Source organism: Silurus meridionalis, chromosome 20 (genome assembly GCF_014805685.1).
Source record: "Silurus meridionalis isolate SWU-2019-XX chromosome 20, ASM1480568v1, whole genome shotgun sequence".
In the NCBI taxonomy this organism is placed as follows: Eukaryota; Metazoa; Chordata; class Actinopteri; order Siluriformes; family Siluridae; genus Silurus; species Silurus meridionalis.
This window is the reverse complement of record NC_060903.1, coordinates 3,808,246-3,879,138: the sequence shown is the minus strand read 5'-3', so window position 1 is coordinate 3,879,138 and position 70,893 is coordinate 3,808,246. Positions and strand designations below refer to the sequence as shown.

The 70,893-nt window shown below is 38.4% G+C and overlaps 8 protein-coding genes across 14 annotated transcripts in view; 1 reads left to right on the top strand and 7 right to left on the bottom strand.

Moving 5' to 3' along the window:
* The window catches only part of stk11 (serine/threonine kinase 11), a 22,698-nt gene extending 13,687 nt beyond the window's left edge, over positions 1-9,011 (bottom strand). For 2 of the 4 annotated variants that reach the window (XR_006928826.1, XM_046876637.1), the window contains exons 1-3: positions 8,389-9,011; positions 6,583-7,496; positions 787-870 (exon numbers count right to left, since the gene is read on the bottom strand). Coding sequence is in view for 1 of the 4 variants with exons in the window: in XM_046876637.1 (XP_046732593.1) it covers positions 787-870; positions 6,583-6,866 (368 nt within the window). In the remaining 3 variants the exon portion in view is untranslated. The remainder of the gene's footprint in view (positions 1-786; positions 871-6,582; positions 7,497-8,388) is intronic. The other 2 variants (XR_006928828.1, XR_006928827.1) reach the window with 2 other exon arrangements.
* Positions 9,012-13,287: 4,276 nt separating this feature from the next.
* On the bottom strand, positions 13,288-16,704 carry LOC124403018 (GTPase IMAP family member 8-like). 2 transcript variants are annotated; one of them, XM_046876545.1, is made up of 2 exons: positions 16,586-16,704; positions 13,288-15,779 (listed from the first exon to the last, which is right to left on the bottom strand). In XM_046876545.1, the coding sequence occupies exon 2, from the start codon at positions 15,763-15,765 to the stop codon at positions 13,879-13,881; it is 1,887 nt and encodes a 628-aa protein (XP_046732501.1). In that variant the 5' UTR covers positions 15,766-15,779; positions 16,586-16,704; the 3' UTR covers positions 13,288-13,878. The 2 variants fall into 2 exon arrangements, with proteins under 2 accessions (XP_046732501.1, XP_046732502.1); XM_046876546.1 differs by having other exon boundaries at positions 13,288-15,774; positions 16,586-16,691.
* Positions 16,705-22,433: 5,729 nt separating this feature from the next.
* On the bottom strand, positions 22,434-25,436 carry LOC124403019 (GTPase IMAP family member 9-like). Of its 2 annotated transcripts, XM_046876548.1 has the most exons (3): positions 25,417-25,436; positions 25,016-25,078; positions 22,434-24,587 (listed from the first exon to the last, which is right to left on the bottom strand). In XM_046876548.1, exon 3 carries the CDS (start codon positions 24,496-24,498, stop codon positions 23,179-23,181), a length of 1,320 nt encoding a protein of 439 aa, XP_046732504.1. In that variant the 5' UTR covers positions 24,499-24,587; positions 25,016-25,078; positions 25,417-25,436; the 3' UTR covers positions 22,434-23,178. The 2 variants fall into 2 exon arrangements, with proteins under 2 accessions (XP_046732504.1, XP_046732503.1); XM_046876547.1 differs by lacking the exon at positions 25,417-25,436 and having other exon boundaries at positions 22,435-24,587; positions 25,016-25,410.
* Positions 25,437-28,819: 3,383 nt separating this feature from the next.
* Positions 28,820-35,631, bottom strand: LOC124403017 (GTPase IMAP family member 8-like). Its single transcript, XM_046876543.1, has 2 exons — positions 34,721-35,631; positions 28,820-31,334 (listed from the first exon to the last, which is right to left on the bottom strand). Exon 2 carries the CDS (start codon positions 31,323-31,325, stop codon positions 29,412-29,414), a length of 1,914 nt encoding a protein of 637 aa, XP_046732499.1. The 5' UTR covers positions 31,326-31,334; positions 34,721-35,631; the 3' UTR covers positions 28,820-29,411.
* A 187-nt stretch (positions 35,632-35,818) lies between these two features.
* LOC124403382 (GTPase IMAP family member 9-like) lies at positions 35,819-37,743 on the bottom strand. The gene is given in 2 exon segments (XM_046877100.1): positions 35,819-37,500; positions 37,503-37,743. Coding segments are annotated over 2 exon segments (1,320 nt in total). The 3' UTR covers positions 35,819-36,421.
* A 285-nt stretch (positions 37,744-38,028) lies between these two features.
* On the bottom strand, positions 38,029-39,676 carry LOC124403381 (GTPase IMAP family member 9-like). The gene is made up of 2 exons (XM_046877099.1): positions 39,597-39,676; positions 38,029-38,783 (listed from the first exon to the last, which is right to left on the bottom strand). Exon 2 carries the CDS (start codon positions 38,767-38,769, stop codon positions 38,029-38,031), a length of 741 nt encoding a protein of 246 aa, XP_046733055.1. The 5' UTR covers positions 38,770-38,783; positions 39,597-39,676.
* A 4,544-nt stretch (positions 39,677-44,220) lies between these two features.
* LOC124403470 (purine nucleoside phosphorylase-like) lies at positions 44,221-48,440 on the bottom strand. Its single transcript, XM_046877239.1, has 6 exons — positions 48,289-48,440; positions 46,494-46,663; positions 46,247-46,350; positions 45,810-45,985; positions 45,488-45,678; positions 44,221-44,922 (listed from the first exon to the last, which is right to left on the bottom strand). The coding sequence occupies exons 1-6, from the start codon at positions 48,309-48,311 to the stop codon at positions 44,708-44,710; spliced, it is 879 nt and encodes a 292-aa protein (XP_046733195.1). The 5' UTR covers positions 48,312-48,440; the 3' UTR covers positions 44,221-44,707.
* Positions 48,441-61,745: 13,305 nt separating this feature from the next.
* LOC124402749 (ATP-sensitive inward rectifier potassium channel 10) lies at positions 61,746-68,493 on the top strand. 2 transcript variants are annotated; one of them, XM_046875950.1, is made up of 6 exons: positions 61,746-61,996; positions 65,526-65,847; positions 66,066-66,277; positions 66,403-66,534; positions 67,039-67,216; positions 67,639-68,493. In XM_046875950.1, the coding sequence occupies exons 2-6, from the start codon at positions 65,526-65,528 to the stop codon at positions 68,025-68,027; spliced, it is 1,233 nt and encodes a 410-aa protein (XP_046731906.1). In that variant the 5' UTR covers positions 61,746-61,996; the 3' UTR covers positions 68,028-68,493. The 2 variants fall into 2 exon arrangements, with proteins under 2 accessions (XP_046731906.1, XP_046731907.1); XM_046875951.1 differs by lacking the exon at positions 61,746-61,996 and adding an exon at positions 65,259-65,304.
* The last annotated feature ends 2,400 nt before the right edge of the window (positions 68,494-70,893 follow it).

Genomic DNA, 70,893 nt, shown 5'->3' with positions numbered 1-70,893 from the left:
TAAAATCTGTATTTACATTTGTGGTACAATCCTAAAAAGAGATTTGTGCCAGGAACAAAAAGCTGATTGTAGTTGTAATACAGTGAATTAGAGCTGGACAAGCGAAAGAAGAAGTACAACACCACGTAGAAAAACAAAAACAAAAAAACATTCTAAAGTGCTGCGTGAGCATTTTAATAAACAAAAGCGTTGGTGCTACATGGACATCAGAAAATAAAGACTTTTAAGACCCCACAAAAACCCTGGGGAAAAAAAAAAAAAAACGCAAAGAAAATGTAGGTATTTTTAAACCCTGTAATGCACGAGTGACACGTGAACACAGATGATTGGTGTATTTGTCTAAACAAAATTACTGCACATGTAGCACATGTGTAAATTATAAAGCTATGTTTTTTTTTTTTATCCTATTTAATTTGTTTTCTTGAAATAATTTCAGCAATGGGTTTTTTATGCAAAATCAATCAAATGAGATACAGCAGCAAACATCTCTGCTTAGGGATGAGATCAAACATATTAATACACAAACACAGCGCATGCATTACCCAACACCAAACATCATTTCTAGAACATTCAATAAGCCCATTTTGCACCATGCTGCAAGCTATTAATCAACTTCAACACCACAAACGAGTGCTTTTTATACCGCCGGCAAGATTTTGTGTGAATATGAGAGAAGCAACACCACTAGTGAGAGCAACGTGTGCAACAGTGATGAACACATTCACGTCAGCAAAAAATTTACCGGAAAAAAAAAATAATAATAATAAACAATACACAAAAGGATATATTTTCTGCTTCTCTTCATTGTACAACACATCCACCAACTGGATCACATTTTTATGCTGTAGTCTTCGTAGCAGCTGAATTTCCCTGAAACACACAAAAAAAAAATGTTGAAATCTCAGAAACTTGCATAGAAGCTGGAGATACAAAGAAAATCTTGATCTGGTTCCTCTCAAGGTTTCTTCCTTATGCCATCTCGGGGAGTTTTTCCTTGCCGCCGTCGCCACCGCCTCGTTCATCAGGGACAAACTTACACTTCTAAAGAACATATTTATTTTTAATCACCACATTCTGTGTAAAGTTGCTTTGAGACAATGTTCGTTGTTTAACGTGCTATATAAATAAAAATTAATTAAAAAGCTCGATTTGCAAGTACAAAAAAAAAAAACAATTAAAATGCTCTTTCACATTTTTATGCCATTAGTCTAAATGTCCAGAGAACCAATCTTATGTATGCATGCATATAATGAATGAAAAGAATATTGCTAGGATTTTTCTCACGAACAGCAATGCGATGCACTTTAAATCAATGGTTGTTATACAACATAAATTCAATCGGATGCTTCAATGCTTAAAATCTTTGATGGACATCAGATAATTTAATTCTGGATATACCAATTATATACACTTTATGAAATAATTGAAACACCGGACTTTGTCGGCAATATCAAGTCGCCCGGTCTTTGTCCCTTCGGTCATATACAATAAAAGTACACACCAGAAGAACGTCTTGTATGCGACAGAACAAAAAGTTTCCTTTGCTTGAACCAAGAGATTCAAACCTGTTCCAGCTCAACAATGCCCCTGTATACAAAGCCAGCTCCATGAAGAAATAGTTCAAATGATTCGGTGTTCAAGAATTTGAATGTCCTTCTACAGAGCTCTTTGGGAAGAACTGGAACGCTGACTACACCCCAGGCCTCCTTTCCCTGCATCAGTACCTGTACTAACTGTACGAACACCCTTATAGTTAAAGAAGAACAAATCTCCACAAAATCTAGTGGAACATCTTCCCAAAAGAGTGGAGGTTATTACAACAGCAAAGACCTGTTTGTTTCCTAAATCCAATTTAATCAGAAAATGCTGATTCATTTGTATAAAGAGAATTTCTGATCAGTTTAATTCAGATTACTTGTTCACATCAATGCCAATATTAATCAACACTTGCAATCTCAAGATGTTAAATTTCAGAACAGGTATAAACAGTTACACAAGATCAAATATATGGTTTTTATGGGGCATTTCACAACCATTTGAACACCAATGAAACATGACACACTGACAAATTGAAAGACGACACAAAATAAAAGCTAAGAGCTTGAGCCATGACCAGCTTTAACACTCCCTGACAAAGTAATTACCAACATCTTTCCTCAATTCGTTTTTTACCGGAAAGAGCAAGTACTGACTCAAAAAGCTCCCATTTACTGTAAAGTGTTGGTAAAGAGGAAGGGGATGGACATCATTGAACGTCACAGTTGCACTTTTTGAACAAAGACTGATGAAAACCAAACAGAAAGGAAATGATTCAATACATCTTTATTTCCTCAACACGGTCACCTGGAGGATCGTAAACGGGTCACACGACTACATTTATATTCCAGTTGAGTTGATACGATTTTCAAAATACTGTTCATTTGGTTTCTGGTGAGAAAAAGATGTAATCGATTGTATTCTGCTACTGAATTCAAAGACTTTCAGTGACATTTAGATTTCAGCCACGTGAAAGAAAAAGCCAGGTTTAATCGCACACAATGAGCGGTGTATACAAATGAAGCGAACAATAATCCACACACGGATCAAAGCTGAAGCGATACTGTGGTTTTACAGTAACATTTAAAATTGTTAACACGAGGTAAAGTTCATGAGTGCGCCACTGATTCTGTCTTTGCAATTATATTAAGCGCCACTCTTCTGGTAAGGATTTCCACTTGATTTTAGAGAAAGGTGGAGTGAGATCAGTCATCAATGTTGGCCAAGAAGACCGGGGGTTCCAATTAATCCCTAAAGTGTTCCGTGGGGGTGTTAGAGTTCTTCTCCTTTAACTCGAACACCACTCAAATCTCTAATAAACTCGGTCTTCATAGAGCTTGCTTTATAATAAAACATTGTCATACTGGAACAGATTTGGTCCTTTCAGTTAAATTAAAGGGAAAATTTATTCCAACATATAAAGAACATCCTATACAATTGGTGCTTCCAATTTAGTGGCAACAGTTTGAGGAAGAACTACAAGAAGTGCAATGGTCTGGTGTTCACAGAAGCATCTAGCCAGAAGAAAACAAAAGACTACATGTTACTAGGGCTGGAACGATTCCTTGAGTATCTCCAGTAATTCGAATACAAAAATGCTTTGTTGACCATTTATCTACACACGGAGCACTGTTATCCCATGGAAAATTATTACTGATGCACCACCCGCTAAACTCGGGAGCGCTCCGGACATGTAAACACTATTTTTTTGCCAACCGGGCAGAGTCACCCTCTCTGTAGTTCCACAAGGTTTTACACATTGAAAATGAAAATGGGCTACAATTAATAGAACCAATCGCATGGTATCAAATCGAGCCTCCAATCCCTGGAGAGAACTTTGTCTAACAATCAGCTCTGGAGATGAAGGAACAAGACAGATGAAGCAGAGGAGCGTCGTTCATACACCAACAGCTTTAAACTTCAACATGGTTTTCGGAGAATGCACCAGAAATGTTGGATGTTTATGAGGGAAAAAAGTAATGCATGATGCAAAATAATCCTAATTAGGCAAAAAAAAAAAAAAAAAAGTGTGGCGGAAACGGGCTTCCATACAACACAGAATGAAAAACGGATGAACGAGGAGAAAACGGCGAGGGGGTGAGGAAAAGATTCAGGCCAAAGAACACAACAGAAAGTTTCCAGGTTTAAGATCAATTCAAACAAATATATAAAATAATAAAAAAAATCTGTACAGTGCATTTACCCTTTATAAAGTCATTTGAAAATGATTGTTATATTTTCTTTTTTTCCCCTCAACAACAAGTAAATTTTTTCTTATTTAGTAATTTTGTATTTAGTATTTCTCTTTGCTAAGAGAAAAAGTAATACTTATCATATTACTTGACTAATCAATGAAATAATTGGTAGAATACTTGATAGCTGAACCCTACATGTAACTAGCAAACGTAACTTCTCAAATACCTTTTTTTTTAATACCATCTTGGATTTTTGACACTCAGGAGCTTCAAGGCCAAAATTTCATTCTTTCATAAATAAGTAATATTTTGCACAGTGATCTGTTCAGCATATACTCTCACATAACTCTCTGTAACTCTACTTCAATATAAAACTAGACATTTCTGCTTTAAACCTGTAACTGTTCTTGAGTTGTTATGGAAACCAACCTTATGAGGACATTAACATTATTCTGTAGCTTTAGTTCACACTACTGACTTGTTTCCAAATGGGAAAAAAATAGCCACGAAGAGCAGGGTGGTGGTGCAAACTCACAAAACACACACAAAACAGGAACGTTATGGGTCTATCAGCAAAGTCCAATCAATAAAACATCTATCAGAAATGTGTCAAGCAGTAAACATTGAAAAAGAGCGCTCTTTATAACATCATGTAGAAGTTTAAAGCATTAAACAGTCCAATCTATAGTAACTGTACGCATGTTCGACGACAACATAGAAATACGACAAAACATGACAAGGCGTGTTGTTCGAGGAAAAATAACCAACAACTTTATGTCCAGACATGAGAGGGAGTTACTGTGACCACCTCGAAGTCTATTATCTAATAATGGATTCTATTATACTTTTTATCCATTTACAATTGCTCTGAAACGTGCGGTCACGTGTATTACAGAAGCTAAACAAACATACGCACGATAAATCAGAGCTGCTCTCACGCCTGGCTTTATTACTCTCCACTTATCTCTACATTGTTCGTGTGTATATTTGAAAATTGGTCCGTAGTCATTATATATTATATATAAAGTGACGATATGGCGTAAAGTGCTCATGTTGACGTTTCGAAGTTATTTCTAAATAAATTGTGGTTTTTTTTTTTTTTAAACTCTTTCCAAGCCGGGCTCTAGACTACTAACCTCGGCCCTGTTCGACTCCACCTCAACATTCCTCCAACGCCACCATGAGAACAGGGGCTGTTATGCAATACCAGAGCCTGTGTGCATGCACCAGTCAGGGCACGCTGCCGCTGGAAAGCAGGAATGCTAATTGTTGCTGTGAATGGGAAGGCTACTATGGCATCCCAGCAATCCATATAAGGCTAGATCTTTATTTTGGCTTCTCTGTCCTCACTGTGCAACATTTTCACCTGGATTGGATCAATGAACTTTTACAGCTATTAATAAATACAGGCAATTTACAGCAAATCGTTACGCGGATATACTTAAGATCGTACACAATATACACGTGAACTCTTCTAATCACTGGTGATAATCCATCTCGTGCTACACTAAAGTATTCTGATGTAGGTCTAAACCCTCAACGCTATTTAAAGAAGCACCCGGGGCTCCACGCTGCAGCATTTTAATTAAACCTCATGCTGTGATTAAACTCGGAAAAACTCCACTCTAAATGAATTAGGGGATAAAAAGTTTTTGGCTAAGACCTTTAGGAAATTGAATCGGTGAGCAGGCCAGGAAGGAATTTGCCAGTTTATGGTGTAAACAAGTAAATGGAAAAAATTTCTGAAGCCTCTGTTGGATGCCGCATTGTCAGAAGATATAAAGGGAAAGAGTCATTTTTTTGTAAGCGTGAAGAAAAACTCCAGCGTAGTCCAGCTGAATCTTTACCTGCTACATCTGTGGCTTGTTTTCACCACCACAGACCCCTAAAAAACACCTTTATGCTTAAACAAGAATTTATACCTTCCTCTTTCTAAACTAAAGATTCTGAAGCCGAATAGATACGACACAACCTTCAGGAACGATTACTCTCGTGTCTAATACAGGACTGTTGATGTTTGTGCAGGAGTTTAAAGATTTGCATGATATAGTCACATATTTTGATTCATATCCAGGCACCCTAGGGGGATTTCATAATACATGTTCCAAAGCACTGTATGAGAAACAATTTGTTTTATATTATCTATTTATTTTTTACACCCGGACCATTCAGGTCACAAATTTGCTGGCAAATGAGAAAAATATTAAGTTTTGGCAAAAAACAATGGTGAAGGAAGAGGAAATAAAAAACAGATTTACAACATGTTAAAACCGATGTAACTAAGAACAACATGGCTATTTTCGAGACATTCGCTGGTACACGACGTGACGTACCCACAACGTCTAACTTTTATATAAAAAATAAATTATACAAAATTAAAATAAAATAGCAACCGCCCCACTAGCAAAAGTTTTGTTTTGGGTTTGGCAATAATTAAATGTTTTTTTTGTTTTTTTTAAGCTTTGAAGCTTCCGCTATTGATTCCCATTTACTGCTGCTGAAGGTTAAAGCAATCATTTTAATACAGCGTTTTAGACACTGGAGTCCAAAACGCTAAACGAGAGGACATCTGTAACCAGACAGTGCGATACCTGTGAAGGGTTCGGTTGCTATTCGTACGAGTCGAACCTGATGAAATTGCTTGATGAGGATGAAAATAATGGAGACACACGTTTGGTTCACTTTGCAGCCTGCTACGCTTCTCCAGCGACCGAGAGTTACAACTTGAGTGCTGAAACATGATTTTTTTTTTCTCGCCGTCATCAAGAACTTTACTGCAGCAACATGAGCCAGAGAAAAAGAGGAAGAAAGAGAGAGAGAAAAAGCACATCAAATACAATCAACAGCTTACTTTTTCACATTGGCCTCTCCATTAGGGATTCTCCTCAGCTTCTTCTTCTTGAGGATCTTCACAGCTCGCCGACACAGAGTCTCAGAGTCCAGCATCTCCTTCACCTTGCCGTAAGATCCCTCCCCCAGCAGGTCTCCCATCAGGTACTTCCCAATGAGCTTGGCGCGCTTGCGCCGCGGCTGGTAGATCACCTCGGTGGAGTCGATGCGGTGGATGAAAGCGTCCATGGACATGAGCTCGTTCTCGGTCAGGAAGCCCGCGTTCTGAAGCTCCCCGACACTCATCTTTTCTTGCAACCTTCCTTTCCCTTTTCCTCGCTCACGCCCTAAGAGCTACAAGGAGATGTGGTCTGTATCTCCAATTCTGATTGGCTGGGAAGTTGAGAAACCTTTTAGAACAGCATTTGAAAGAACTGACACTTGATTGCAACAAAGCTGCTGCTTTTATGAAGGCTCAGGTAAAACAACGATGTAAACATGAGTAGAACTAGTGCAAGGGTAACCAAGAATGGGTATGAGGAAAAAGGTCCAGTGCAAAAAACAAAACAAAAAAAAAGCTCAAAACAAACAAAAAAAAGCAGATAGTCAGACTTCACCGAGCACTGGCCTTTCGAGTTCAGTATACGCTGTCCAATCAGAGGCCGGCGCTAGCCTACATTTGGAATGACTGGACACCTATTCATCTCTGACAACATGTCCAGTACAAAGCAACTTAGTTCAGAAATCGTGAAGAAACCCGTCTTGGGGACTCACTAAGGTTTTTCCTGCTGGACAACAACATCCACTAGGGCATGAGGTCCATCCTGGAGTGATGCATTTTCACACTGATATCCAGAATGAAGATCCAGATTATCTTGCTACGATGGATTTTTCCCCTCACAGCACTCCAAATCTCATCCAACGAAGACGAGAAACCTGCAAATATGGAAAAATCCTAATCAGTAATGAAAAGCAAAATTGGACACAGCCGTCATGAATAGCGCCGTTTATTCCTTTTCAAATAACGGCAACTCAAAAAAGTGTAATACTTTATGATATCATTTCTACAGTCACACCTCATTCATATAGACTTGATCTACAGAAATAAAGAAAGTGTGTGTGTGTGTGTGGTTGTTTAAGAGGAAACCTATAGATCTTAATATGATGCTTTAAGGTGATGAAAGTTCTGGTTTCTCGGCAACACGACAAGCCGTTTGTGTTCATTTCTTTAAAGTCTTAACTTTGAAATAAAGAAATTCAAGGTCAACTTTCTAAAAGAATTAACAGGATATAACTTGCCTCCTGTTTGTCCCAAATCAACAAATGTACAGCTAAACGGATAAAAGTACACCTTCTTATACTCGAAACGCTGTTTTTCATCACAAAGCGATCAGATGAATGGGGAAAATGGTCACATAATTAAAGAATAAAATGATTTTTATGATTATTTTCTAGAAATCTGTAAACTTGAAAACAACTTGTTAGGCACAAGCAGGTAACATTAACAGCAGGTTAGTCAAATAAGCTGATTAGACATGGTCATGCTTTTATGGGGAAACTAAATAAAATAAAATCAATTCTAAAAAATAAAAAGGGAAATTACACAGTTAAATAAATGTGAAAAGTAATTGAATCCTTTAGGTTTAAACTTGACTGGGACTCAACAGCTACAGCAACATTTCCTTCAAACATTCAGAAATATTATTACTCTCACAATTATTATTTTGCTGTCCAAGACATTTCCAAGACCAATTTTATCTGCAGGCCCTCATTTAAGTGGACGTTCAAACTCATTTACACATGTTTAGCATGTCGCCTCTGTACCTACCGATTTGTTGTGAAGCCAAGGTAACTGGTAGCTCAATAACCCGAAACCAACCTACAAAATCGGGTTAAAATATCCACCAAACCCAAAACTCACTCCCAAACCCATTTCAGTAAGTTTCGGCTAGTCTGGTCCCCTAGCTAGCTAAGGGTTTACTAACATCCACACACGGCTAAGCTAATCAGCTAACCGCTAGTCGAGCAGTCAATGCAGCACAGAGACGTCCCGAGAAACCGCAAAACGAACCGCAAGCAAACGTCTCACCTCGGGCCGTGAAACGAACAAGTGCAAATATCAAATCTATTCCCCGAACCGGCTCGTTTTCCCCCCGCTATGTGCTGTCACCGCAGTCCTATACCTCTCTCCTCTGCTCCTAATGCTGCAGCTGCTCCAAGGTAGCCGCCATCTTGTTTACCTCCCGCCGGCCCTCTCAGTGCGCAGCTAAATGCCAAGCTGCGTCAGTGCGCTAGCGTTCAGTCCTAATCACACTTTTCCCCCTGCAGCTCACACGTCGCTTAATGCTTTACACTTTCATTTACACTCATTCTACTTCTCACACTTCCACGTTTTCGATTTCCTTTTCTGTACACTTCTATCTACACGCTACACCCACTTTACGTCTGACACTCCCATTAACACCTACTGCACGATACACTTCCTCCTGAAACTTCCCAGACGTGTCACATTTCATTTTATATTTACAATTCCTTGTTTATTGTCACGTTTACTTACATAATTTACACTCATATGTTCACTTTCTATTTATATTTCTGTTTATACTTTCTCTGTCACATTTCTTTAACATTTACACTTCAATGTACACTTCCTTTACATTTCCTTTTACATTTACACTTCTGTCTACACTACTGTCTACACTTCCGTCTACACTTCCTTTACATTTACACTCCCGTCTACACTTCCTTTACATCTCCTTTTACATTTACACTTCCGTCTACACTTCTGTCTACACTTCCTTTACATTTACACTCACATGTACACTTCCTTTACATTTCCTTTACATTTACACTCCCATCTACACTTCCTTTACATCTCCTTTACATTTACACTTCTGTCTACACTTCCGTCTACACTTCCTTTACATTTACACTTACATGTACACTTCCTTTACATCACATTTCCTTTTGCATTCACACTCCCATGTACACTTCCTTTACATTTCCTTTTACATTTACACTTCCGTCTACACTTCCTTTACATTTACACTTCCGTCTACACCTCCTTTACATTTCCTTTTACATTTATACTCCCTTCTACACTTTCTTTACATTTCCTTTTACATTTACACTCACATGTACACTTTCTTTACATTTCCTTTTACATTTACCTACTATAAGTTGCTTTCCTTTTTACACCAGCTCTACATGTCAAGTTTTACGTTATATTTTCATTCCTAGGTACATTTTCTTCTACAACTTCTCTTATGTTTCCACTCCGATGTACACTTCCTTTTACAACCTGCACTACATGTTTTTTTTGGTTTTGTTTACACTCCTATGTACACTTTTTGTACATCTCCTCTTTAGTATTTACACTTCCTTTACATGTTGCACCCTTGAAAACTCTGATTTACAACTTTTTTGTATATTACATTCTTTTTTACACCACCTCTACCTGTCACATTTGCCTTTATATTTACATATACACTTCCTTTTACGACCTCCTCTACAAGTCACATTTCTAATTATATTTACACTGCCATGTACAGTGCCTTTACACTTTCTCTTTACTTTCCTCACTACACTTTTTTCATATGTTAATTTTATATTCCCATTGGCGCTTCCTCTACATGTTACACCCCTCTATTCCTCTACATTTGGAAATATTTACACTTCCTCTAGGTTACTTTCCTCTTTACATTTTACACTTCCTTCATATTGCATTATTGTTAATATTTACACTACATTTTGCTTTGCATTTCCTTCACGTTACACTTGTATACATACCTTTTCACTTTACAGTTACATCACATTGCATTATGCTGTACACATTCCTTAAAATTTACTCTCTGACACTTCCTCTACATGTTGCACTGCTTTTTATTCTCTGTGTATAACATTCTTCTCTACAGTATTTTTTGACTTGTTTCCTATTTCCACTCCCATTTCCACTTTTGTAGCATGACTTCCTCTAAATTTTACTCACAATTTACATTTTTACAAAATGTTGCTTTTAACTATCTTTTAACAATTCATTTACACTTTAACCCTTTTTTTTACATGTTAGAAATACTTGTTAAATACATGTTAAAAAATGTATTTACTTCTCCAATGGTACAATACACTTTATCCTTTATTACATTTACACTGTTGCAACTCAAGTAGTCCATTCAGTTTGTGTAAATTATTCAATTTTTTAATTCAATAATTTTTTTTATACAATTATGTACTCTGAAACCCTCGTTACACTTCCTCTACACATTACATTACCCTTCATAGTTCCACATACTATATTTCTTCTCAGACCTCCGTGGTCTTTATAGGCAGTTTACATTTTCTTTGCTACCATTCCATTTATATATTTTCTGAAAAACAAACAACAACAAACAAAAAACAAATCTGACACATCAGTTCATGGTGGCTAAGTCAGGCCTGAGTGCAGATGCTAGCATGGCCAATGCCAGGCTTATCTCCGCTCCTTTGGTGGCTCCTTTTGCTTAGCTGGCTGATCTGGGTTATATTTAACAACTGTAAACCCCCGGGAATGGCAAGCTGGATCTCCAGTTACAGTGCGACATGTCAAACCCCTCAAGACAAGTTGCTGATTATTTGTCAGGGACAGAAAGTGGCTGATCAATTATAAAAGCTCCTTGTTTATTTTTATTTACAAAATAATTTTATAACAATTATAATAATAATTTACTACATAAATGCATTTATGTCATAGCACTATCACCTGAAAAGATAAAGTGCTCTCTCAGGTAGCCTTGATCCATGGTTCGATCCTTAATATGGGCTACTGCCCCAGTGGGCTTCCACCATAACAAATCCCCATATGCATTGCAGTTTCTAAATACAAAATGTGTTTGTGCTGCCAGTCCTGAACTTTCATTTCAAATTATGTTGTCTCTGCAAATTCTATGCCGTATTCTTATTAAAGATTGTTTGCTGGAAAATAGTGACTGACAAAACAAGGTATTAGTCTTTTGATTTTTGGAGCTGCAGTAAGAGTGAAGCCAAACTGAAATCCCACATGTTTAAGATTGCAATGTATCTGAACTAGCAATGACCCCCTTGTGACCCCCTTTGTCCCTCTGAGACAACTGCGACCACAAAGATTTTTATATCAACATATTTCATGGTTTTTGTTTTGCCATATAGGGAACATTTTATGTAGGTGAATGTACACACATATAAAAGTTAAATATATGTTTATGTATTTACTGTGTATACGTCTATGCAATTTTGATGTTTACATTCTAGCAAGATAGCAAGTATTTTTTACCGACTCTAGAGGAAACGTTATAAAGTATTAAGGAAATAATCAATAAGTTAAACTACATTGCTCCAAAATCAGTGATCCTTCGTACAGACTAGAAATCAAATCTAACTAAATCTATCAACAAGAGGGCGCCAAAACCTTTTCAACAAGACTTTTTTGCAATGAAAAAATGTCGTCTAAAGAGTAAGCGAGGACGTCAATGGTACCGCCATTTTAGAGAGGGCAACTTTCCATACAAAGCATGTGCTTGAAACAGACAGGATTATTATGCAGTAAAGTCAATAAATAATAGAAGCCTGCTGTAAATTGGAAAGGTTGGGTTACCTGTTGTAAAGGTAAAGGGCAGGGATAAACTACTGGAAACATAAAAGGTGGGCGTAACCAGCTGTAAAGGATGTGGGTGAGAGTAACCTGATGTAAAGGAAGTAGGTGAGAGTATCCTGGTGTAAAGGAAGTGGGTAAGGGTATCCTGCTGTACAGGAAGTGGGTAAGGTTAACCTGCTGTAAAGGAAGTGGGTAAGGGTAACCTGATGTAAAGGATGTGGGTGAGGGTAACCTGCTGTCAAAGAAGTGGGTAAGGGTAACCTGCTGTACAGGAAGTGGGTAAGGGTAACCTGCTGTAAAGGAAGTGGGTAAGGGTAACCTGCTGTACAGGAAGTGGGTAAGGGTAACCTGATGTAAAGGAAGTGGGTAAGGGTAACCTGATTTCAAGGATGTGGGTGAGGGTAACCTGCTGGAAAGGAAGTGGGTAAAAGTATCCTGGTGTAAAGGAAGTGGGTGAGGGTAACCTGCTGTAAAGGAAGTGGGTAAGGGTAACCTGCTGTAAAGGAAGTGGGTGAGGGTAACCTGCTGTAAAGGAAGTGGGTGAGGGTAACCTGCTGTAAAGAAAGTGGGTAAGGGTAACCTGATGGAAAGGAAGTGGGTAAAAGTATCCTGCTGTAAAGGAAAAGGGTGAGAGTAACCTGCTGTAAAGGAAGTGGGTGAGAGTAACCTGCTGTAAAGGAAGTGGGTGAGGGTAACCTGCTGGAAAATGTTTGATTTATCAATAAACATTAAACAGATAAAAAATATCACCGAAAAGAAACTCACCAACTGATTCGTGGAGTATCAGTACTCTGTTTCATCTGCCAGTAGCTCTGGGTTTGGTATCAGCAATTACAACCCTCAACCTGCTATAACGTGACTGGGTAGGGTAGGACTGGGACTGGGCAGTTTTATTTACATCATATTTAAATATTTACATTTACATATATTTTTTATATGTTGTCAAGGAAACCAAAAGTGACATTCAATTAATAAAAACCTTGAGCAGAATATTGTTTCTTTTATTTTTCATGCTTAATATATATCAAAACCATTGAAGCCATTTCTACTGAAACATGACATTATATAACACAATATGATAAAAAGATATGCAAATAAATGTAAATGAGACACAAATAGTTAAAATCGAAAAAATTCTTTTATTTCAAATGATACATGTCTATAAACACATTGTAACATTGAAACACACTTTTGTATCTGATTACTGCAAATATGTACTGATAATAGTAGTATATTAATATAGTATATACTGTAGTAGTATATTAACATTAAAGTAATAGGATTACAGTTCCAGTTAATGTAATGGCTTTATTATGTTAGGAATAAAATGTAAAGTAACTGCTGCATTGAAAAAAGGCATGTACCAGAGGGTAGAGAATGCAAGCGGTACACTGACTGTGATTAGTACATGCAAAAATTACTAATAAAACATGTTATTATTATTGATTCTATATATGCGATATTACCGTCACATAGACTAGAGCAGAGGTGTTAAACTCATTGTACTGTAGGGAACAGGCAACGTTACATTTAGTCCATCGTGAGGTGCACAAGATTTACTCTCACATACAAAACAAAAGAAATGAAAAACTACTTTGCCCTTTAGAAGAACATGAATTCTACATTAAAAAATGCTGGACTACAATACAGTGACTTTATAGATTCGTTCAAACTTACAGGATGAGACAGATACATGTATTTGTTTGTGTTTTACTGAATGGAACAGAGGCTAGTCACCAGTGGAGCTACCTTTGTTGCCACACCCATTATAGAAGCTGCTTTTGCAGCTGCTGCCATCACTGCGGCTGCAAGCTCTGGTCCGAGCAGTGCAGTTAACTCGGCTAACAGACCTACAGGTGCTGCAGAGGCTAGAAAAAATGGTCCCAACAGAAGCCAAGCTCCAGCACCTCCCAAAAAGAAGATGAGGTACTTCAGAATAGTGAAATATTTTTCATCCAAATACCATTTGCTTTCATCATCATTATAAGCTTTTTCTCTCTCCTCTTGCTCTCTCCTTTGCTCTTCTTCTATGATCCATTTTTTGACATTATTTATCTCCAAATCACTTTCCTTTATCCTCATGTGTTTCTCTTCCTCCAGCTTTGTGAGTTGGTTTTCTGCACTCTGTAGAGATTTCTGCAGTAACTGCAGCCTGTGTGGACTTTCATAAAGGTTTTCAGATTCCTTATTCATTTCTGCTGTTACACAGAAGATTACATTCTGGGTGTGACGTCTTTGCTGTTCTACCTTTTGCTTGTCCATCTCCAGGGCTTTGTTGATATCAGCCTTGCGTTGTGCACCGATCTGCCTTACTTCCTGCTTGGCCTTCTCAATTGAATCTTTTAGCTTTTTCTCTTTTAGCAATGATAGTGCTTTCTCTACAGCTTCTGTTTCCTGGTTGGTGAAGTGACGGTACTCATTCTGTTCGAGCAACTCATCCAGCTTCTTCAGAAGCTGTTTCACCTGGTCCCGATTCTCTGGGTCCTTGTTGTTGAAAGCCAAGAAACGCCCACCAAATCGTGCAATAAGATCCTGGATTTTTTCGCCCTGTCTGGATATAAACTGCTCAATTGTCTCTCTTTCAAGTTCATCTGCTCGGGTAAAGATGATGATTGTGTGACGATTGATGTTCTCCTTGAATACTGCTGTAATCATATCAACAGTCTGCTGCTGCTCCTCTGTGAAGCGAGCGATTGGTATGATGAGCAGAAATGCATGTGGTCCAGGTGAACACATGGCCAGACATCTTAGCACTTCCTGGTTTATCTCGCTTTGCTGTAGGCATGTGTCGAACCAGCCTGGAGTGTCAATCACTGCTAGGTTCCGCCCCTCAACTACTCCACTTTTCTTCTGGCATTGCTTTGTCACTGAGTTCATGCTCAGTTTAGATTGGAAACATTTTGTACCCAAGATGGTGTTTCCAGTGGCACTTTTACCTGAACCTGTTCTTCCCAACAGCACCAACCGCATCTGAGTTTTCTGGTAAGTGAAGTGATGGTACTCATTCTGTTTGAGCAACTCATCCAGCTTCTTCAGTAGCTGTTTCACCTGGTCTCGATTCTCTGGGTCCTTGTTGTTGAAAGCCAAGAAACGCCCAACAAATCGTGCAATAAGATCCTGGATTTTTTCGCCCTGTCTGGATATAAACTGCTCAATTGTCTCTCCTTCAAGTTCATCTGCTCGGGTAAAGATGATGATTGTGTGACGGTTGATGTTCTCCTTGAATACTTCTGTAATCATATCAACAGTCTGCTGCTGCTCCTCTGTGAAGCGAACAATTGGTATGATGAGCAGAAATGCATGTGGTCCAGGTGAACACATCGCCAGACCTCTTAGCACTTCCTGGTTTATCTCACTTTGCTGTAGGGATGTGTCAAACCAGCCCGGAGTGTCAATCACTGCTAGACTCTGTCCCTGAACATCTCCACATTCCTTCTGGCATCGATTTGTCACTGAGCTCATGCTCAGATTAGATTGGAAACATTTTGTACCCAAGATGGTGTTTCCAGTGGCACTTTTACCTGAACCAGTTCTTCCCAACAGAACCAACCGCAGCTGGTGTAGCCTGGTGGAGTTTTTGAATTGAGAACGGATCATTTTTGGATTCTGTTCTGAAGAGAAATAAATTTCTTTTGAGAATATATGTACATACATACACAGACTTTCTCCCTCAATGTTTTTCTTTATTTTTATTATTTCCAACATTAAAACACATCCTTCACTTAAGCAGAAGTGCAGATACTCATGTTTTAAAATACTCGGGTAAAAATTGAAGTACTGACTACACTTTTTTAAAGTAAAGAAGTTTGGGCTCTGACATGTACTTAAGTAAAAAGTAGCCTTTACCACTACCAGTTTTAGCACAATGCTGGTAACTGGATGTTACTTCAAATTAATATTAGGGCTGTCAATCGAATTAAAAATATTTTATCACGATTAATGGCTTGTCATGAGTTAACTCAAAATTAAACAAAACTTTATCGTAGATTTTTATCTGTTCTAAATGTACCTTAATTAATAGTTTTCAAGTATAAATATTCTAATCAACATGTGCATGACTCCCAGAGGGTTAATTGTGTGCATCATGGCGGATTTTGGTGCTGGTTTGAGACTTGGCGCATCAGTAAAACAAATGTTTACTGATTAAAAATTAATTATTGGTGGAATAAATTATATATATCTGAGAAAAAATATCTGAGGTCGCTCGTATCTCCGTTTGCTCGTACAACGGGGTTTTACTGTACACTTCAGTAGTCATCACTATGCTCTTGCAGTAGGAACAGCTGGATGGCAAAAAACAATGCTCGAAGTATCTCAAAAGTAAAAACTTTTAAATATATACTTTTTTAATCATAGAAACATTAGTTGTAATGGCACTTAATAATAATAAAATAAATAGTGTACTTAAAGTACTTACTTTTCTTTAACCACGGACAGTACCACTTATTCCAAAATAATGGTTTTCTCTCTCTCTCTCTCTCTCTATCTCTCACACACACACACACACACACGACCCCCCCCTTTTTTTTTCCTCCTAAGTTTCGTTTCTTCACTAATGAATAACGGTACCGCACTGTGGAAAGCCATTGGGGTTCTGTAGAGTTTTGCTGGTGACAAATTAAATACAAATGAAATAATTACTCAAATATAACCACTTATAGTCACTTTCACGTCAGCTACAGCAGCGCGTTTTATTAATAATCTTCCCGATATTACGATATTAGATAGATCTCCGTCAGACCCTGCAGAGCTCGACTGGGCCACTGAACATCTAGAAACAACGTTACGTTACACTCTAGATGATGTAGCTCCCCTTAAGACCAAAATGATCAGGGAGAAAAAAATTAGCACAGTGGTATAATGATCATACGCGCACCTTAAAACAGAACACTCGAAAACTAGAACGTAAATGGCGTCAAACAAAATTAACAGTATTTCAAATAGCATGGAAGGAGAGCCTCCTAAATTATAGAAAATCTCTTAGTGCTGCCAGATCAGCATATTTCTCCACCCTCATAGAAAATAACAAGCATAATCCTAGATTTTTATTCAGCACGGTAGCAAAATTAACAGGAATAAAAGCACTGCGCTAACATGCACACCATCAATAGGTAGTAATGATTTCATGAACTTTTTTAATAATAAAATTGAAAACATCAGGCAAGAAATCCAGGCGGTTAATATAAATCCAAATTATTTTACAAGTAACCCTGTAGACAGCAGTGTCATTATAGCAGACAATCAATTACAAAGCTTCACTCCTATTCATGAGAGTGACTTAATTTCATTAATCTCCTCATCAAAATCATCAACCTGTATTCTCGATCCCTTGCCTACTAGTTTCTTTAAACAGATAGCTCCAGAGGTAATCAAACCTGTTTTAAAAATAATTAACTCTTCCATTAGCACTGGTTATGTACCGAAATCCTTCAAACTGGCAGTTATCCACCCCCTTATTAAGAAACCTGACCTTGACCCATGTCAGTTGTCCAACTACAGACCGATATCAAATCTCCCCTTTATATCCAAAATTTTAGAAAAGGTTGTAGCACAGCAGTTATGCTCACATCTGCTTATGAATAACATTTTGAAATGTATCAGTCAGGATTTCGGCCTCATCATAGCACAGAGACGGCGCTAGTTAAGGTGGTAAATGACCTGTTATTGGCCTCTGATCAGGGTTTTGTCTCCTTACTTGTTTTGCTCGACCTTAGTGCAGCTTTTGACACCATTGATCACACTATACTGCTTGCTAGACTTGAGAATGTTGTAGGAATAAAGGAACAGCTCTCTCTTGGCTCAGGTCTTATTTGACTGATCGCTATCAGTTTGTGGATGTAAATGGTGAGTTCTCCACGCTCTATGAGGTAAAGTTTGGTGTTCCTCAAGGATCTGTCTTAGGCCCACTGCTTTTCTCTTTATATATGCTGCCTCTTGGTGAAATTATTCATAAACATGGGATTCGCTTCCATTGCTATGCTGATGACACACAGCTGTATATTTCAGCAAAGCCAGATGAGAGAGATCAGCTTAACAATGTTGAGAAGTGTGTAAAGGACATTAGACAGTGGATGCTTAATAACTTTCTTCTGCTCAACTCAGATAAGACGGAAGTACTTTTACTAGGACCACTTGCAGCTAGAAGTAAACTTTCCGATTACGTAGCATCTCTGGATGGTGTTTCTGTTTCAGCATGTCGGCTGTCAAAGACCTTGGTGTGATTATTGACCCGAGTCTTTCCTTTGAGTCTCACGTGAATAACATCACCAGGATCTCCTTCTTTCACCTTAGAAATATTGCTAAGATTAGAAATATGATGTCGTTACAGGATGCAGAAAAACTAGTTCATGCTTTTGTTACTTCTAGATTAGACTACTGTAACGCTTTACTGTCTGGGTGTGCGGTAAGTGCATAAATAAGCTTCAGTTAGTCCAGAATGCAGCAGCAAGGGTCCTCACTAGATCTAGGAAATACGACCACATCACCCCTGTTTTAATTAGTCTACACTGGCTCCCAATCAAATCTCGCATTGATTATAAAATATTACTACTGACGTATAAAGCACTTAACGGTTTCGCACCGCAGTATCTGAGTGAACTTCTGTACCAGTATGATCCTCCACGCCTACTTAGATCAAAAGGTGCAGGCTATCTGTTGGTTCCTTAAATAATGAAGACCACAGCAGGGGGCAGATCTTTCTCTTATAAAGCCCCACAGTTATGGAACAGCCTTCCAATCAGTGTTCGGGACTCGGACACAGTCTCAGTGTTCAAGTCGAGGTTGAAAACTTATTTATTTAGTCAAGCCTTTTATCAGTAGATTTCTCTTAGGTAAAGGCTCAGATCTGGAGGGAGCATGGATATAGAGTGTTTGGTGAACTGGGATATTTGTATGCTGTCGTCCCCTCACATTCACACGTTCACTCAGGTTTGTTGATGGTGGTGTGGTGGGTCGTCTCTTATCCCAGAGATCCCTCATGTCTGTGTTACCTTCTGGTTCTCCCTTTTAGTTATGCTGCCATAGCGAGTCTTGCCGGAGTCCAAACTGCACAGTGACATTAACTTTCATACACCAATAGTTACACTTAATAATCCATATCCTTCTCTTCCCGTCACCCTCTCTCTCTCTCTCTCTCTCTCTCTCTCCCTCTCTCTTTCGGTCGAGTTAAACATGCTCCTGAGGCTCCAGTGACCACTGTTCCTGCCCCTCTCCTCCTTGGATCTTCACACTTCTGTGCAGCTCGGGACGGTCTCTTAATTCCGGAGTAGAACGGGTGCTTTGAGGACGGATTGGACTGTAGTTGGTGTCGGTGGTCTGCAGCGCTGACTCGGGAGTGCAGTTTGCTTCTGATCATCATCACTGTACCCCACAACATTGTATATCTGCTTCAAATGGACATTTGGTGCAACCCAGATGAGGATGGGTTCCCTCTTGAGTCTGGTTCCTCTCAAGGTTTCTTCCTTATGCCATCTCAGGGAGTTTTTCCTTGCCACAGTTGCTCATCAGGGACAAACATACTTACAAAGAACATATTTATGTTTAATCACCACATTTTCTGTGTAAAGCTGCTTTGAGACAATGTTCATTGTTAAAAGCGCTATACAAATAAAAATGAATTGAATTGAATTGAATATAGATTTTACACATTTCTCCCCGAAACCACTTTCTTTTTTTTTTTTCACCTGATTATTTGTCAGTGACAGAAAGTGGCTGATCAATTATAAAAGCTACTTGTTTGTTATTATTATTATTATTATTATTATTATTATTATTATTAATAAAATAATTTTATAATAATTATAATAATAATTTAATACATTAATGCATTTATGTATTTTGCATAATAGACAGTGATATTATAAGCAAATAGCCTCTGGTTAACACCTTTTAAATATATTTCAAACTAAACTCAAAAACCAAACACTAGTAAAAGTTTTTACTCAATAGGCAACACTGTCCGTCATAGCACTATCACCTGAAAACATAAAACTATAAGAAGAAGATAAAGTGCTCTCTCAGGTAGCCTTGATCCATGGTTTGATCCTTAATATGGGCTACTGCCGCAGTGGGCTTCCACCATAACAAATCCCCATATGCCCCTACTTTATGTTGTCTCCACAAATTCTATTCCGTATTCTTATTAAAGATTGTTTGCTGGAAAATAGTGACTGACAAAACAATGTATTAGTCTTTTGATTTTTGGAGCTACAGTAAGAGTGAAGCCAAACTGAAATCCCACATGTTTAAAATTGCAATTTATCTGAACTAGCAATGACCCCCTTGTGACCCCCTTTGTCCCTCTGAGACAACTGCGACCACAAAGATTTTTATATAAACATATTTCATGGTTTTTGTTTTGGCATATAGGGAACATTTTATGTAGGTGAATGTACACACATATAAAAGTTAAATATACTGTATGTTTATGTAGTTACTGTGTATAAGTCTATGTAATTTTGTTGTTCACATTCTAGCAAGATAGCGAGTGTTTTTACCGACTCTAGAGGAAACGTTATAAAGTATTAAGGAAATAATCAATAAGTTAAACTACATTGCTCCAAATACCGTGAGCCTTCGTACAGACTAGAAATAAAATCAAACTAAATCTTGTCACAAGAGGGCGCCAAAACCTTTTCAACAAGACTTTTTTTGCAATGAAAAAATGTCGTCTGAAGAGTAAGCGAGGACGTCAATGGTACCGCCATTTTAGAGAGGGCAACTTTCCATACAAAACATGTGCTTAAAACAGACAGGATTATTATGCAGTAAAGTCAATAAATAATAGAAGCCTGCTGTAAATTGAAAGGGTTGGGTAACCTGCTGTAAACATAAAAGTTGGGCGTAACCAGCTGTAAAGGATGTGGGTGAGGGTATCCTGCTGTAAAGGAAGTGGGTGAGAGAACCTGCTGTAAGGGAAGTGGGTGAGGGTAAGCTGCTGTAAACGAAGTGGGTGAGGGTATCCTGCTGTAAACGAAGTGGGTGAGGGTATCCTGCTGTAAAAGAAGTGGGTGAGGGTATCCTGATGTAAAGGAAGTGGGTGAGGGTACCCTGCTGTAAAGGAAGTGGGTGAGGGTAACCTGATGTAAAGGAAGTGGGTGAGAGTAACCTGCTGTAAAGAAAGTGGGTAAGGGTATCCTGCTGTAAAGAAAGTGGGTGAGGGTAACCTGCTGTAAAGGAAGTGGGTGAGGGTAACCTGCTGTAAAGGAAGTGGGTGAGGGTATCCTGATGTAAAGGAAGTGGGTGAGGGTAACCTGCTGTAAAGAAAGTGGGTGAGGGTAACCTGCTGTAAAGGAAGTGGGTGAGGGTAACCTGCTGTAAAGGAAGTGGGTGAGGGTATCCTGCTGTAAAGGAAGTGGGTGAGGGTAACCTGCTGTAAAAGAAGTGGGTGAGGGTATCCTGCTGGAAAGGAAGTGGGTGAGGGTATCCTGCTGTAAAAGAAGTGGGTGAGGGTAACCTGCCACATTATGCCACACAATGTCAAGTAAACCAGGTTTGATATATATCACATACAAAACAAACATTTTCAAATTCTGGTTTGACCATACAGGGTATTCTGAACTTTCTTTAATTAATTGTGGTATAAAGATTATAAAAATCTATAGCCTGGAACTTACATTAACTTTCTGTGGCTGTTACAAACAACACTATAGATTCATTCAAACTTGAATGTTTCTGTCTGGATATAAACTGTTCAATTGTCAGCAGGTTACAAAACACATCTCAGGTACAAAACGTGACATTTCTTTTTTATAAGACCATCTAAGTTGATGTTTTCTCTTGAAAGTGAAAGTTTTTTCATTACAATTTGGCATGTTACAGAGAGAACAAGCAGCAAACAAGAAGAAATTGATGTTCTGTTGTTTTTGAGGCTTTACATTCAGTTTGTTGTCTTCCTCAGGACAGTTCCTCAGTAAGACTCCGACCAGCTTGACTGAATGGCATGTGGTTTAAAGTGGGGAATTTGCTTCAACCTGAACGCGGCTGATTTGATTTATCATTAAACAATAAACTATCAAAGAAAAGAAACTCACCAACTGATTCGTGGAGTATCAGTACTCTGTTTCATCTGCCAGTAGCTCTGGGTTCAGTATCAGCAATTACAAACCTCAACCTGCTATAACGTGACTGGGTAGGGTAGGACTGGGACTGGGCAGTTTTATTTACATCATATTTACATATTTACATTTACATATATTTTTTATATGTTGTGAAGGAAACCAAAAGTGACATTCAATTAATAAAAACCTTGAGCAGAATAATCTTTTTTTTATTTTTCATGCTTAATATATATCAAAACCATTGAAGCCATTTCTACTAAAACATTACATTATATCACACAATATGATAAAAAGATATGCAAATAAATGTAAATAATGGATGAAATGGATAAAAAAAATATACATTGTAGCATTGAAACACACTTTTGTATCTGATTACTGCAAATATGTACTGATAATAGTAGTATATAAACTTCAAAGTAATAGGATTACAGTTCCAGTAAATGTAATTTTTTTTATGTTAGGAATAAAATGTAAAGTAACTGCTGCATTTTAAAAATTCGTGTACTAGAGGGTAGAGAATGCAAGTGGTACACTGACTGTGATTAGTACATGCAAAAATGACTAATAAAACATGTTATGAGTATTGATTCTGTATATGCAATATTACCGTCACAAAACATGTGCCAAATCAAACATGCGGATCATGAATATGGATGATCCGCTGTGGCTACCCATAATGGGAAAAGCCGAAAGAAGAAAAAAAAAAGACTAGAGCAGAGGTGTTTAATTCATTGTACTGTAGGGAACAGGCAACGTTACATTTAGTCCATTGTGAGGTGGACCAGATTTACTCTCACATACAAAACAAAAGAAATTAAAAACTACTTTGCCCTCTAGAAGAACATGGATTCTGCATCATTTGTCTGTGCCTGCTTGACAATCCTGGACTACAATAGTACACTGTACAATACAGTGACGGATGAGACAGATACATGTATTTGTTTGTGTTTTACTGAATGGAACAGAGGCTAGTCACCATTGGAGCTACCTTTGTTGCCACACCCACTATAGGAGCTGCTTTTGTAGCTGCTGCCATCACTGTGGCTGCAAGCTCTGGTCCGAGCAGTGCAGTTAACTCGGCTAACAGACCTACAGGTGCTGCAGGGGCTAAAAAAATTGCAGGTCCCAACAGAAGCCCAGCTCCAGCACCTCCTGCAAACAAGATGAGGTACTTCAGAATAGTGAAATATTTTTCATCCAAATACCATTTGCTTTCATCCTCATTAGAAGCTTTTTCTCTCTCCTCTTGCTCTCTCCTTTGCTCTTTTTCTATGATCCATTTTTCAACATTATTTATCTCCAAATCACTTTCCTTTATCCTCATGTGTTTCTCTTCCTCCAGCTTTGTGAGTTGGTTTTCTGCACTCTGTAGAGATTTACGCAGTGACTGCAGCCTGTGTGGACTTTCATAAAGGTTTTCAGATTCCTTATTCATTTCTGCTGTTAAACGGAGGATTTCACTCTGGGTGTGACGTCTTTGCTGTTCTATCTTTTGCTTGTCCATCTCCAGGGCTTTGTTGATTTCAGCCTTGCGTCGTTCACCGATCTGCCTTACTTCCTGCTTGGCCTTCTCAATTGAATCTTTTAGCTTTTTCTCTTTCAGCATTAATAGTGCTTTCTCTACAGCTTCTGTTTCCTGGTTGGTGAAGTGACGGTACTCATTTTGTTCGAGCAACTCATCCAGCTTCTTCAGAAGCTGTTTCACCTGGTCCCGATTCTCTGGGTCCTTGTTGTTGAAAGCCAAGAAACGCCCACCAAATCGTGCAATAAGATCCTGGATTTTTTTGCCCTGTCTGGATATAAACTGCTCAATTGTCTCTCCTTCCAGTTCATCTGCTCGGGTAAAGATGATGATTGTGTGACGATTGATGTTCTCCTTGAATACTTCTGTAATCATATCAACAGTCTGCTGCTGCTCCTCTGTGAAGCGAGCGATTGGTATAATGAGCAGAAATGCATGTGGTCCAGGTGAACACATGGCCAGACCTCTTAGCACTTCCTGGTTTATCTCCCTTTGCTGTAGGGATGTGTCAAACCAGCCTGGAGTGTCAATCACTGCCAGACTCTGTCCCTGAACATCTCCACATTCCTTCTGGCATTGATTTGTCACTGAGCTCATGCTCAGATTAGATTGGAAACAGTTTGTACCCAAGATGGTGTTTCCAGCGGCACTTTTACCTGAACCTGTTTTTCCCAACAGCACCAACCGCAGCTGAGTTGGACTGTTTAGTGGGCTTTGGCTGGTGCTTGTTAAACGACACAACATCATTGCAGGTGAAATGGTACGGGTGTTTTCAGGAAGAAAGTTTTAGTTTCAGGGGTAAATATGTTGAGATCACTAGCCACTGTTGTCTTGCTCTATGGAAAATATAACCAGTGATTAAATATTATATTTTGTTTAGAGACCTTTAGTTGGTACATGACATACATTTGTTTCAAGTTTGTTTAAAGCTCATAAACAAGCAATATCACAAAACAACACTCTGATCTGAGCAACATAACAAAGACATAATAATAAAATCTGGATAAGCAGCAAATTTTTATTCCTTAATTTATTCTTTTATTTTTCTGTAGTATCGTCTGTAGACTTTTGTATATACTTTAGCTTTGTATCGTTTGTAGAAACCTTCTGGTAGAGTAAAACACATGCAATTATGCTTTATTTACAAATTTGTCCACCCAAAATTGTTCCTAGCTTGATAAGAAGCTTAGTTTCTCTCAAGATTCATATTTAATAGTTCACCAAATACCTACATTACTGTGAACAATTAGAAATTGCATCTTACCTTAGTACTGAGTTTTAGTGCAGGTCAAGGTTTATGTGTCTTCTGTCAGAAAAGCAGCATCTCCTTAAAAATGTCAATGTTTTTATTCACTGTATTTATCACATACACTATTTATGATGACTTTCTCAATTATATTCTTTCTCAATTCTATGCACATTAACCCAACCAGTTTTGTCAACAACAGACAATAAAGGCAGTTGAAAAATAATGCATCTACAATTCCCTTTCAAAATGGTCAAATTCATGATGGCCTTAATTAATCTAATTAATAGAAAATGCATATAAGTTACTGTAATCATTAAGTTTATAACATGTAACTTTTAAGCATCAATTATTTATTTTGCTGTATAGCTGCTTTTCCTTTCTCGATTGCCTTGGTGCTAGGATATGCTCATACTTACCATACGAAGCAGATACTAACTGTGAAAACTATTTTATATTTAGAATATATACCCGGAAACACCTTACTTAAAAAACCAGTCTGACTAGTCAGCAGGTTACAAAACACATCTCAGGTACAATAGGTGACGTTTCTTTTTTATAAGACCATCTAAATTGATGTTTGTTGTCTTCCTCAGGACAGTTCCTCAGTAAGACTCCGACCAGTTTGACTGAGTGGCATGTGGTTTACAGTGGGGGATTTGCTTCAAATTGAACTCGGCTGATTTGATTTATCATTAAACATTAAACAGATTTTAAAAAATCACAGAAAAGAAACTCACTAACTGATTTGTGGAGTATCAGTACTCTGTTTCATCTGCCAGTAGCTCTGGGTTTGGTATCAGCAATTACAACCCTCAACCTGCTATAACGTGACTGGGTAGGGTAGGACTGGGACTGGTCAGTTTTATTTACATCATATTTACATATTTACAACCCAGCCATTATAGATGCACAAGCCAGTGCACTCTTAGTGCTGGTCCCAAGCCGGGTAAATGGGGAGGGTTGTGTTAGGAAGGGCATCCAGCGTCAAACATGTGCCAAATCAAATATGCGGATCACAAATGAGAATTTTATACCAGATCGGTCGAGGCCCGGGTTAACAACGACCGCCACAGGTATCGTTAGCCGACAGGGTATCGGTGGAAATTGTGCTACTGTTGGCCGAAGGAGGAGAAGGAGAGGAGGAAGACGTCTACAGAAATGGCAGGGAAAGGAGCAGTGTAGGAGAGTGGAGGTTCGGGTTGGTACTTTAAATGTTGGTACTATGACTGGTAAATGGAGAGAGGTAGCTGATATGATGGAGAGGAGAAAGGTAGATATGCTGTGTGTTCAGGAGACCAAGTGGAAAGGGAGTAAGGCCAGGAACATTGGAGGTGGATTTAAACTGTTTTATCATGGTGTGGATGGGAAGAGAAATGATGTAGGGGTGATTCTGAAGGAAGAGTACAGTAAGAGTGTAGTGGAGGTGAAGAGAGTTTCTGATAGGGTGATGATCGTGAAGGTGGAAGTTGAAGGGATGATGATAAATGTCATCAGTGCCTATGCTCCACAAGTTGGCTGTGAGATGGAGGAGAAGGAAAGATTCTGGAGTGAATTAGATGAAGTGGTAGATGGTGTACCTAGTGAAGAACAATTGGTGATTGTGACAGACTTTAATGGACATGTAGGTGAAGGGAACAGAGGTGATGAGGAGGTGATGGGTAGGAATGGTTTTAAGGAGAGGAATGTGGAAGGGCAGATGGTGGTAGATTTTGCTAAAAGAATGGAAATGGCAGTGGTGAACACTTATTTTAAGAAGAAGGAGGATCATAGGGTGACGTATAAGAGTGGGGGAAGGTGCACACAGGTGGACTATGTGCTATGCAGGAGATGCAACCTGAAGGAGATTGGAGACTGTAAGGTGTTGGCAGGGGACAGTGTAGCTAGACAGCATCGGATGGTGGTCTGTAGGATGGTTTTGGAGGCGAAGAAGAAGAGGAGGAGAGTGAGGATTAAAAGAAGAATAAGATGGTGGAAACTGAAGGAGGAAGAGTGTAGTGTGAGGTTCAGGGAAGAGGTCAGACAGGGGCTTGGTGGTGGTGCAGCTGGGGTTTGAGCAGCTAATGAATGAGGAAAATCAGAGAGAGAGAAGGTTGGATGATGTGGAGTTGGTAAAGCAGGATGTAGATAGGATTAGTAAGGAGGAAATGAGAGCAGCGATTAAGAGGATGAAGAGTAGAAAGTCGGTTGGACCAGATGACATACCTGTAGAAGCATGGAGATGTTTAGGGGAGATGGCAGTGGAGTTTTTAACCAGATTGTTTAACAAGATTCTGGAAGGTGGGAGGATGCCTGAGGAATGGAGAAGGAGTGTGCTGGTACCGATCTTTAAGCATAAGGGAGATGTACAGACCTGTAGTAACTACAGGGGAATTAAGATGATCAGTCACACCATGAAGTTATGGGAAAGAGTAGTGGAAGCCAGGCTGAGAGAAGAGGTGACCATCTGTGAGCAACAGTATGGTTTCATGCCGAGGAAGAGCACCACAGATGCCTTATTTGCTTTGAGGATGTTGATGGAGAAGTATAGAGAAGGACAGAAGGAATTGCATTGTGTATTTGTGGATTTAGAGAAATCGTACGACAGGGTGCCGAGAGAAGAGTTGTGGTATTGTATGAGGAAGTCAGGTGTGTCAGAGAAGTATGTGAGGGTGGTGCAGGACATGTATGTGGACAGTGTGACAGCAGTGAAGTGTGCAGTAGGAACGACAGACTGGTTCGGGGTGAGGGTTGGACTACATCAAGGATCGGCCCTGAGCCCTTTCCTGTTTGCCGTGGTGATGGACAGGTAACGGACGAGGTCAGACAGGAGTCTCCCTGGACTATGATGTTTGCGGATGATATTGTGATTTGTGGTGAGAGTAGTGAGCAGGTTGAGAAGAGCCTGGAGAGGTGGAGATATGCGCTGGAGAGAAGGGGAATGAAAGTCAGTAGGAGTAAGACAGAGTACATGTGTGTGAATGAGAGGGAGGGCAGTGGAGTGGTGCGGTTGCAGGGAGAAGAGGTGGAGAAGGTGGAGGAGTTCAGGTACCTGGGGTCAACAGTGCAAAGTAATGGAGAGTGTGTTAGAGAAGTAAAGAAAATAGTGCAGGCAGGGTGGAGTGGGTGGAGAAGAGTGACAGGAGTGATTTTTGATAGTAGGGTATCTATGAAAGGGAAAGTTTATAGGACTGTGGTGAGACCTGCGATGTTGTATGGATTAGAGACATTAGAGAGTGGCATTGAGTAGAAGACAGGAGGCGGAGCTGGAGGTAGCAGAGCTGAAGATGTTAAGGTTTTCTTTGGGAGTGACGAGGATGGACAAGATTAGAAATGAGTTTATTAGAGGGACAGCGCATGTAGGATGTTTTGGTGACAAGGTTAGGGAGGCAAGATTGAGATGGTTTGGACATGTGCAGAGGAGGGACATGAATTATATTGGTAGAAGAATGCTGAGGATGGAGCCACCAGGCAGGAGGAAAAGAGGAAGGCCAAGGAGGAGGTTTATGGATGTGGTGAGGGAAGACATGCAGGTAGTTGGTGTGAAAGAGGCAGATGTAGAGGACAGGGTGGTTTGGAGACGGATGATCCGCTGTGGCGACCCCTAATGGGAGCAGCCAAAAGAAGAAGAAGATATTTACATATTTACATTTACTTATGTTTTTAATATGTTGCCAAGGAAAAAAAAGTGACATTCAATTAATAAAAAACTTGAGCCGCATAACTTTTCTTTCATTTATCATGCTTAAGATATATTAAAACCATTGAAGCCATTTCTACTAAAACATTACATCACACAATATGATAAAAAGATGCAAATAAATGTAAATGAGACACAAATGGTTAAAATCGAGAAAATCCTTTTATTTCAAATGATACATGTCTATAAACACATTGTATCATTAAAACACACTTTTGTATCTGATTAATGCAAATATGTACTGATAATAGTAGTATATAAACATAGTATATACTGTAGTAATATATAAAAATTAAAGTAATAGGATTACAATTCTAGTTAATGTAATGGCTTTTTTATGTTAGGAATAAAATGTAAAGTAACTGCTGCATTTAAAAAAAGGCATGTACTAGAGGGTAGAAAATGCAAGCGGTACACTGACTGTGATTAGTACATGCAAAAATTACTAATAAAACGTGTTATGAGTATTGTTTCTGTATATGCGATATTACCGTCACATAGACTAGAGCAGAGGTGTTAAACTCATTGTACTGTAGGGAACAGGCAAAATAACATTTAGTCCATCGTGAGGTGCACAAGATTTACTCTCACATACAAAACAAAAGAAATGAAAAACTACTTTGCCCTCTAGAAAAACATGAATTCTACATTAAAAAATGCTGGACTACAATACAGTGACTTTATAGATTCGTCCAAACTTACAGGATGAGACAGATACATGTATTTGTTTGTGTTTTACTGAATGGAACAGAGACCAGTCACCAGTGGAGCTACCTTTGTTGCCACACCCACTATAGGAGCTGCTTTTGCAGCTGCTGCCATCACTGCGGCTGCAAGCTCTGGTCCGAGCAGTGCAGTTAACTCGGCTAACAGACCTACAGGTGCTGCAGGGGCTAGAAAAATTGCAGGTCCCAACAGAAGCCCAGCTCCAGCACCTCCCGCAAACAAGATGAGGTACTTCAGAATAGTGAAATATTTTTCATCCAAATACCATTTGCTTTCATCCTCATTTGAAGCTTTTTCTTTCTCCTCTTGCTCTCTCCTTTGCTCTTCTTCTATGATCCATTTTTTGACATTATTTATCTCCAAATCACTTTCCTTTATTTTCATGTGTTTCTCTTCCTCCAGCTTTGTGAGTTGGTTTTCTGCACTCTGTAGAGATTTACGCAGTGACTGCAGCCTGTGTTGACTTTCATAAAGGTTTTCAGATTCCTTATTTATTTCTGCGGTTAAACGGAGGATTTCACTCTGGGTGTGATGCCTTTGCTGTTCTACCTTTTGCTTGTCCATCTCCAGGGCTTTGTTGATTTCAGCCTTGTGTCGTTCACCGATTTGCCTTACTTCCTGCTTGGCCTTCTCAATTGATTTTTCTAGATTTTTCTCTTTCAGCATTAATAGTGCTTTCTCTACAGCTTCTGTTTCCTGGTTGGTGAAGTGACGGTACTCATTCTGTTCGAGCAACTCATCCAGCTTCTTCAGAAGCTGTTTCACCTGGTCCTGATTCTCTGGGTCCTTGTTGTTAAAAGCCAAGAAACGCCCACCAAATCGTGCAATAAGATCCTGGATTTTTTCGCCCTGTCTGGATATAAACTGCTTAATTGTCTCTCTTTCAAGTTCATCTGCTCGGGTAAAGATGATGATTGTGTGACGATTGATGTTCTCCTTGAATACTGCTGTAATTATATCAACAGTCTGCTGCTGCTCCTCTGTGAAGCGAGCGATTGGTATGATGAGCAGAAATGCATGTGGTCCAGGTGAACACATGGCCAGACCTCTTAGCACTTCCTGGTTTATCTCACTTTGCTGTAGGGATGTGTCAAACCAGCCTGGAGTGTCAATCACTGCTAGGTTCCGCCCCTCAACTACCCCACATTCCTTCTGGCATTGCTTTGTCACTGAGTTCATGCTCAGTTTAGATTGGAAACATTTTGTACCCAAGATGGTGTTTCCAGCAGCACTTTTACCTGAACCTGTTCTTCCCACCAGCACCAACCGCATCTGAGTTTTCTGGTAAGTGAAGTGATGGTACTCATTCTGTTTGAGCAACTCATCCAGCTTCTTCAGTAGCTGTTTCACCTGGTCTCGATTCTCTGGGTCCTTGTTGTTAAAAGCCAAGAAATGCCCACCAAATCGTGCAATAAGATCCTGGATTTTTTCGCCCTGTCTGGATTTAAACTGCTCAATTGTCTCTCCTTCAAGTTCATCTGCTCGGGTAAAGATGATGATTGTGTGACGAATGATGTTCTCCTTAAATACTGCTGTAATCATATCAACAGTCTGCTGCTGCTCCTTTGTGAAACGAGCGATTGGTATGATGAGCAGAAATATATGTGGTCCAGGTGAACACATCGCCAGACCTCTTAGCACTTCCTGGTTTATCTCACTTTGCTGTAGGGATGTGTCAAACCAGCCTGGAGTGTCAATCACTGCTAGGTTCCGCCCCTCAACTACCCCACATTCCTTCTGGCATTGATTTGTTACTGAGCTCATGCTCAGTTTAGACTGAAAACATTTTGTACCCAAGATGGTGTTTCCAGTGGCACTTTTACCTGAACCTGTTCTTCCCAGCAGCACCAACCGCAGCTGAGTTACTGGTGGCTGAATGGCTCTGTGTAGCCTGGTGGAGTTTTTGATTTGAGAACGGATCATCTTTGGATGCTGTTTTGAAGAGAAATAAAAAAATGTTGGAGAATATATGTACATACATACACAGACTTTCTCCCTCAATGATTTTCTTTATTTTTATTATTTCCAACATTAAAACATCTAAACTATGAAAGAACATTTGTATGGAATTATGTAGTGGACAGAAAAGTGTTAAACATCTTCGAATATTTTTTATATTTGGGATTGTCCAAAGTAGATTCATTTAGCTTTGATGACAGCTTGGCACACTCATTGCATTCTCTCATCAGATTCACAAGGTGTCACCTGTAATGGTTTTCGTTTCACAGGTGTATCTTGTTAAGAGTTTATTTATAATATTTCTTTCCTTCTTGATGTGCTTTAGACCACCATTTTTCTTGTGCAGAGAAGGAGGGGCTACAGAGTCAATATAGCCTTATTAGTGCTACTGCAGCTACAGTACAAATCCATATTATGGACAGAATTTATGCATTCGCCAAAGCCATCAAACACTTTGATGAAGCACACTCTCATAAGAACCGTCCCAGTAAAGGGAGACTAAGAGCTACCTCTGCTGCAGAGGACAAGTTTATTAGAATTCCCAGCTTCACAAACTGCTGATTAGAGCACCTCAGATTAGAGCATAGGTGGCAAAAGTATACACATCCTACACTTAAGTAGAAGTGCAGGTACCCATGTTTTAAAATACTCAGGTAAAAGTTGAGTATTGACTACACTTTTTTACTCAAGGTAAAGTAAAGAAGTTTGGGCTCTGACATGCACTTATATAAAAAGTAGCCTTTATTACTACCAGTTTTAGAGAAATTCTGGTAACTGGACGTTACTTCGAATTAATATCAGGGTTGTCAATCATTTAAAATATTTTAGCGCGAATAATGGCTTGTCACGAGTTAACTCAACATTAAACAAAACTTTATCGTAGATTTGTATCTGTTCTAAATGTACCTTAAATGAATAATTTTCAAGTATAAATATTCTAATCAATATCGGCATGGACAAACATGGATGCTTTATGCAAATGTATGTTTTAATATTAGTAAAACTATTCCCAATATAGAGCATGAAGACATGCAAATGTTTTAAAGTAATGTGGTGTTTTTATTTTTTACATAAATCATCAGGACATCAAAGGGAACCTTTGATACGGGAGAAACTGTACATCTTCTAACTTTCATAGGGATTTGGTTATTTTAATGACTATTATTAATGTGTCTATGAGTGTATACAAATAAAAGAAGACTCTTTACCGATTCAAATGATGTATTGCTCTTAGATGTACGTATGATCAAAAAATCACAGTAATTTCAGTTTGTTTTGGTGTTATGAGGAAATAATGCCACAAAATAACCCCCAGATTGTTAATTGTATGCATCGTGCCGGATTTTGGCGATGATTCGAGACTTGGCGCGTCAGTAAAACAAATGTTTACTCATTAAAAATAAATTTTGTTGAATACATTATATATATATATATATATATATATATATATATATATATATATATATATATATATATATATATATATATATATATAAAGAAAGGACGTCATAAACAAGCGTGTCGCGGTGAAGACTTTAATTTGACCTTTTTATATGTATTAATATTTTTTATAAAAACTGTCAAACTGAAATGCATGCGTTAATAAAATTTATGCCGTTAAAATGAATTTGCGTTAACACATTATTAACGCGTTCATTTTGACAGCTCTAATTAATGTTACCTAATAAATGTATCCAGACTGAACATTCACCATATAAAACACAAGCAGAGAAAAGATGATGATTATCAGGTGATCAGGAATGTCTCTGTTCTCAGTCATGTTTACATCACTGACTCCTTCTGTCTCATCCACGTTAAACCCCAGACTTCTTGTTGTTTTCTGTCTGCTCACTGTGAGCTTCGAAACTAGCTTACATTTGTGGTGTGTGAGAGCCAGGAAAGGACAAGCAACAGGTTGATGGGCTGAAAACAGCACAGTGAGAAGAAAAAATATTGACATTTCATCAAACAGATTCGAACTAAAGTAACGAGACTGCTTTGAAAATGTAAGAAGTAGAAAGTACAGATATTTGTGTTAAAAAAAATGTAATGAGTAAAAGTTAAAAAGTTGTCTGAAAAGTAAATGGTGACGTAAAGTAATGATACCAGAAAAATGTACAGTATCCAAGTATTTGTACTTCACTGTTCCCACCTCTGCATTACAGCCCACGCAAATGCTTCTCAGAGTTCAAGTAGGTGACTTTTCTCAACATCTACTGTTCAGAGGAGAGTACTTAGCTACAGAGGAGACAAATTTAACTACTTTGGACATTCTAAAATATAAATCAACTTCTGTGTTGTTCAGAATATTTCTCTTTACTACTGTACATAATTCCATACAGCTTCGTTCATAGTTTGGATGTCAACAGTATTAATATACAATGTCCAACATAATAACAAATAAAGAAAGACCACTGAAGAAAAAGGTGTGTCCAAACTTGTATGGACAAATCCTTTGTACAATATTAGTATATAGTGATGAATTTGGACCAGAATTTTGTCTGTTTATTTAAAATCTACTGATGTCATTAATAGATATTTTAAAATATTGTAATTATAAATGAACATATCACTGAAAATTAAGTATCTATCTTCTTCTTCTTCGGCTGCTCCCATTAGGGGTCGCCACAGTGGATCATCCATCCCCATACTATTCTGTCCTCTACATCTGCCTCTTTCAGACCAACTACCTGCATGTCTTCTTCACCACATCCATAACCCTCCTTCTTGGCCTTTCTCATTTCACTCCTATCACTCTTCTGCATCCACTCCACCCTGCCTGCACACTTCTCTTTATTTCTCTAACACACCCTCCATTACTTTGTACTGTTGACCCCAGGTACCTGAACTCCTCCACCTTCACCACCTCTTCTCCCTGCAACCACACCACTCCACTCCACTGCCCTCCCTCTCATTTACACACATGTACTCTGTCTTACTCCTACTGACTTTCATTCCCCTTCTCTCCAGCGCATACCTCCACCTCTCCAAGCTCTTCTCTACCTGCTAAACTGTTGCTCACAGATGGTCACCTCTTCTCTCAGCCTGGCTTCCACTACTCTTTCCCATAACTTCATGGTGTGATCTGATCAAATGTAGTCCCCTGTAGTTACTGCTGGTGTGCACATCTCCCTTATTCTTAAAGATCAGTACCAGCAAACTCCTTCTCCATTCCTCAGGCATCCTCTCACCTTCCAAAATCTTGTTAAACAATCTTGTTAAAAACTCGACTGCCATCTCTTCTAGACATCTCCATGCTTCTACTTGTATGTCATCTGGTACTACTGAAGTTCTACTCTGCATCCTTTTAATCTTTTAAGTTAAAAGCTATAAAAGATAATGTTAAAAATGCATCTTACCTTAGTACTGAGTTTCAGTGCAGGTCAAGGTTTATGAGTCATCTGTCAGAAAAAATCAGCATCTCCTTAACAATTTCTCAACCTTTTAATTCACTGTATTTATCACATACACTACATATGATGACTTTCTCAATTCTATTCTTTTCCTTTTTTTCTTCTATTTAATAAGTAAATATACATCACTGAAAATTATTATCATGCACATTAACCCAAACAGTTTTGTCAACAACAGTCAAAAAGGCAGGTGAAAACTAATGCATCTACAATTCCCTTTCAAAATGGTCAAATTCTTGATGGCCTTAATTAAAGTAATTAATAGAAAAATGCATATAAGTTACTGTAATCATTAAGTTTATAACATGTAACTTTTAAGCATCAATTATTTATGTATGTATAGCTGCTTTTCCTTTCTCGATTGCCTTGGTGCTAGGATATGCTCATTCTTACCATACGAAGCAGATACTAACTGTGAAAACTATTTTATATTTAGAACATATACCCGGAAACACCTTACTTAAAAAACCAGTCTGACTAGTCAGCAGGTTACAAAACACATCTCAGGTACAATAGGTGACGTTTCTTTTTTATAAGACCATCTAAATTGATGTTTGTCATCTTCCTCAGGACAGTTCCTCAGTACGACTCCTACAGGTTTGACTGAGTGGCATGTGGTTTACAGTGGGGGATTTGCTTCAAATTGAACTCGGCTGATTTGATTTATCATTAAACATTAAACAGATTTTAAAAAATCACCGAAAAGAAACTCACCAACTGATTCGTGGAGTATCAGTACTCTGTTTCATCTGCCAGTAGCTCTGGGTTCAGTATCAGCAATTACAAACCTCAACCTGCTATAACGTGACTGGGTAGGGTAGGACTGGGACTGGTCAGTTTTATTTACATCATATTTACATATTTACATTTACTTATATTTTTTATATGTTGTCAAGGAAACCAAAAGTGACATTCAATTAATAAAAACCTTGAGCAGAATAATCTTTTTTTTTATTTTTCATGCTTAATATATATCAAAATATATATATATCACACAATATGATAAAAAGATTTGCAAATAAATGTAAATGAGAGACAAATGGATAAAATAAAAAAGGCCTTTTATTTCAAATTACACGTCTATAAACACATTGTAACATTGAAACACACTTTTGTATCTGATTACTGCAAATATGTACTGATAATGGTAGTATATTAACATAGTATATACTGTAGTAGTATATTAACATTAAAGTAATAGGATTACAATTTTAGTTAATGTAATTTTTTTTATGTTAGGAATAAAATGTAAAGTAACTGCTGCATTTAAAAAAAGGCATGTACTAGAGGGTAGAAAATGCAAGCGGTACACTGACTGTGATTAGTACATGCAAAAATAACTAATAAAACATATTATGAGTATTGATTCTATATATGCGATATTACCGTCACATAGACTAGAGCAGAGGTGTTAAACTCATTGTACTGTAGGGAACAGGCAAAATAACATTTAGTCCATCATGAGGTGCACAAGATTTACTCTCACATACAAAACAAAAGAAATGAAAAACTACTTTGCCCTTTAGAAGAACATGGATTCTACATCATTTGTCTGTGCCTGCTTGACAATCCTGGACTACAATACAGTGACTTTATAGATTCGTCCAAACTTACAGGATGAGACAGATACATGTATTTGTTTGTGGTTTACTGAATGGAACAGAGACCAGTCACCAGTGGAGCTACCTTTGTTGCCACACCCATTATAGGACCTAAGATGAGGTACTTCAGAATAGTGAAATATTTTTCATCCAAATAATATTTGCTTTCATCCTCATTAGAAGCTTTTTCTCTGTCCTCTTGCTCTCTCCTTTGCTCTTTTTCTATGATCCATTTTTTTACATTATTTATCTCCAAATCACTTTCCTTTATCCTCATGTGTTTCTCTTCCTCCAGATTTGTGAGTTGGTTTTCTGCACTCTGTAGAGATTTCTGCAGTAACTGCAGCCTGTGTTGACTTTCATAAAGGTTTTCAGATTCCTTATTTATTTCTGCGGTTAAACGGAGGATTTCACTCTGGGTGTGACGCCTTTGCCGTTCTACCTTTTGCTTGTCCATCTCCAGGGCTTTGTTGATTTCAGCCTTGCGTCGTTCACCGTTCTGCCTTACTTCCTGCTTGGCCTTCTCAATTGATTTTTCTAGATTTTTCTCTTTCAGCATTAATAGTGCTTTCTCTACAGCTTCTGTTTCCTGGTTGGTGAAGTGACGGTACTCATTCTGTTCGAGCAACTCATCCAGCTTCTTCAGAAGTTGTTTCACCTGGTCCCGATTCTCTGGGTCCTTGTTGTTAAAAGCCAAGAAACGCCCACCAAATCGTGCAATAAGATCCTGGATTTTTTCGCCCTGTCTGGATATAAACTGCTCAATTGTCTCTCCTTCCAGTTCATCTGCTCGGGTAAAGATGATGATTGTGTGACGATTGATGTTCTCCTTGAATACTGCTGTAATCATATCAACAGTCTGCTGCTGCTCCTCTGTGAAGCGAGCGATTGGTATGATGAGCAGAAATGCATGTGGTCCAGGTGAACACATGGCCAGACCTCTTAGCACTTCCTGGTTTATCTCACTTTGCTGTAGGGATGTGTCAAACCAGCCTGGAGTGTCAATCACTGCTAGGTTCCGCCCCTCAACTACCCCACATTCCTTCTGGCATTGCTTTGTCACTGAGTTCATGCTCAGTTTAGATTGGAAACATTTTGTACCCAAGATGGTGTTTCCAGTGGCACTTTACCTGAACCTGTTCTTCCCAACAGCACCAACCGCATCTGAGTTTTCTGGTAAATGAAGTGATGGTACTCATTCTGTTTGAGCAACTCATCCAGCTTCTTCAGTAGCTGTTTCACCTGGTCTCGATTCTCTGGGTCCTTGTTGTTAAAAGCCAAAAACGCCCACCAAATCGTGCAATAAGATCCTGGATTTTTTCGCCTGTCTGGATATAAACTGCTCAATTGTCTCTCCTTCAAGTTCATCTGCTCGGGTAAAGATGATGATTGTGTGACGATTGATGTTCTCCTTGAATACTGCTGTAATCATATCAACAGTCTGCTGCTGCTCCTCTGTGAAGCGGCGATTGGTATGATGAGCAGAAATGCATGTGGTCCAGGTGAACACATGGCCAGACCTCTTAGCACTTCCTGGTTTATCTCACTTTGCTGTAGGGATGTGTCAAACCAGCCTGGAGTGTCAATCACTGCTAGGTTCCGCCTCAACTACTCCACATTCCTTCTGGCATTGATTTGTCACTGAGTTCATGCTCAGTTTAGATTGGAAACATTTTGTACCCAAGATGGTGTTTCCAGTGGCACTTTACCTGAACCTGTTCTTCCCAACAGCACCAACCGCATCTGAGTTTTCTGGTAAATGAAGTGATGGTACTCATTCTGTTTGAGCAACTCATCCAGCTTCTTCAGTAGCTGTTTCACCTGGTCTCGATTCTCTGGGTCCTTGTTGTTAAAAGCCAAGAAACGCCCACCAAATCGTGCAATAAGATCCTGGATTTTTTCGCCCTGTCTGGATATAAACTGCTCAATTGTCTCTCCTTCAAGTTCATCTGCTCGGGTAAAGATGATGATTGTGTGACGATTGATGTTCTCCTTGAATACTGCTGTAATCATATCAACAGTCTGCTGCTGCTCCTCTGTGAAGCGAGCGATTGGTATGATGAGCAGAAATGCATGTGGTCCAGGTGAACACATCGCCAGACCTCTTAGCACTTCCTGGTTTATCTCACTTTGCTTTAGGGATGTGTCAAACCAGCCTGGAGTGTCAATCACTGCTAGACTCTGTCCCTGAACATCTCCACATTCCTTCTGGCATTGATTTGTCACTGAGCTCATGCTCAGTTTAGACTGGAAACATTTTGTACCCAAGATGGTGTTTCCAGTGGCACTTTTACCTGAACCAGTTCTTCCCAACAGCACCAACCGCAGCTGAGTTACTGGTGGCTGAATGGCTCTGTGTAGCCTGGTGGAGTTTTTGAATTGAGAACGGATCATTTTTGGATTCTGTTCTGAAGAGAAATAAATTTCTTTTGAGAATATATGTACATACATACACAGACGTTCTCCCTCAATGTTTTTCTTTATTTTTATTATTTCCAACATTAAAACACATCCTTCACTTAAGTAGAAGTGCAGATACTCATGTTTTAAAATACTCGGGTAAAAGTTGAAGTACTGACTACACTTTTTTAAAGTAAAGAAGTTTGGGCTCTGACATGTACTTAAATAAAAAGTAGCCTTTACCACTACCAGTTTTAGCACAATGGTGGTAACTGGATGTTACTTCAAATTAATATTAGGGCTGTCAATCGATTAAAAATATTTTATCACGATTAATGGCTTGTCATGAGTTAACTCAAAATTCAACAAAACTTTATCGTAGATTTTTATCTGTTCTAAATGTACCTTAATTAATAGTTTTCAAGTATAAATATTCTAATCAATATGTGCATGACTCCCAGAGGGTTAATTGTGTGCATCATGGCGGATTTTGATGCTGATTTGAGACTTGGCGCATCAGTAAAACAAATGTTTACTGATTAAAAATTAATTATTGGTGGAATAAATGATATATATATATCTGAGTAATAAAATATCTGAGGTCGCTCGTATTTCCGTTTGCTCGTACAACGGGGTTTTACTGTACACTTCAGTAGTCATCACTATGCTCTTGCAGTAGGAACAGCTGGATGGCAAAAAACAATGTTTCTCACGTATCTCAAAAGTAAAAACTTTCAAATATATATTATTCTTATCATAGAAACATTATTTGTAATGGCACTTAATAATAAGAAAATAAATAGTGTACTTAAAGTACTTACTTTTCTTTAACCACGGACAGTACCACTTATTCCAAAATAATGGTTTTCTCTCTCTCTCTCTCTCTCTCTCTCTCTATCTCACACACACACACACACACACACACACACACACACACACACACACACACACGACCCCCTTTTTTTTCCTCCTAAGTTTCGTTTCTTCACTAATGAATAACGGTACCGCACTGTGGAAAGCCATTGGGTTTCTGTACAGTTTTGCTGGTACAAATGAAATAATTTCTCAAATGTAACCAGTTAAGATTTTACACGTAACTAAGTACAATACTTAGATACTGTACTTAAGTAGATTTTTCTTGTATCAGTACTTTACTTCACTATTTACTTTTCAGACAACTTTTTACTTTTACTCATGAAATTTTTTTTAACCCATATATTTGTACTTTCTACTTCTTACATTTTCAAAGCAGTCTCGTTACTTTAGTTCGAATCTGTTTGATGAAATGTCAATATTTTTTCTTCTCACTGTGCTGTTTTCAGCCCATCAACCTGTTGCTTGTCCTTTCCTGGCTCTCACACACCACGAAGGCTGGATTACGAAGCTCACAGTAAGCAGACAAAAAACAAGAAGAAATCTGGGGTTTAACGTGGATGAGACAGAGGGAGTCAGTGATGTAAACATGACTGAGTACAGAGACATTCCTGATCACATGATCATCATCATCTTTTCTCTGTTTGTGTTCTATGTGGTGGATGTTCAGCCTGGATACATTTCTTAGCACATAACACATATTAATTAGAGCTGTCAAAATAAATCCGTTAATTGACGCATTTTATTAACACGCGCATTTCAGTTTGACAAATTTATATAAAATATATAAATACATATAAAAGAGGATAAATTAAAATCTTCAATGTGACACGTTTGTTTACGATGTCTTTACTCAGAGATATATATTAAAAAACATTTATTCCACCGCTAATTTATTTTTAATCAGTAAACATTTGTTTTACTGATGCGCCAAGTCTTAAATCAGCACTAAAATCTTCTTCTTCTTTAGGCTGCTCCCATTAGGGGGCGCCACAGTGGATCATCCGTCTCCATACCCCTCTGTCCTCTACATCTGCCTCTTTTACACCAACTACCTGCATGTCTTCCCTCACCACATATATGAACCTCCTCCTTGGTCTTCCTCTTTTTCTCCTTCCTGGTGGCTCCATCCTCAGCATTCTCCTACCGATATACCCCATGTCCATCCTCTGCACATGTCCAAACCATCTCAATCTTGCCTCCCTCACCTTGTCTCCAAAACGTCCTACATGTGCTGTCCCTCTAATAAACTCATTTCTAATCCTGTCCATCTTCGTCACTCCCAATGAAAACCTTAACATCTTCAGCTCTGCTACCTCCAGCTCCACCTCCTGTCTTTTACTCAATGCCACTGTCTCTAATCCATACAACATCTCAGGTCTCACCACAGCCCTATAAACTTTCCCTTTCACTCTCACAGATACTCTTCTATCACACTCCTGCTATCACTCTTCTCCACCCACTCCACCCTGCCTGCACTCTTTTGTTCACTTCTCTAACACACTCTCCATTACTTTGCACTGCTGACCCCAGGTACCTGCACTCCTCCACCTTCTCCACCTCTTCTCCCCGCAACCGCACCACTCCACTGCCCTCCCTCTCATTCACACACATGTACTCTGTCTTACTCCTACTACTGTCTTCCCCTTCTCTCCAGCACGGTCCTCCACCTTTTTAGGCTCTTCTCAACCTGCTCCCTACTCTCACCACAAATCACAATATTATCCGCAAACATCATAGTCCAGGGAGACTCCTGTCTGACCTCGTCCATCAACCTGTCTATCACCACTGGTTACCAAAATCCGCCATGATGCACACAATTAACCTTCTGTTGGTCATGCACATATTGATTAGAATATTTATACTTGAAAACTATTAATTAAGGTACATTTAGAACAGATAAAAATCTACGATAAAGTTTTGGTTAATGTTGAGTTAACTCATGACAAGCCATTAATCGTGATAAAATATTTTAATTGATTGACAGCCCTAATATTAATTTGAAGTAACGTCCAGTTACCAGCATTGTGCTAAAACTGGTAGTAATAAAGGCTACTTTTTACTTAAGTACATGTCAGAGCCCAAACTTCTTTACTTTAACTTGAGTAAAAAAGTGTAGTCAGTACTTCAACTTTTACCCGAGTATTTTAAAACATGAGTATCTGCACTTCTACTTAAGTGAAGGATGTGTATACTTTTGCCACCTATGTCTCTCACACACACACACACACACACACACACACACACACACACACACACACACACACACACACACTTTTCTACCAAGATTCGTTTCTTCACTAATAAACATCTGTACTACCCCATGGAAGGCCAATGGGGTCCTATAGAATTCTGTTGGTCCTGTATTAATGACATAAATTACTCAAAAGTGAACAGCAAGAGATTTTACACATATGTGGTCCTTCTCCAAACTGTTATTGTTCCTTTTTTAGAAGATTTAGACAGTAAATGACTGGAAGAAAGACAGAGCAGGAGATAAGATGTTAGCAGATTGTCTTACAGCCACAGTCTAACATGAAGGTGGAAGCTTAAAGGTTTGGAATTGCTTTGGAGCCAGGGAACTTATTCAAGGTGAAAGCAATACTAAAACAACATGGCCACTATTCCATACTTCAGCAACATGCACTTCAATCTGAATTGCTAATTAACTAATTAGAAACGATTTCACCATACCATGACATGAACCAAATGTCCAAGCTCTGTAAACATTACTTGAAGAGCAAACAGTAATCTGGAGTGTTATCTATCATGGAATGACCTGTTAAGACAGCAGAGCTAAATGTTGTTAAACTGCTCTGGGATGAACTGGAACACAAAATACACAAAGATCACAGAAAGAAATATTCAACTAGTGAAGAACATCTTTGGCATGGTTTACAAGATACTAAGTATTTCAGCTGAATGTTGCACACTGTCTGGATACCAAGAGTGTGTAAAGCTGTTGTTCATGCTAAGGTAAGGATTTTTCAATAAGAAAAAAAATGTAACACAGAAGTGTAACATTTGCACATTTTTATATATGTTTGGTATGTTTGGTTCAGGATGCAGCCTGAAGGAAATTGGGTGACAAACTGTGTCAAACTCAAGGCCCGCAGGCTAAATGTGGCCCGCCACTTTATTTTATGTGGTTTCAAGAGCTAAAAAAGGTCTGATTATCTTATAATAAATAAGTCAAACTGGTGCAATGAACATAAACTTTATTTCCCTTAATGCATGCATATCATGTACCCATGAAGTGACAGCATCCCACCACTAGATTGCAGTGTTGCTACATCAGTGACATTTTTCCAATTAAGAAATACAAACAATGATCCAAAATTGTCCAGGAAGAGAAAAATTGATGCAGATGGAAGGCCGTTTCAAGAAATATTAGAAAGTGAATATATGTTTGTGCTTCACAGAGGAAAAACTGGTATGTCTTTTGTGTTATGAGGCAGTGGCGGTTGTCAAAGTGTAAAATCTACGTCTGCATTTTGACACCAAACACCGAGCTAAGTATGCCAAAGTGAGCCTTCAAGAAAAACAACTACACGTGTCAAAAGTGAGCCTTCAGGAAAAACAGCTACACGTGTCACACATGTTCTTAGCAGCTCACAATTGCTGTCCCTCTCAACTATGACAAAAATGTTTTGAACAAAGTTAATGTCATAACTTGTTATTTATCCTTATTCACTTGGATAGTTTGCCGCTGATTAATGGAGTAATGTGGGTTTCATAAGCTGACAAATGAAAAGGATTTATGTTACAACAGAGCAACAAGCAAACATTTATTTTTACATTTATGCAAATATATATATGTAATATTTGTAAGTTGAATAATAAAAATCCAGAGTTATTTAACATAAAGGAGTAGTTGCATTTATTTTATATTACATTTAGCTACATTTATATTGCCTCAAAGTTACATCTGGCCCTTTGAGGGAAACCATTATGCTGATGTGGCCCTCGGTGAAAATGAGTTTGACACCCCTGGATTAATCCAATAAATAAATAAAATATGGGTCCAGACTATTATGTCCAGATTTCTTTAAACACATTAATCAGTGCATTATTTGTAGATATCAATATAAAAAATAAGAATTTAGAAGTTCAAGCTTTGGAATTCCCTTCCTCCTGAGCGCACCTCGGAAAGGGAATTCTCTACTTTTAAAGCTAAAGATCCACTTTTTCACCAAAGCCTTTGTTGTGTAGTAGAGGGTGTGCTTAGTCGTCTGCTTCTTAACGTTTACTTTAATTGTTGTGTTTTAATGCTTGTTTTATTTCTCCTCTCTTTAAAGTTCTTACAATTTACCTCTTTTTGTATGATATTGTATATTTTACTATTTTTATGTTAATTCAAATTTGATTCCTATTTTGCACATGGCCTCTTGCACTTTGTTCAGCACCTAGGTTCTAGCTGGTAGATGTTAGGTGTTATATAAATAAAGATTAATTGATTGATTGATTGATTGATTGAAGAATTCAAGAAACTATGACACACTATAGCACTGCCACTGATGGCCTGAGAGACAGCAAAGAAAAGGTGAAATGGTAAAGATGAGACAAAATACATTTTGCTTTGGCTTGTAAATTTAATAAATGCATCAGAAAATGTCCCACATTACAACATATATATTTTACAAAAATATTAAATGTACTGGGTTTTCTTACATTTTAAAAAGCAAGCAGTGGAAAACCTTTAGAAAATGAAATAAATTAAAAAACATTCCATCTTTCATCACTACTCAATTTAATTTATATATGGAACAGAAATTATTTTAATACATTTAATAAATAATCTGATCAAAGTAGTAACAAATGACAGTATTTCGATAGTTCTTGGTCACACACACACCCTGTTAAAATAAAACGCACTTTAGTGCACTGTTAGTTTTAAGACATTGCACAGGAATGGAACCTTCTAAAAAAAAAACATTTTCCCTTGGGAATGTAAACAGTATAGGCATTATATAATCATGTTTTATTGATTCATTTTGAAATTCATGGTCATGTACATATGGGAGTGTGGATCGCTATATAGCTGTCGTAGACCTCGGAATTAGAGGTCGTTCGGCTGGTTGATGCGAGACACGATGGTGGAGACCAGTTTAACCAGCTGCTGCGAGCGCTGCTCACCCGTCTGAAGGACCTCGACGTGATTGGCCTTCTCTTCGCTCTCGTAGTCCATCACGGCCTTGTTGGTTATAAGAGAGAGGGCAAAGACTCGCATTCCAGAGTGGCGGGCCACTATCACCTCGTGCACTGTGCTCATTCCTAAACAGAGCATTAAAGAACAGAATGAATTTAGATGGCTTTAAAGAATGGTTTCAGGTGTCTTTGTGCTTTCTGTGATTTCATTCATTACAACCTACTCTATCAAATTCTAATATAATTCTAATATAATACAATCATCTACTGTACGTATCATATTAAAGGATGGTACGGGATTCTGCTATGAATAATTTATATCTCTTACATTGTTTTTGTCTCATTGTTCATTCACTGTATGGACAAAAGTATTGGGACACCTGACTCCATAAAGATATGCTTTGCATGGGATGGAGTGAAAGATCTCCTGCAATAGAGCTCTGACCTCAACCCTATTGAACACCTCTGGGATGGATTAAAGTGCTGACTGCACCCCAGGCCTCCACACCTTCATCAGTACCTCACTGTACTAACGCCCTTGTGTCTGAATGTGCACATATGTCCACAAGCACAAGTCTTGTGAAACATTTTCCAAGAAGAGTGGAGGGATTTAAAGAGCAAAATGGGACTAAATGTGGAATGTGATGCTCAAAAAGCACACACCATACTTAGAAACTGCCCCCGAACTTACCCACAGCGTCGGCACCCAAAAGGTTCAGCATTCTGCATTCAGCAATGGTCTCGAACGATGGGCCACCGAGCACACAGTACACACCCTCCCTAATGAATTGAGAGTAGCCGAGCTCTGCTGCCACTTCGTGGGCCAGCTGCCTCATGTGCTTGTCGTAGGCATCCGACATGCACGGGAAACGGGTCCCAAACCTGAGAAAAAAACAGGAAATAGAGAGTGAGAAACACTTACACACCCTATAATCATATTAAGATTCATGATGTGCTCTGGGCAAATCACTCACAGGAACAGCGCTTATACACGGTGTACTTTCCCCCCTTACCTCTCATCATTGTGTCCACACAGGGGATTGTTTCCAGCAAAACCAGGCATGTTGATGTGGTCTTTTATTATCATCACATCTCCAACTTTGAAGTCTTGGTTCAGCCCTCCCGCGGCATTCGTCAGAATGACCGTCTCGACACCCAGCATCTTAAAGATGCGAATGGGCATGGTGACCTAGCATAAAGAACAAAGCTTGATATAACTTCATCATCTAACAACAATTATTATACAGTAAAAGGCACTGAAGCACTAGAATGCCTGCTGTTATTAGCTAGGAGTTATATTTATATTTATTTATATATTTTTTCTTATATAGTAATCCTACAAATGAGTTCAGTTGTGTATAGGTTAAAATTGATTACAATCAATAACAGAAAATTATATATTTTTTCAAAGAAATATTATACTAATTGAAATAAAGTTCCTGAAGTTCACCTGCTGGATGGGATAGCCTTCATAGAGGTGGAAACGTCCCCGCATGCAAACGCATGGCTTTCCTTTAAGCGTGCCAAACACCAGCTGACCAGCATGACCAGGCACTAGAGGACACACAGGAAACAAACCGAGTTGTGATAAGTCATTAACCGATCACAAACACTTAAAGATCAGAAATAGTAGTCACAGCAAACCTATGACACGTTTCTGATGATTAATATCACGATTATGTAATGTGTAATGTCACCTGTGCTTTGTGGGAAATTTGGGATATCCTTGTAACTGTAAACCTTCTGGTCCTTCAGCATGTCGGCGAGGCCACCGAGGCCTGAACCGCACACAATGCCCACCAGGGGGCGCACTTCAGCCTGCTTTAGCAGCCAATCCACTACTGCTTTGCAGGCCTCATAACCATAACTGCAAGGCAAGGTGGGAAGAGAAAGATTAACCTACCAAACAATAAAACACAGCTCTCACAGTACCTGTATAGTAAAAATGAGTCATGAGGGAAAAAAGGGAGTGGATGAGAGAGTTTCACATGGCATGTTGTTTAGGTTATAAAGGAGAACAAAACACAACAAACAGGGATAAACAACAAACAAAATACGGACAGCATTGATTATTCTGTTTAAAGACTATAAAATTACAATCTGGAAATATAAAATAGTAGGCTTTAAAAGGGTCACACTTCTGCACTGAAAACTTGTCATTTTTTCCCCACACACCCTCACAAACACCCTCATACACACACACATAGTCAAATACGGTTAACATTTTTACACTGATAAAATGATGTTTGCTCAAAACGCACTCACTAAACACAGCGTCGCAGTATTTACCAGGAACTAAAGTCACATGAACAATATCATACTTAGATCATACTTGTTAAATTCTTTTCTGAAACCCTGTCACAAGACTCTTGAAGTGTCATGATGCACTCTCCTTCTGGTATTACATTTAACACATCAGAGCAGAATTCATAGCACACGTGTCACAAAGTACAGCACTGCCCTTCCCATTCGTATTGCACTGGAATGGTGATGATTTTTATAGAGGAAACACACAGCCTGAAATATGGTGCTGTGAACGTGATACCGGAACAGCAATATAATACACTATATATATATATATATATTTTAGAATAACACTCTTATTTTATAATAACAGTGTTATTATATATATATATATATATATATATATATATATATATATATATATATATATATATAACTTTTTTTCTTCCTTACTATCATGTCTCTGAACCAAATTAATCTTTATTACAAATGAATAAAACAAATCTTGTCTTGTTTAATCTTAACACCTTGTATTAATAGATAGATAGATAGATAGATAGATAGATAGATAGATAGATAGATAGATAGATAGATAGATTAAAAACCCAAAAACAAAGGTGTGTAAAATTAAAATCGAAATTTATATCAGGTTTATTTTTAGATATTATTACTAAATACTATTAGATATCACTATTACTAATATTATTACGTCAGCAATAAAAAAATATAATCTGTTCAATTGAGTCCGTTTCCTTCCACATGACGTGACGGAAGTCACGTCGCGGCTCGACGATGGTTGCTATGGCTACCAACAAACTACAATAAATTCCATCCCAGGTTATGTTGTGTTCGTTGTGCATTTGAAATGGATATATATACACAAACAAATACATAAATATAAAACACGTTTTTTAAACAAAATAAACTTGTTTTTTTAAGAAGCTTTTCGGACCACAATGTGGTCCTCAAATACTCAACCTGGTCTACCGGCATCATCATCCCATCCCCAGAACACAACCTTTCACTACAACATCGAATACACTGAATTCCCTACATATAAATATATAAAGTAATAAATACACTTGGTTTTTTCAGGGAACGCTGTATTTACTCTCGCCACACGTTTCAGCATCTTCCGCGTCGCATGGCGGGTTCGGATGCTAGCGCGCGCCCCGTTTAGCTCCTCCTCCATTCTGTTTTCACCTTTTTATTAATCATAAATAATACGGTATAAAAGTGTTCACTCACTCTTCTGAGGATTCGGGAAGCATTGTAGAGCGTTTGTCCGTAAACTCTTTGAAACGAAGTTGAAGTGAATTCTGCCGCTGAATAACGTGACCGTCCGATAAGCGCCTGTCAGAGTGAATGAGAGGAATTTCCGCTCCTATTTACTGTAGGCACTGTCTCGCGCTGTGATTGGCTAAGCCGCGGAGGCGTGTCTTACGTCATAGTCTTGACTTTTCTGCTAGGGAGGGGGATTTTCTGGAAGTTTGGGCCTGTGACGCACCAATGTCAAAGAAGGGTACTGTTATTGCTCTGCCCGAAACAATGCAATAGGAAGGAAATATTTGCTCAGTCTTTCAGTGTTTTCACTGTGACTTTTTAATGTTTTTCATATCATTTAAGGATTTAATGTTTGTTTGGGCAAAAACTATGGAGACACCTGAACATCAGACACCTTAGCGTCATACCCATGTACATGTTGGACATCATGTCTGTGTGCGTGTTGGACATCATTCCAGATTTTGGCATTTGGCTGTAGGAATTTATGCTCAATTAGCTGAAATTACATGAGTTAGATCAGTAACTGGAAGTCTGTGGTAAAGTCGAGGTTTCAGTTTGCCCCATAGCTGTTCAGTGATGATGAGATCAGTCCTCTGTGCGTGCCACCTTCCACTCAAGCCTTAAAACACACATATAACCCCCCACCCACCCACACAGACACACACCTGTGTTTTCATGGAGAACTGTCATGCTAGAACATGCTGTTCCAGTGGGAATTGCAATTCTATAGTACATAAAGAGGTGTGCTTCCTATTTTTCATGAAGCAGCAGTTTGGAAAATAACCATACATGGATGTTATGGTTATTTGTCTACATATATTTAATTGGCTTATTGACCTGAACATTATTGTGAAATAAAATTAGCAAAGTCATTAAATGACATCTCATCTGCGACATACGTGATCGGAAAAACTCAGCTGCAAAATGTTGCAACTTTTGTTACACAGCCGTGGCTTTCGTTCACAAAAACCCACATTGTGTAAACTGTGCATTAACACGGACATTGTGTCATCATGTTATGTGATAGGAGATGGTTTATATGTTGACTTCTTATTTTTACAGGTCAACATATAAACCATCTCCTGTTTGCCACCTGATGTAGGTTTAATAGCAGATTACAAATATGTAATATCTGTAAAATACCGTTATTACCTAGAATTCACAAGTATAGCCAATTGATTTGAGTTTACAATACATTACTCCAGACAGTTTCATTAGAATTGTAGATAAACACAATGCAAAAAATGCAAATAAAAAAATAATAGGTTTAAACATGAATAAGAAGTCACTTTAGGACATCAACAGCAGCAGCAGCACTGGCCTATTAAAAAATAAATAAACAAAAGGTCAACTCCCCTGAGTCAGTTTCCTTCTAGACATGTGTAAGCAGGCACGTTGCAGTGCACACAGGCTTGCTATGGCTACAGTCGAAAACTCCCCTAATATGGTACCAAATGTGGTGCACCGTTTGAGGGTACTATGTCTCCAGTAATATGTAGAAATAATGATATTACTGGTGAGAAGATATATGATAAGTTGAACTATGTAAACTAACCCTATTGTAACTTACTTATGTTAAAAAAGGTTTTTTTTAAAGGTAATGAATTAGAGTGTAGTAGAAGGATGATGCAAGACCAGATGTCAATTTCACACTGTAGAAAAAACACAAATGTTTCCACACATTTCTGGTTAACGATGCTTGCACCCACCTACAAGTACTCTTTTTATCCTTAGTGAAAGTAGATATGAAAAGTGATTGATTTTGATAAATTTAGAATTATTAAGAGTTTCTGAATCTCTCTGTACTTGAGAAAAACAGAAGCAGAATTTGTAAATAACTCAGAAGAAGCGTCTATTCGATTGTTGTCTAATGTCTAAGAGATATGAACAGAATTTGTATTACAGTCATGTAATTACAGTCTTCTTCTTCCCCCACACACACACACACACACACCTGCATGTCTTCCCTCACCACATCCATAAACCTCCTTCTTGTCCTGTTATTAAAGTATAAACAGGAAATGATACAGCACAGTTTATCCAGTCTAATCCAGACTAAAAACCATCAGGAGACACAGCATGTTCCCAGTCAGAAATCTTTATCTTTCTTGCTGCTGCACATACAATCCTACTTAATATTCTTCACATTACACAGGTACTTATATTGAGGTTAAAAAATAAAGTGTAAGTGAGGATAATTATGGATAATTATTATATTGACTTGGCCATAATCAATAAAAAAATATACGTTTAAAAGTTAATTGTTTTATTGACTATTTGGTATATTGTAATGACTTGCATTATCAGAGATATGTGCTTATACACAGTACATTTATTATTATGAGCGTTGTGTATTTATGTGTATTTTTTGTCCTGTAATCCTCTCACACTGTTTGCATTTTATATTATTTTGTGTACGTTTGTGTCACACCCAATAACAGCTGTTTTTTTGCCACGTATAGAAGCTGTATAGAAGCTATAAACAGGAATGCAAATAAAAAAACCTGACTTGATTCGACTTGTCAAAAAAGGCAGCAAAACTTACAAGAGAGGTGTCATTTCTGTCTCTTAATCTGATTGGCTCACAGGGAGGAGACCCTGCAATTAGGTATCCTGTATTTTTTTATTTTAAATAGTTTAAAAGTCATAATGTACTTTTGTGAGCGCCAGTGTGCTTAACATAATGTTCTTTTGGGAGGTTTTATTCATTCTTTGAAGCTTAACACCAAATCTACCCTTGACACCACCAGTAGCTCTAGGGCAAGACCTTTGCTATTTGGCATAGTTGTAAACAAAGCCATTCAAACCTGTATGTCTGCATAACTTTTTCGTCTGCATAATTATATGTTGTCCTTGAACTTCTTCTCCGTCAACTTTTTAGATATTGTAACTATATAATATACAGCTATTGCATCAGTGTATAGTGTTCATCAAATTTGGTAAGTAAAACTAAAGTAAATTATAAATGTCAGTGAAATGTCGATGAGAAAGGCACAACTTGCCTAATTTCAGTAGCTTTAATGGCTATTAGAGGCTTTTACTTGCCAGATCTACAACAAATTTTTTTTTGCATATCTCAGCGACAATATGAAGCTGGGGTTAGTCATTGTACAGCACCCCTGGAGCAAGAAGGGTTAAGAAGCGCCTTGTTAAAAGGCTGACCTTTCTTTTAGTAACCCAAAACGCTTTTTATTGAAGAGCTTTTTTATTGTTGGCTGGAGAGGCAACATTTATTGCCAACTTTACAGGTTGGTGGTTAAATTGTCACGCTGTGCCATGTAAGCTTTTGGAAAACCCCACAGATTTGTTTTTGTCTTAACTTAATTTAGCTTAACTTTCACCTGTTCGATTGACCATTTCATTGTGTTCATAACGATATAATCAGAAATCAAATAAATAAATAAACAATAATAATAATATTAAAAAGTCAAAGAAGAAGAAGAAGACAAAACAGAAGAAGAAAAAATAATAGTTCACCATGATTACCAAAGTCTAGACAAATAAGCCAAAGTAGTTTTGCATTAACTATTAAAGATACGGTAAATCCAACCCAAAGTCTATATGACTTATTTCAACTTTTGGGGGATGTTTTTGTTGACAGATAGACCTTATTTGAATACTACTTTTTGTTTGGTCTTGAGTCACTCTCTCAGCGACAGTATGAAGCTGGGGTTAGTCATTGTGCAGCACCCCTGGAGCAAGAAGGGTTAAGAAGGGCCTTGCTCAAGGGCCAACCTTTTATTTCGTGACCCAAAACGCTTTTTATTGGAGAGCTTTTTTATTTTGGGAAGAAAAATCTAAACAGACTCCTTTGATTAAACATTGCTACAAATTTTATACTAATAAATCCCAGATTTCACACAGTGTTCTTAGTGTTGGTTGGAGAGGCAACATTTATTGTGGTTAAATTGTCACGTTGTGCCATGTAAGCTTTTGGAAAACCCCACAGATTTGTTTCTGTTCTAATAAGAAATCAAATCAAATAAATAAATAAATAAATAATAATAATAATAATAATAATAATAATATTAATAATAAAATAATAATAATAATAATAATAATAATAATAATAACATTAAAAAGTCAAAGAAGAAGAAGAAAAAATAATAGTTCACCATGATCACCAAAGTCTAGACAAATAAGCCAAAGTTTTGCATTAACTACTAAATGATCCGACCCAAAGTCTATATGACTTATTTCAACTTTTGAGGGATTTTTTTGTCGACAGATAGACCTTTTTTGAATACTACTTTCTGTTTAGCCTTGAGTCACTATCAGGGATGACAGGTGCATTAGAAAGACAAAGCAACCCAATCAAGCTGTTAGATAAAAGTTCACAAGCAGAAAGTTCTCATTGCATTCTTTTCCCTTCCCTCTCATGTGTAAGCGATTACTTTGTGCATTTTGTCTGAAGGTTAGCAGATAATGGTCATTGCATTCTTTATCCTCTAAGGGTGTCAAATATGCCTGAGAACAAGCATTCGTGTAAGCATTTATACACATTTCCCAGGTTGCATTGGAACAACCCTGATTCAAAAAAGTTCACACACATTGTGTAAAATGTAAATAAAGGCAAAATGAAATGTTTGCAAATCATACATTTCTATTCTATTCACCATAAAACAAAAAAATCATATTAAATGTTTTAACAGAGAATACTGTACACTTATATTTGCAGTTTGTGTGTGTAAAATGTTTTTTTGATGTTTCTAGTTAATGTACAATTTTTGTTTGAATTTCAATTTACATATATACTATTTTAAGGAAAAGATACGGTCATTTTAAATTGATGGCTGCAACAGGTCTCAAAAAAGTTGGGACATGGCCATGTTTACCACTGTGTAACATCATGTACTTGTACATCTTGAACTGAGGAGATCAGTTCCTGAAGTTTGTTTTATACTTTTGATGATATTATGTACTGTAAATGATGAGATACTCAACTGTCTTGCAATTTTATGTTGAGGAACATAACATTCTGAAATTGTTCCACAAATTGTAGGCACAGTCTTTCACAGATTTGTGAAGCTCTGCCCATCTATACATCTGAGAGACTCTACCGCTCTAAGATGCACTATTTATCACTCAATCATCTTACTGACTTGTTGTCAATTAACCTAATTAAATGTTTCTCGAACTGTTTAATTTTAATAACATTTACTTTTTCCAAAATCTTTTCCCAATTTTTCGAGAAGTGTTGCAGCCATCAAATTTAAAATTGCCTTGTTTTTTCCTTAAAATGGTACAATTCCCCCCAGTTTATACATTCGATATGTTTCTATGTCCTACTGTACATAAAATATGGGTTTATGAGATTTGCAAATCATTGCATTCTGTTTTTATTTACATTTTTCACAATGTCCCAACTTTTTTTGTAGGTGCAGTATATAATCGCAATATACAATTCGAAGTATTTAAATGCTGAATCTGGACACATTCTACGTGTGTATGTGTCGGTGTGTCTGTGTGTCTGTGTGTTTGTGTGTGTGCGTGTGTGCGTGTGTGTGAGTGTGTGAATTGGTGTTTGGTTGTCAACAACATCTGCTTCACCAGCATTGAATGGTGCAAGCTGAGTCAATAACAGCTTAACATTAGAAATATTGAATATATCAGTCACCATCCCCTATCCCTTCTTTCTATTGAAGGTGTCAGTGAAGAACAAACACCACTTCAAGGGTTCAGGTTTTCCGATCTATAGCTATTAGACTTTATAACGGCCATAACATCTTATATTATTCATTTGTAAAACCAACCATTATCCTTTTTTTTTTGCAAATGTGTAATTATTTATCTGCTTATTATATTAGACTCCTCTAATAATATGTATTTCACCAATTTGAGATATTCAGTGTTCTTGCTGCTTTAACACTTTAAGTTCCCTTTAGAGCAGGGGTCGCCAACTGGAGGACTCCGGTCCGAATCTGGACCGCAAAATGCCCCGGTCGGACCGCAAAGCCTTTTCACATAATCAAATTAATATATGCCAAACGCTATTTTCTAATAAATCCAAATTTGTATCAGGCACATCAAGGTGGGCTCAGTAGAGCTGTTTGGGTCCTACGATGCCAAGGGGTCACTACTACAGTTACTATGCTCACTGTTTCTATGATCAGACTTGCAGTTGAGCGTGCAGTGAAGACAGCAGCGAGAAATGTGCAAAAGATGAAACTTTCAGTGAGTAAAAAACAATGGCGTTCTCAAAAATACGGAAAGTTAGTGTTTGTGTTTCTGAATGATATTGCTTTCGGTATTTTGTCAATGTTTGTTTTCTGTTTTTTTAACCAGTGAGGTATGCGTTCATTACTTATGATCTGGAATCTCGGTTCAGCAGAAACAAAGCACTTTTCCTTTTCCTTTTATGTATTCATTTTTAATGTGTCCAATAAAAATGTTGTCTTCATTAATTTATTTAGTCTGGCAAACATCATCAATTCATGTTTTTAGGTATCTAATTGTCCGGACCTCAGCTGGCAAGGAGGGTTCATTAACTGGACCTCATGAATTTTCAGTTAAAGACTCTTGCTTTAGAGGTTTGATTCTTCCAGCCTTTCATCAATCTATTGATCCATTCATCTATTTAAAATGTACTGTGGCAGTACGAGCAGCCCCAACACCTGCGCCTAGTGTCCCACTAAACAAGATGGGCCTGCAGGATGATGCCAAACCATTCCTGAAGCTGTTTGGGTGCGTGGCCAGCACCTGGAAATGGGCGGGCTCGGAGCGAGCCCTCCGCTTTCTGCCGCTCCTTTCGGTGGAAGCCCAGCTCGCCTTGAGCCATCGGTTCAGTCGCGAGACAAAACCCTCCGACATGCCCTGGACCAGGTGAGAGTAATCGATGGTCAGCACGTCCAGCCAAATAGCACGCTTTCCTATCCCTACTTTGCTGTTATTAAGGATAAATTATATAAAGTAATGCAGGACACTCAAACCGGAGAGGAAACACATTCGCGATGATGTGCGTAGATGGTGTGCGGCATGTCGGGAATGTCAGCTGGCCCTCTACCCTTAATCGGGGTCTCCTTTGAAAGAATTGGCATGGACCTCATCGGACCATTAGAGCGGACAGCACACGGACTTTGCTTTGCGTTGGTTCTAGTAGATTACGCATTGCGATATCCGGAAGAAGTGCCCCTCTGCAGCATCTCTGCACGCAGTTAGGATCCCGAAAGAGATCCTGACTGAACAGGGCACGGTTTTCATGTCACGAACACTACGCTAAATGTACGGGTTATTAGGGATTAAGTCGATCCGCACCAGCGTATACCACAGTCAAACTGATGGCTTAGTGGAGTGATTCAACTGAACCCTCATAACTATAATCCGGACGTTCGTACGTTGGGATGCACGGAACTGGGATAATCGGCTTGAGCCCCTGTTATTTGCAGTACAAGAGGTCCCGCAAGCGTCCACAGGGTTTTCCTCCTTTGAATTATTATTTTATAATAATATTACACGGTGGGTGGGAGACATTGACAATGAGGTGCGGCTCACAGATAGAGGCGATGCACTTCAGGTGTACCAGCTCAACCTCCTGAAACCATGGAGGGAGGAGGTGCCTTTGGCGCTAGCAATGGTGGTTCCTAAGAGGGAGGAGCTGGGGCCGGAGGTAAGACCAAAATCCACATCAGAATCCGCCTCGGTCTCCTGTGGAGACCACCTCTCGCCATCGCAAAGAGCACAGGTAGAGGAGTTGCAACAAGAGTTTGCGTATGTGTTACCCCCCTACCTGGGTGGACAAACCTCATAGAACACTATATTGAGACATCTCCCGGTATAATGGTAGTCGCTCATACCGGCTACCCGAACACAAAAAAAAAAAAAACGTGGTTTTGGATGAACTCAAGGCGATGCTTGACATGGGGGTAGTTGAAGAGTCCCACAGTGATTGGAGCAGCCTGGTGGTCTTGGTGCCCAAGAGTGATGGGTTAAGCCGATTCTGTGTGGACTATCACAAAGTCAACGCTTTGTCTAAATTCGACACTTATCCAATGCCTCGCATCGATGAGCTGCTTGATCGGTTGGGTGCAGCTCGCTTTTATTCGGCCCTGGATTTTAAGCAAAGGATATTGGCAGATCCCCTTGACGCCAATGTCTCGGGAAAAGACGGCTTTTTCCACTCCGTTCAGTTTACACCAGTTCGTTACACTTCCGTTCGGTTTGTTCACGGCCCCAGCGATGTTTCAACGTCTCATGGATAGAATTCTCCGGTCCCATAATGGATATGCCGCTGCCTACTTGGATGACATAATCATATATAGCAATGACTGGCAGCGGCATTTGCAACACCTTGAAGCGGTCCTGAGAACCTTGAGGTGGGCAGGGCTCACGGCAAACCCAGGGAAGTGTGCGATTGAGCGGGTGAAAGTACGGTATCTGGTTTTCCACTTGGGTCATGGGCAGGTGCATCCCCAAATTGATAAGATGGCAGCGATTACAACCTGTCTTAGACCCAAGACTAAAAAGGAGGTTAGACAGTTCCTGGGGCTGGCTGGGTTTGGCCCTATGTATTCAGACGTCACCAGCCCGCTGACGAATCTCACTAAAAAGGGGACGCCAGATCCGGTCCAGTGGACAGAGTCGTGCCAACAGGCTTTTTTGCGAGTTGAAGCTGCATTCTGCGGTGGTCCGCTTTTACATGCTCCTAACTTTTCTCTTCCCTTTATGTTACAGATGGATGCATCGGACAGGGAGTTGGGGACCATGTTGTCCCAGGTGGTGGAGGGGGAAGAGCGCCCGGTGTTGTACATCATCCGTAAATTGTCGGTGGAAGAAAGCCAGTACAGCACCATAGAGAAGGAGTGTCTGACCATCAAGTGGGTGGTCCTCACCCTCTGATATTATCTGTTGGGACGGGCCTTCACCCTCTGTTTGGACCACGCCCTGCTCCAGTGGCCCCATCGCATGAAAGATGCAACGCACGGTGGTATCTGGCCCTTGAGCCAGCCGTTTAAATTCGAGGTAATCCACAGACTGGGGCGCAGGCGGTCGTAGCCGACTTTCTCTCACGCCAGGGTGGGAGTTGGTAGTGGGCCGGACGGCTACCGGCCTCAGTCGAACAGTGGGGGTATGTGGCAGCTTGGGCGTGGCCGAGCGCCGGTTTGTAAATAGAGGGCGAGGCCGGGAGCAGGAAGGTAGGGGAACGACACACCTGAGGGTAATTCTGACTAATTAATGTTCTCTCTCTTGCAGTGATCAGGGGGAGCATATAAAGAGGAGCGAGAGGGTGTGCCAGGGTGTGTGTGTGTGCCTGGTAGTTTGCGACTTTATCACTGATCACTCAAAAATCAACTATTTTATTTAGAACTGGTCTTATCCTGAGTGGTATTCCTTTTCCCGAACCGTCAGCTCTCTCACAGTAATAACTGATTCTGCACTTCGGACACGAGACATGGTGCTGAGCTGACCCATAAGGTTTGCTTTGAGATTGAGGTTTGTTCAGCAAATTTGTATGCGGATAACCACATTCTTATTGATTTGCTTTTTTCATTTCCTTGTTTAAAACTGTTGCCTGGACATGTGACAGCAAGACAAGTCTTAGTTTGGATCATGACTGATCAATTTAATGACTGATAACTACCTGACTGAGAAATCTATACAAAAAGTTCTATTTTGTTCATTTAATTAATTATTTGTACAATAGTATTTCATTTGCTTTGTAACAGACCTAGTTTTGTAAAAAAAATAATAATAATAATAATGTGTGTAAATCATAATGTGTGTGATGACAATAGTTAGCAACTGTAAGTAATAAATTGTATATTGATTTATCATCAACCAAAAGTGTATAGGAAATAGGATGATGACATGCTGTTAAAGGAAAATATTGAATAGCATGATGGTATAATGATGGTTTAACATAACAGAGTTATGTAGAGTTACTGTAACCACCCTGCAGTTTATTAAAACTGGGGTCCTCAACCACTGGGTCGTGGATCATTTAAAACTGGGCCACACAAACAGAATACAACTTTTTAGTTTGCTTTTTGTTTCCATTTTATTGATTTTTGTGGTCTGTAGTGTGTGTTTTATTTAAGCAAAAAAAGAGACTACTTCCTCCTATATCAATTCAATTTCCCACTTTTCAACTTTCAAGCCGCAGTTTTTTTCAATGCATCGATAAATGAAGCTTCCGCTGATTCTGCATTATGCTTGACTTTAGTTATCTTACTTTTTTAATTGAACAAATCCTAAAGTGATTTAATATGTATAATAGTAATATAATATGCACATTATTTTGCATAACCCAAACCAGATTGTTTGGTGTTGCATGAATGTTTTGCATTTGTTTTGCTCTTCTTGTTATTCTTTTCAATGTTAAATTTGTTAATACCTTCACTTATTTTGCACTGAATAATGAAGTCTTTTCCTGGCCTTGGACACTCTGAGATGAGAATACTACTATTAAAGAAGTAAATTATACCATTTTGCCAAATACTTAATGAATCATACCAATAATGATCTGCCACACAAAGAGGAAGTTATAACTGAGGACCATGTTAATTCATAACTATGCCTTTATAATATGAGCCTTTAATTATGGAAAAAACATGCAGGTATTAAAGGAAAAAAAGCATGTAGATATTACATCTCACACTGTTCATTTTTTATAATCTTTAATGTATAAAAAGTACTGTAGCCCTCACATCTATATTTACTCAAATTAAGTGTAAAATAACTTGGCTGTTTTATGTATAGAAGCCATGTCCTGAGACTGACTGGAGACTGTCCAAGGCAAACACAATGGGGAGTTATGTGTATGTTTAGCCAAAAATGTTTCCACCCTTGAAGACAGAAAGCTATAGATGAAATGTATATAATTTGCATCCCTGTTATTTCTAAGGGATCTCTAGTCAGCTTTTGAAAACAAGTTACAGCTAATACACAAAAACCCTTCATTAGAAATGTGTGGAGGTGTGGAGTTTTATTTGTTTTATTGCCTAGATGCATTTGGAAAGCAGTTGTAAAGCATTTTTTTAGAGCATGTGCCATAATTTTATAGTTCCCTGTTGGGAAATGGAGCCTTTTTGGTTCATGTGTAAAATGTGTACAGTATATAAAATACAAAGTACTGTTTTTTTAATTGATTTTTAATTACTATGTAACGTTAGTACAACTTGTAGTGTAACACTGCCCCCTGGTGGAAAAGATTTACTTGACGTAATGGAGAGTTTTATACTGAATCTTGTTTAACAGTAGTTTTAGTGTGAGAGAATGAAATGTAGGTGCTGAGGTTCAAATAAATTGCAACATATCTAGCAATGATAATGAACGACAGACCAATAAAAAGATGTTTTCTGTAATTCATATAGGAGTCTGTGAGGTAGAGCTTATTTATTCTTGAAACAGAGTCAAAAATAGACATTGCAGTAAGCAAATGTGGGACCAGAAGTAAATATTGTGATGAAAAAATAATACAGAGACCCTTATATATAGCGAAAAGGATATCCGGAGGCTTTCGTATTGCATTTTAGACATATCATCTGCTCAAACACTGTGCTTAAGCAGGCTTTGTGTTGCACAGATTGTGTTGCTTTTGTGTAGTTCTGTTTTAAATGTTCTGTTCTGGGAAATGAGGTTGGGAAGAGTATCAAGGAGTAGTTTAAAAAACGTCTGGGAAAACTGCACGAGTGTCATGTTGCCTAGTGCTCTAAAGAGTCAGTGTCTTAAAGTACCATTTTGTATGAAGGCGTGTTTATAGGATTTGGTTTTTCATGTGGCCTGCCAAGATGGGAGCAACTGAGAGGAAACCAGTTTAGACCGCCACCTAATGGTTATTTAGAGTATTGATACAGTTTTAGAGTTTGTGTATATTTAACATGGCTTCATTGGCCCAGGGGTGCTATTTGCACATTTGCTGAGGGGTATACAAGAAAAAGGGGTAAATACAAGAATGCACTGCAAGTCAAGTCAATAAGCTTTTTATTGTAATTTCCACCATATATACTGTAGCTGACACAATACACAATGAAATGAAACAATGTTTTTCCAGGACCCTGTTGCTACAAAGAACAACATAGAGCTACATAACACAACGCAGAGCTGAGGACTTAAAGTAACTTGTCCTAGTTACATAAAGTACATCGTGTGCAACCCAGTACAAACAGTGCAAGACAAAAGACAGTACAAACAGTGCAAGACAATACAATACAAAACAGTACAGAACAGATACATAAAATACATAAAATAGCGCTGATCAGTATACATTCTTATCATTGTGCTTTGTACAGTGTGCAAATATAAGAGAAATAGAGTGTAAATTAAAAGGGTACTTGTAAACATATACCCTTCTGTATAGTAGCAGTTGGGTTGGGTGGTGTTATAGGTGTGGATGTATACAAATTGATATATTTGAGTGTGTGTTTGAGTTCATGTTCCAATTTCAAGTTCCAACGTATCGCATACACTGCATATCTCATGTTTGCACCTCTGCTTAGGCCTTCTGAGTCAGGAAAACTAGGGGAAAAAAGAAGCATAGCCAGACTTGGAGATTTGATCTGGTAAAATATAAAAGCATTTAATAGAAGTGGAGAAGAAATTATATTTAGCATAAGATAAGATAAGATATACCTTTATTCGTCCCATAGTGGGGAAATCTCTCTGTTACAGCAGCAAAAAAATATAAAAATAAAATTAAAAAAAAAAAAAATAATAATAATAATAATAATAATAAAGTATAACATAATACAGTATATAGTATCTACACAACACAATGTATAAATACAAAAGAAGAAAAACAAAGACCACAAGTCTCTCTCGTCCGTCTTCATAATGTTCACCTGAGCACTGACCTGAATGGTCAAGTGAGATTAAAACTATATGATATTCTACATGATAAAAAGCCATGCATCACTAAATATCATATTCAACAACTACTGTGGGTTTTATGTTCAACAACTGAGCAAAATAAGCTAAACACATTTTCAAGAAAACCCTCCAAACATTTCCAACAGACAGAATATGATTTCAGAATTAGGAATAAAAACAAATGTATTATAAAATTATATTCATGTACATGGACACAGCACACACAGCACATAACACACACACACACATCAGAAATATTTTGCAGTCTCAATTAAAACCATTTGCTCATGCATCATCATCTCATCCATTCCTCTGCTACTTAGAGAGCTCAGCAGGCTGTAGTACAATGTTTTGATTGTTGTGATATTGATTTGGTTGTTGATTGTACACAAATAAAATGTGTCCCTTCAGCAGTGTGTGTGTGTGTGTGTGTGTGTGTGTGTGTGTGTGTGTGTGTGTGTGTGTGTGAGCTGAATATGTGATACAGAGTGTGTGATTGTACAAATGAGTTGCTTGGCTGATCGCAGATAAACTGACACACAATACCGAAAGAGAAAGAGAGAGAGAGAGAGAGAGAGAGAGAGAGAGAGAGAGAGAGAGAGAGAGAGGGGGAAGAGCGAGCGAGAGAGAGAGAGGGGAGGGAGGATATTAGGAAGGGAGAGCTGCTTTAATGCTCTTCCTCATGATCGGAAGCTGCTTCATCTCTGATTGTACCGCTGTTTGTGGTTGTAACTGTGTGTAACTGTGTGTAACTGTGCGTGTAACGCGGTATGGTATGAAGTAACGAGCGCGAGTTGCTGAAGCGCCACTGGATGCTGGATGGTCGTTTCTGCCGGTGTCCACCGACTCCAAATATAACACCCACAAGGTACAGCTCAAACACACTCTTACATGTTGCTTAATTTTCCTAACCGTATACATACATTATTATTGATTGTTTTTGTAAACAAAAACGTGTTAAACAACAGAATATGTTTTATATTTTAAATTCTTCTAATTAGCCACCTTTTGGTTTAATAACAGCTTTGCAAACTTTTGCAATTCTCTCAGTTAACCTCATGAGGTATTCACCTGGACTGGATTTCCAACAGTCTTAAAAATTTCCCAAAGGTGTTGAGTGCTTGTTGGCTGCTTTTCCAGCCCTTTCCAGTCAAACTCATCCCAATCCATCTCAGGTGATTGTGGAGGCCAGGTCATCGGATGCAGCACTAAATCATTCTCTTGAACAAGTAGCTCTTACATAACCTCGAGGTGTGTTTTTTTCCGGTCCAAGCAAGTCTCTTTTGCTTGATGTTCTTCCAAAGTAATGGTTTCTCTGCCGCAAATTGACCAATAACTCCTTACGCACACAGTCTCCTCTGAGCAATAGATGTTAAAATGTTTGCCAATTGAACTCCGAGAAGCATTTATGTAAATTGGTGATTTCTGGTGGCTTGTAATTCTAATAAATGTATATTCTGCAGCAGAGGTAGCTCTTGGTTTTGAAATTTCTTGTATTGACTGAAAGTAATTATGGGACTTTTTTTCTCTTTAATTAATTAAACGATTTTTGCCATAATATGAGTTTTACGCAGTAGTTATAGTAGCACTAACTAGCACAGTTGTAGTAGCACTAGCTAACTAAATTAAGAGTAATCACTCTTTCTTTTGCACAAGACAAACTAATGGTCTTATGTAAACCAAGTAGGCAAGAACTGTTACAAATTTGTTAATAGTTTGAATGTCTTCAGTAATGACAAAAAAGCTGGTCTTTCTAGGAAGCAGTTTCCATTCACACTTGCCAAAAACAGTGTGGGCTCTAGAGCTAACCTGGCTAGCAGAGAGAGCAAGAGAGAGATTTGATGGCAAAAGGGATGCTGAAGAGAGGGATCTTTTGAGCTTAGCCTAGGGGGGATTATTATCCACTTTGAATACTAATGAAAGCCTTTTGACTTTTTGGTCATGTCTTCTTCAACCCTCTCCTTTTTCTCTCAGTTTCCCTGTCTCTGTATCTGCCTGGTTGAGTTTGTGTTTTGCTCACGCACAGACCACAAAAATATGTTTGTTGTTGATCTGTTGTTCTTTTCATCAGTGCCTTCAACAATGCAATCCATTGTATCAGAGCAAGAGAGCAAGAAAGAGCTGACCAGGAATGAAAGTGCTAGAAAGAAAGGGATGGCAAAGATCTGAAGAGGTGGCATAAACTGTGATCCTGTAACTGAAGAAAGTGCAGAGAGATTCCTCATTCATTAGAACGTCTGGATTTGTGGGATCAGAGTGGAAAGCGTTATATCCCTATATCACATTTGGTAAACAAAACCATTGTACAGATTGATAGTTGACAGAGTGTAAAAGAGATAAAACGAAATAAATGAATCTCCTCCTATAGTAACTACTCTAATTATAAATCCTCAACATTACATAACTGCACAAGAATTGCCAACATTAGTTTATGTAATGACAAAAGACTGACAGTTTTAATTATTAGGGCTTGATTAGAGGGCTAGATGTGAACATTCCTGTACTGAGTGTATGTGTTTTAATGTGGAATTTATTCTGGATGTGAGAGTTAGTTGACTATGCTTGTGTCACGGGATCTGAGCGGTTGATTTTGCCTGGCCTTTCTTTGACCTTAACATTTCCAAGGTATTTCCAAGGCAAAATTTCACCAGTCAGTGTGCAGTTTTGCAAGTTTATGGAAGAATCTGTTTTTTTCAGCTGAGATTTTAATGCCTGGAAATTGTGGTGTAATTACAACGTTTGTTATAAGAGACCACAAACACTTTACAAATGCTTTTGAAAATTTACGAGTGTTTGCACCAATCCTTCTTGTATCAATCACTCTCAAAACACACCACCACACAGAGGCTTAATAAAATAAGTGGAGCACAGAGGATAAGAGAACAGCTGAGAGGAAAGGGTTGTATGGTAAGAAGCAGCAGGAGGACCTGTACAAATGGAAAGAAAAGATGGGTGAATAGCCTGGGAATTTGGAGAAAGTGACTTTTCTTGGTCATTTAATGCCTCCTTTTCATGCTTTTCTTTCTTTGGTACAACAAGTAGCCTCATTGTGTGTTTAAGGTGGCTCTTGTGTAAAGCAATACTCGTTCCTGTTTTAATTTATCAGTTAACTCAGTTCGCCAGGTGCTTTTACTTCTTGTGGCTAAATAAAACTTTTTTATTTATACAAAAAAAATTGTACAAAAAATAAAAAACGCAAAAAGGGCTCATGAAAAAGCTTATCAACTGTTTTGAACTCTCTTTTGGCCAACTTTTCCTTACAATGTCCAGCTTTTCTCAAACAGTCCGTCTTGTAAAAAATCTATTTCCTGTCCTCTGTCAGCCATTATAGAATAAAAAAGAACAGCTATTAAATCCACATGAATATATTTGAGCTTGTGCAGTTTGCTCTAGATGCGGTTTGCTATTTCAAATATAATAAAAAGCGGCCTCTGACCATCCAATCAAAGGGATGTGAAAATATCTGATTGGTTAAAGCAACAGCTTCAAGCAACATGAAATTTACACTAAAAAAACACTGTGAAGGCTTTACGGCAGCTAGATAACTTTGACCCTGGCAGTGTTGGACAGTAAAGAAGTAAATGTAATTTGTTACTTAGGTAGCCTTTTTTGTGCATCTGTACTTTACTGAATCTATTTGGGAAGACTTTTTCTTGAACTTCACAACAATTTAAATTCAAATATCTTACATTTTTCTCATATACATTTTGGAAAATTAGTCATTTATTTTTATTTACAAGTAGATAAGTTCAACAGCAAATAAAATATTTTGAAAAGAATAAATGATGCCAATCAGTGTTTGACTCATTAATATCATTCTATTAATCGATCAATATGCTGAGAGTCACATTAGAGTCTTTTCACATGAACTAAGTTGATTAAGCGAAGAGTCTTGTGACAAAAATGATCATTGGAACATTATATCCATAATAAATCATAGTACTTTGAATGCTCAAGTACATTTAACGGCAAATACTGTTGTACTTTTACTTAAATAAAAGTTTAAAGAGAGCAATTTTATTTTTACTGGGGTAATATTTTACCTTGTGTACCTCTATTTTAACTCAACTACTGTATATGGTTTGTGTACTTTGTCTACCACTGGACCCTGGCAGCACCTGATGGGACAGCTAAAATCTGATTGGATAGAATCTTCTGAACTAACCTGAACTTGCAGTAAGTTGAGCTGCTCCTTAAAGCAGTACGCCCAAGAAAAATGCTATGAAACGTTAACTATTGGAAATAATAGTTGTTATATATAAATATATAACAAAACTATTGGAAATAATTTAATACATATCAAACTTTCTTTCGGCTTCTCCCATTAGGAGTCACCACAGCGGATCATCCATAGTCATGAATTTTTTGAAAGATTTTAACCGATTGTTTTTTTTTAGATGACATCAACACTCCATGGGCAGAAGGTATGCCACTCACAGACACAGACAGATGCCCTGAAACCACTACTCGGAGGGACAGGATGCGAGATCGAAGCACTACGCCTCCGTCGGCGCCTCATGTCCAAAGATGGACGTAGCAATGTGCGTGTGGAACATGTGAGTGGGCAGCATGCACTCTACCTCCGTGACCCATGGACGACCTGTGTGGACATGCAGTGGCGATACAAGCTGCTCATGTTCAGCGCCACTTTTGTGGGTACCTGGTTTGCCTTTGGCCTGCTGTGGTACCTGCTGGCTCTTGTGCATGGAGACCTGCTGGGTAAGTAGCCTAATTTTACACTCATTCAGTTTTACAATAAACATATTTAATGTAGGTGTAAATCATGATGGCTGAAAGGAAAGAAAATTACGAAGGTCTGTAAAGATGATAGTAATGTTTAGGAGGCAAAGAAGAAGCATTTATAACCAGAGTGAAGACACAGGTCAGACCAAAGTAAATCTGATGTGTTTTTGTGTGTTCATTCTCTTCATCTTCAGAGTTCGATCCTCCAGCAAACCACACATTGTGTGTGATGCAGATGCAGACACTAACAGGAGCTTTTCTGTTCTCCCTGGAGACACAGACTACCATTGGCTATGGTTTCAGATGCATCACAGAAGAGTGTCCTTCTGGCATTGTACTTCTCGTCATCCAGCTTCTCATTACCACCGGCATGGAGATCTTCATCACAGGAACCTTTCTAGCCAAGGTGCTCCATCTGGGCAACATTCATACAATATTGGCCACTACACATAGCATATATTAATAGTGTATATTGGCTAAAAGGTATTGGAGGAATCTTTCTTTCTTACAGTTTGACGCACTAACTTTTAGGTTGCTCGTCCCAAGAAACGTGGGGAGACGGTGCGTTTCAGCCAGCATGCCGTAATTGCCAATCACAACGGGCAGTCATGTCTAATGATACGGGTGGCCAACATGCGCAAGAGCCTACTTTTGGGCTGCCAGGTAACTAACTAGAGGAGGGGTTTGTGTTGCCTATATTAAATCATATTGGGTCCCCGAAATGTGGATGAAAAAATCTATTCAACATATAATTTAAATATATATTTCTCAAACCAGATACTTCCCACCCTATTTCTTTGTAGAAGATGTGGTGATTGAAATGATATGAGAGAAAATAAGTTCTTCAGCATTTCTTAAAAAGTCTGTGTTGTAAATATCCTTGTAAGTATATCTACGACAGAATTCCACAGCCATCTTGGAATAAAAAAAAACATCTCTTAAACCCACATGGATATATTTGGACTTGTGCAGTTTGCTACAGATACGGTTTGCGAGGTCTGACCAGCATGCTCTCCAACCATCCAATTACAGGATGTGAAAATATCAGTGTGATTGGATGCATCCTGACTGATGAGAGAATCATTTCTCTAATGTGTTTTACAACAACTATGGCAACCGATACATGCTATGATGAGGAAATCATTTCTATACTGTAAAACTGTACAGGTCACTGGAAAGCTGCTCCAGCGGTGTGCACCTAAAGAGGGTGAGACAGTGCGCCTAGACCAGAAGAATGTCCCATTCAGCGTGGACACAGCCAGCGAGAGTCCCTTCCTAATCCTCCCTCTCACCTTCTACCACACTATCGACAACGACAGCCCTCTCCGAGCGTGGGCTGCCAAGGGTACACTTACCACTGTAACTGTAAACTGACAACGACAGAATGGCATTAAGAATCAATGTCTTATTTTTTTCAGTATATTATAACATATTTGATTTTGCTATATTTTTTGCACTAAACAGGTGGTGTTCACAAAATATTTTATTTTACGTTAGTGTATGTTTTGGCCTTCATCTGTTTTCCTGAAGCACTTTGGATTATGTAATTGTGCCTTCTTCAGAATTTAACGTAACTCATCATTTTTTGCTTAAATTTGCCTCAATATTTGCAAATCATTTGCATAAAAAATCGGCAGCAGTATTTTTTGCACATTCTCAAACACTGAAACTTTTTATTTGACTAGCCTAGCCTGAAATCATTTGCGCCATCACCATACCCATCTCTATCTTTCTCTTTCTGTTGCTCTCTTTCCCTCCGCATCTCAGGTGTTGGATGGACTGAGCCAGGGCTGTCTGATTTCGAGCTCTTGGTCATGATGAGTTCCACGGTCGAGCCAACTTCTGCCATGTGCCAAGTGCGCACGTCCTACCTGCCGGAAGAGATTCTTTGGGGCTACGAGTTCCCACCCATCGTCTCGCTGTCTCCAATGGGGAAATACGTTGCTGATCTTGCCTACTTTGACAAGGTCATCAGGGCCAAGACCCCACCCATATTTAGAGAGTTCTCACCCACCAACCAGCAGGGTTATCAGAGTAGTGGAGAGGGAGGAGACCCAGAGAAGATACAATTGGAAATGAGTTATAGAGAAGTAGCACAGGAAAGGGAAAGGGGGAGAGACAGGAGTCCATCAGGAGTTAGAACAAGTAATGTTTAACATACACACACAAACAGACAGTGGCATGCTTAACATTTATGCCCAACAAAGTGTCCAGATATTAGAAAAGTAACAAAACAGCGCAATGCTATTATAAAAAGTGTGGGGAGTAAAATCTTGTTAATGTACTCATATCACTGGGACACCACCTTCTTCTTCTTCTTTCGGCTCCTCCCATTAGGGGTCGCCACAGCAGATCATCCGTCTCCACACCCCCCTGTCCTCTACATCTGCCTCTTTCAACCCAACTGCCTGGGACACCATATTGTAGGTAATAGAATGGCGTTATGTTAAAATTGAAATAGTCAGACAATGTCTCCCTCTAGTGGCTACACTTGTAAATATGGCCACATAAACATGCAAAGTAACTGGTTTTCACTAAACCTTTATAATTTGTCTGAACACTGCATATAGATGATACAGATACAGATTATCACGCAAAATAAACAAGAAGTTTTGATATGAACAAATTGTTCAGTCATTTCTTTTATGTCTTTTTGTGTCTTGTTTCTGAACTAGAATGAATTGTAACTGAACTAGGTGTCATTATGACGCTGTTTATTAAGAGTACATTGTGACATTATGAGTCTTTTTATAATACATAATATAGAATGAAAAAATGACAATATGAAAAATATGCAATATGTTTGCGCAAACAAACACCACACACACGCTTTTAGTTCTCATTGGGACCAAAATGATCTCAGTAAGCTTCCAGAGAAAACCACTGCACGATATTATTACAAAATGAAATATCCACAAATTTTTGTTTAGCATTTTGAGTTTACCCGTATCCATCTTGTTTCATTCAAATTTCAATATTACTTTATACCAAACTCATTAACTCGTTGTATGTGATATGTCAATATTTCTTAACCACAAGCCAGTAAAGGAGGGAATACTATACCACACTCGTTGGTGCACTAAAAGTTTTTATTGCAGGATTGAATCAAAAGGAAAGGTAAGAAAAAATTCAAAACGTCAAAAAGGCTTCACCTAAAAAAATCTTGAGTTCCTCTTTTTTGCAACACCTCCATTTTAGCTTGCAAATGTTATTCAGAAAAGGAGAAGTGGATGGACTGACAAACAGGTTCTTCTGCTTCTAGCAATTAAGTTTGCACAGCACAATAACTGTAACAAAACATTTTCCCCCTTTTATTTATACGTAAAAGGTAACAGCAGAAGAGGGGTAATTTTTATATTTTTTTTGAATAGCAGACAAAATGGGTCAAATACAATTAAGTTCTGACACATAAGGGGCTAATAAGGTCAAGCCAGTTTATTTGTATAGCACTTTTCACAACAGACATTGTCTCAAAGCAGCTTTACAGAAATCAACAGTCAAGGTGAATGGTGTGTATTTATCGCTTAAGAGCAAAACTCCCTTAGATGTCATGAGGAAGAAACCTTGAGAGGAACCAGACTCAAAAAGGGAACCCATCCTCATTTGGAAGAGTATAATTATAACATCAAGAGTGTGATTATAACATCAAGAGTGTGATTATAACATCAAGAGTGTGATTATAATATCAAGAGTGTGATTATAAGGTGATACCAAATGTATGAGGTGCAACAGTAAGCAGCTGCATTTTAAGTTTTAACAGCAATTGGAAAAGTGGTCAGGAAATGGCTGAAATGTAATAAATTCCAGTGCAGACTTTTAATACCTAAAGCAGCCCAGCTGTAAACATGTAGTCACTTCAACACTGAATGATAGCTGTGTCCTGCAAGCCAGATTTGCCCAAATTTCCCCCCATCATTTTACAGTACAAGCAATAGTTGAAGTGGTCATTAACGTGGCATTTACTTACTATTAGAGTTCATTGGTGTAATCAGAAGGCTGTGAGTTCAAATTCTAGTGCAACATCTGTCAGTATGGAAAACCTTAACACTTAGATGTTCACTTCTCGACTTGTGTCTAAATAAAAAAATGCAGGAAATGCAATGTTTTAGACTTCTTGATGCTTACTGCATTCAGCAACATTGTGTAGATGTTAGATTTCCAGTGGTCAGAGCTGATGTGTGACCCATTGAGCAGCATCCAGCAAAGATAACAAAAGTTTCATTCATTGTAAGGAACTCCATCATAATTCCTGGTGATATCAGGTGGATAGGGAAATCAATCATGCTGGCTGAAACCTGTATGCAAAAATGGTCAGTTGTAGGGATGTTGAGAAACACGTCTACATACATATATTATTGAGTATTGTTTTATATGATCAAATGTTTCATTCATGAAGTCACTTTGTCCTGGTTAGAGACAAACTGTACACTGTTTTGGTTACTGTAAAATGTACTTCGTTTCAGTTCTTCGAATCATATGCCAATGAAAACATTTTCCCCTTACCATAGTGAGATTGTTTGCAGTTTCTCTTAAACCCATAGACACGTGGATTTGATTCCATGGATTTCCATTAGTTGACATGTTTGGGAACACCTTGGCGTTCCTGAAGTGCCAAAAGAAAAAAGGTTACGGGAATTTTGTAACGAAATCACTTTAACCCAAATGGGGCAGATGAATAAATTTAAATTCTCTGCTTGTATTTATTAATAATGGAATTGGAATAGAGGTCACTTTGTTCTGTTTATTTCTATAATTTCTTAACAGTAATAAGTCAAAGATTTTAGGCAATTAGATCTTTAAGTACAGTATCACCGCTTGGGTAACAAGTAATAATATTAATGAAGAAGAAGAAGAAGAAGAAGAAGAAGAAGAAGAAGATTCTATGTATTTAAACAAACATTAAAAATAAAATTGAGACATTAGAAATGACTAAAAGCCTGGAGATATCAGCTCACTGCAAGGACGAGTTTCTCACCGCGGTCACTGCTGGATCTAAAAAATAAATATATAAATAACGGATCT

Bases quoted from the DNA above. Each gene is read 5' to 3' on its own strand.
- LOC124403018 (XM_046876545.1), bottom strand. From the start codon at position 15,765: ATGATCCGTTCTCAATTCAAAAACTCCACCAGGCTACACCAGCTGCGG.
- LOC124403019 (XM_046876548.1), bottom strand. From the start codon at position 24,498: ATGATGTTGTGTCGTTTAACAAGCACCAGCCAAAGCCCACTAAACAGT.
- LOC124403017 (XM_046876543.1), bottom strand. From the start codon at position 31,325: ATGATCCGTTCTCAAATCAAAAACTCCACCAGGCTACACAGAGCCATT.
- LOC124403381 (XM_046877099.1), bottom strand. From the start codon at position 38,769: ATGATCCGTTCTCAATTCAAAAACTCCACCAGGCTACACAGAGCCATT.
- LOC124403470 (XM_046877239.1), bottom strand. From the start codon at position 48,311: ATGCTTCCCGAATCCTCAGAAGA. The intron at 45,679-45,809 runs GTAAGGGGGGAA...TTTTTTTCTCAG, and splicing joins TGTGGACACAATGATGAGAG to GTTTGGGACCCGTTTCCCGT. The intron at 44,923-45,487 runs GTAAGTTCGGGG...TGCTCTGTTTAG, and splicing joins TTTGGGTGCCGACGCTGTGG to GAATGAGCACAGTGCACGAG.
- LOC124402749 (XM_046875950.1), top strand. From the start codon at position 65,526: ATGACATCAACACTCCATGGGCAGAAGGTATGCCACTCACAGACACAG. The intron at 65,848-66,065 runs GTAAGTAGCCTA...CTTCATCTTCAG, and splicing joins TGTGCATGGAGACCTGCTGG to AGTTCGATCCTCCAGCAAAC. The intron at 66,535-67,038 runs GTAACTAACTAG...AAAACTGTACAG, and splicing joins GCCTACTTTTGGGCTGCCAG to GTCACTGGAAAGCTGCTCCA.